This window comes from Uloborus diversus, chromosome 6, assembly GCF_026930045.1.
Source record: "Uloborus diversus isolate 005 chromosome 6, Udiv.v.3.1, whole genome shotgun sequence".
NCBI lineage: Eukaryota > Metazoa > Arthropoda > Arachnida > Araneae > Uloboridae > Uloborus > Uloborus diversus.
In genome coordinates, this window is record NC_072736.1 from 156,903,405 (window position 1) to 156,975,493 (window position 72,089).

Here is a 72,089-nt window from a genome sequence, read left to right on the forward strand (position 1 = left end):
GAAGATGGAAACATCCTGCCAGCTAGGTCGCCGACTGTCACTTTCCATGAACTCCAAAATTGGTTTTATGTCGCGGTCTTCAAGTTGATCTTTTCGAACTTGGTCGTCACTCCATGGATCAGGTTCTGATGATATTGGAGTCACTGTCACCTGATAGGCGGTAGGGCTAGTCGTTCCATACTGTTTCTCGATTCGGGAACAATAGTGGCAGTTCTCAGGACAGGGTCTTCTTGATAAAGCGTCAGCATTACCGTGAGATAACCCTTTTCGATGCTTGATCTCCATGTCATATTCCTGGAGCCGCTGTATCCATCTGGCTATCTGGCCTTCCGGATTTTTGAAGTTCAAAAGCCAAGTTAATGAGGCATGATCTGTCCGAAGCAGAAATTTTCGGCCGTAGAGGTAATGATGGAAGTGTTCTACAGCTTTCACTATGGCCAGTAACTCCTTTCTGGTGACGCAGTAATTTCGCTCCGACTTTGATAAGCATTTGCTCCAGTAAGCGATGACATGTTCATTTCCGTCAATTTCTTGGGATAAAACAGCTCCGATGCCCTCGTTGCTCGCATCAGTGTCCAGGATGAAGGATTTTTCAGGCTGAGGATAGGCGAGGATAGGCGTTGATGTTAAAGCCTCCTTCAGTCGTAGAAATGCATCTTCGCATTCTTTGGACCATTCAAACTTGTGCTTGCTCTCCGTCAGCTTATGCAAAGGTCGTGCAATGTTGGAAAAACCCTTCACAAACTTCCTGTAGTACGTGCAGAGCCCCAGGAAACTTCGCAACTGATGGATGTTTTCGGGACGACTCCAACTCCTGACCGCAGATACCTTCTCTGGATCGGTTTGTACACCCTCAGAAGAGATGATGTGACCAAGGTAGTTCACTTCCCGGCGGAACAAATTACATTTGGACGGGCTTAACTTCAGATTGGCTTCCTTAAGCTTTTGCAGCACCTTCCTAAGATTTGCCAGATGTTCTTCGAAGCTGCGTCCCACGATGATGATATCGTCTAAGTAGACCAGACAGGATTCGTAAGAGAGTCCTTTTAACACTGTCTCCATAAGACGCTCGAACGTAGCTGGTGCATTGCAGAGGCCGAAGGGCATCACGTTAAACTGCCATAAGCCTTGTCCAGTTGTAAACGCTGTCTTCTCTCGATCCTCAGGGTGTATCTCAACCTGCCAGTAGCCGCTCTTCAAGTCCAGGGTCGAAAACCACTTGTGTCCGGACAGAGTGTCCAAGGTGTCGTCTATCCGTGGAAGAGGGTAACTGTCTTTCTTGGTGATTTCATTCAGCCGCCGGTAATCGACACAAAATCTGGTGGAGCCATCTTTCTTTCGGACCAAGACGATGGGAGAAGCCCAAGGACTGGATGACGGTTCGATGACATCATTCTCCTTCATCTCTTTCAGGAGGGTCTCAACTTCTTCCTTCTTGGCGAATGGTAGTCGTCTTGGATGCTGCTTAATAGGGAGGTGTTCTCCAGTGTAGATCCTATGCTGCGTTAAATTCGTCCTGCCCACATCCTCCGATGTAGATGAAAACAGATGCTTGAAGTCCTCCACCAATTGTTCCGCAGCAGTTCTTTGATCTTTCGATAATGGCGCACTCCCAAGTAACTTCGATGTCAAGGACTCAGAAGACACAGTCTCGGGGGAATTGATTCTTCTAATGATGCAGTTTACTGGAGTACAAGTTGCTAACACTTCACCTTTCCGAATATTCCTTGGCCTTTCACTCACGTTGGCGACTCTCACAGGAATTACATCCTTAGAAAGGTCCACAAGCGTAGATGCTACCAGCACTCCTTTTAGACTATTGCTTAAGTTGGGGGATTCAATGAGTCCAAATCGAAAACTATTGCTTTCTTCAATGGAGCCGGGTATTAATGATTCTGACCTTGAGGGAATTGACAAATCTGTTTGGGCAATTATTTGATGAGCGGATTTTACATCACTTTCTGCGGGAAAGACCGCTATGTCTTTTTTTTTTTGACTTATCTCGGGCATGTTTAGCAATGCTAAACAACCCCCATGAATCCAAATATCTGCAAAAAATTCAAGAACAGCAATGGGTCACTAAGGACCTCGTCCTTCGTAAAACCCAAACAAGATAGAATGTGCTCAGGTGAAACCTCTCCAGCAGAGCACCAGTGACACTCCGGAAAAGTCTTGATATTCCCAGAGAATCTAAGAGCTTTTGTGTGGCCACTCAGGAATCTCGAATATGTTGTCTGGAGGAGTCTACCCTTGAGTCTAAAGGACTCACCAGGACATTTTGCAAAATACCAGGCGTGTCTGGGAGGTGTTTTAAATTGGCGATTGAGCTCCATTTTTGAAATTGTGGAGATCTCACCGAAAGTAAGATCTCCACAAGGGCTCACACCCTCCGCAGCAGCAGATCTAGCCAAAAAGTCAGCCCTTTCATTACCCTCAACTCCAACGTGGGAAGGGATCCATTGAAAGTGAATTGTATGTCCTGATGAAAGAGTATGTAGTAGACTCAGAATGTCCAGGCTGGTCTTGTCGCCCACATTACTCCAATTAGCGAGGTGCTGAATTGAGGCACGACTGTCAGTCAGAATCCAGATTTCCTGGAAACACTCCTCCCGCTGAACAGCACACTGCAGACCCTTCCTGATAGCAATCAGTTCTGATCTAAATACTGAACAGAAATTCGGGTTTCTGATTTTAAATTCCAAGGCCCCAAAGGGAGTAGGAATGAATACTCCACTGCCCGAAACGCCATCTTCTCCCCTGCTTCCATCTGTATAGATTTTCAAGGAGAAAAGTGGTATATTATGTATAGTTTCCAGGGCCATTTGTTTAACTAGGTCCGGTGGATCTGAACTCTTGATCACACTAGTCAGGAGCTCGTCATGGAAATAAATTCCCTCAAGCTCCAAACCAGCTCCTGCGTAACCCAGGAAATGTGTTTCCACATCGGAGGGAGGTAAGTTCAATGACCTTGCATAGGAGAAGGGGCTATGTTTCTTCAAACGAGTATTATCATTCCATGCAAGAAGGTAGGCTGAAGTCCGGTGTTGTTCTCTATAACTATATAATTTGCTAAAATACCTTGTAAGGCCACACTGTCTTCTTATTGCAAGGGCAGGCAAGTTGCTCTCAAAGAGCACTATATCATTTCGACTACTATGTCTAAGTCCGGCAATAATTCTAGCTGCGCTAAGCTGTACTCTTTCAAGTTTATTGAGATTGGTCTCTGAAGCACAGGAGTAAACTGGGAAGCCGAACTCCAGTACTGGTCTAATGATAGAAATATAGGTAGTACGGAGGGTACTGGCCTCCGCACCCCAGTTTCGTCCAGAAATAAATTTGAGAATATTGAGCCTCTTCCTTGCCTTAATTGCTTGGCCTTCAATATGTTTATTACTTGTAATCTCTTGATCTAATGTGTATCCAAGATACTTAGCATTTTTAACGTAACTCAACTGGGTTCCGTTTATGGAAATCTTAGGTTGGTACCCATATAGATGTCTATTAGTAGTGAAAAAAGTTGTCAAAGATTTTGTAGCATTAAAGATTAATTTGTGCCTTTCAGCAAAGGCATGGGCTTTTTCCATGGCACGGTTGAGTCTGAGCTCACTCTCTCCGACATCCGAGCCGGAGCTCCAGACAATGATATCATCAGCAAAAATTCCGATTTCACAGTAATTAGCTAATTCTTTTTCAATGCCAGTAATGTACAGAGAAAACAGGACGGGACTCAACACTGATCCCTGAGGTACACCCTGCCCGAGGCCCAAAGGTTCGGACAGGTGATTGTTGTATTTAACTCTAATGGATCTGTTCCAGAGGAAATCAGAGATCCAGGGAAGGGCTTTTCCTCTTATATTAAAAAGATTGTGGAGTTTGGTGATCAAGAGCTGGCGCCAAACCCTGTCAAATGCACTAGACATATCCAACAGTGCGGCAACAGTGTGGTTAGTTGGTTTCTTGTTCTGCGCGTCCCGTATTCTCTGGGTGACATACAAAATCTGATCTATTACTCCATGGCCTTTTCTGTACCCATACTGCTCACTCGGAATCAGGTTATTGTTGTATAAGTGAATGTTTAGTCTGGCAAGAATGAGCCTCTCCATAAGCTTACAGACAAAGGAAGTTAGCGCGATAGGTCTGTAGCTCCCAGAGATACCAGTGTCTTTTCCTGGTTTTAGAATGGGGATAACAATAGCTCTCTTCCATTCTCGTGGAAGACGACCAATTTTCCATGAAAAATTAAAGATATCTAGGAGTTTCTGCATGCCATGAGGTCCCAGATTGCCGATCATGAATCCATGAATGCCATCAGGGCCTGGAGATTTACGGAGATCCATTGCCCCCAGAGCTAAATTAAGTTCTTTCAAGGAAAACTCGTTGATAAAAATAGGGTCACCAGTGCTAGAGGTCCGACAATTATGGATCATTCTTTTTGAACTGGCCTTGATACCAATATCATTTTGGTTAAACTCCAAATTGCCCACTCTTTTATAGAACTCTCCCAAAATGTTAGCAGCAGTTTTATCATCAGGAGCAGCCTTGCCCTCTGAAGTCAGCACAGTGTTGCACGGCATATTTTGTGGCTGATTATAGCTGAGTGATTGAGCAAGTTTCCAAAGTTTTGTGTTTGGGGTTTTGGCATCAATGCCACTGCACATGTTAGTCCAAGCTTCCCTCTTGAGTTTAATATATAGCTGCTTAATGCTAGCATTGAGCCTACTGAGCTCAATCTTTACCTCCATTTCCCCTGTCAGGGTGAGTTTCTTATGTAAAGCATTCCTCTTAAGAATAAGTGTTCTTAGCTCAGGATCCTTATGTTGGAAGTAGGATTTTAGATGTTTAAAGTTGCCCCTAGGGATGGATTGCTTTGAAGCATGAAAAATGACATGCTTAAAATTGTGCCACTCCTGTTCCAGATTGTCCATGGTGGTTCTTCTATTGAAGGAAACTTCTGAGATCTGCTGAAAGCAATCCCAATTTGCCCTTTTAAAATTCCAAAATTTCTTATGAGTAGTCACTGTCTTTCTATTATTATGTACTTTAATTAGAATAGGAAGGTGATCACTGCCAATGCTTTCAAGTATGTCCCAATCACAATGTGGATGGAGTTCGGGACTAACTAGTGAAATGTCCAAGGCCTCGGTCGTGCCGTAGCTGAAGGATGTATGAGTTGGCGACCCAGAGTTCAGAAAAATAAGTGCTCCATTATCTATACCGCTATGTCTTCTCTCGTCGAGTGCAGCTCGTTAGTCTTGAAGTCGAGGTTGAAGTCATACTTCTTTAAAAAGTCCAATCCGAGAATGAAGGGGTCAGTGATAGCAGCTACGAATGCCGTATGATGGTAAGTGGCATTTCCAAACACAATTTCTAAGTTTACTTTACCTTCAATCTCGATCTTGTCACCTGTCACAGTTTGGAGGGTAACACAGGGCGGCGTCCATAGAATGTTGAGTCCAAATTGACGAGCCACATCTGTTCTAATAATTGTAACATTGGCTCCAGTGTCAATAATCAGTTCGCAGGGAAACCCGTTCACGTATGCGTAAACAAACAGTCCATTACTGCCGCCACTCGTCGATGAAATCTGGAAAACTTTAAGATGGGGCTCATTCCAATTTGGCGACCTCCACCCCGCGAGATTGCCATGGCTTAGTTTTCCTGGACCTGGGAGGGAGAGGTGCTCTTCCCTCTGGTTTCTTGGCGAGCTTCACAGTTTCTTCGTAAGTGACCCTCGCCGCCACATTTCCAGCACTTAAGTGATTGTCCATTTTGGTACTTGGGAGCCGAAGTCCTTTTGAGGATTCCTGCAATTTCTTTTATTTGCTTTTCCAGTTCAGCAAAGCGTGACGAAACCGGATCAGACTCATCAGTTTTCACGCCGCGGACTGAATGGCGATCTTTGCGGGTTGCTTGCTGGGCGGCCTCCAACTTCATCGCAAACACAACAGCAGAACTCAGGTCTTTGACATCCGCCATCCGTAGAGCTTTCTGGATTTCCGGATCTCGAACCCCGTCGATGTAGTAGTTGAGTGCCAGGTTGTCTCGAACATCCGCGGGACAGTCGCAAAAAGCAAGATGAGACAGTCTCTCGACGTCCGCCGCAAGCTCTTGCAGGGTTTCCCCGGTTTTCTGGAAACGGGACTTCAACTGGAGTCGGCTGAAATCTTTCTGGCACTTCTCACCGAAGCGAAGCTCCAACGCAGATGTGAGGGCGGCGAAATCCAGGCGCTGGCCGTCCGGAAGGGTCTGGAGAATGTCCGCTGCGTCACCTCTCAGGGATGCTGCAAGATGGCAGGCCTTGGTAGCAGAGTCCCATCCGTTCGCTTCCGCTACTATCATGAACTGAGTTTTGTAAACCTGCCACGAAGTTTTCCCATCAACTGTGGCAAGTTTAATGGACGGTCGAGCAACCGATGTGGGAGCGCTAAACTGTACAGAGCTGCTTTCCGCGGTCGCCAATCTCCTTTCCAGGTCTTTAAAGATGTCTTCTTTAAGTTGATGAAATTTTCTATCTTCTTCTTCCAGTTTATTTTCTACAGCATTGCATCGGCCTTCAACAAAACTTAATTTTTCTTCAAATTTCTCTTCGATTTTATTTTCCACTGCGATGAATCGGCCTTCAACTGCCTCAAACTTTCCTTCAATAGCATCAACTCGATGCTCTATCTCATTAAATTTATTTTCCATCACAGTCTTTACCGAAGTAAGATCGTTTTTAATTTCCTCTTGGTTAGAAACTAGGTCATTTTTCAGCACCGTTAAATCACTTTTCAATTGGTTTTGATTAGCCGCCATATCATTTTTTACAGAGGTGATTGCGTCAAGAAGTTGTTTTAATTGTTCATCCATTGCGAGAGTAATCACCATAAAAACAAAGTCCAAATTTAAAAAGTCTTTATGAAAAAATGTCCAAAGTCACACTTACTGCAAGAAAGTCCTGAAGTAGCCCCAAGTTGGGCGCCAAATTGTAACGGATTCGGTGCGACTTCCACTTTCTTGAAATGAAGACACAGTTCTTGATAAAAACACAGGAAATTTATTTACACTATGTACAGGAAAGATCTTCAACAACTGCTAAATTATTCATCAGCAATTAAGAAATTATCACACAACACCGTAGACTCAACGTTTACACACGTATTTACTTCCAAATACGAAAACAACACAGCGAAATGTCTCGCTATAAACAGAGCAAAAATCTTCACAGTTCGAAATATCAATCGAAACTAAACTGTTTATCCATCGCTAACGGCTTATATAGAAACCGAAAAGAAATTTCTCAAATATTCCACACGCTTCTGTAAAGTAGTAGACCGTTATCAAATAAAAAGGAAATAGGGGTCGTATACTTTAGCCATATGAAAAAAGGGGTTGTATATTCATTACGGGAAACTATTTACAGGTTACGTTCCTACAATAATTACTATTTACAGAATTTGTAACAATATTTAAAATACAAATAGGCGTAATAGTACCTAAATAAATGTTACACCGAATATTAAATGGTCTCAGTTAATATTTCAAATGTTAATTACAAGAACTTTATCATTTGAAATAATACAAAAAATAATTTTCGACTTACAACAAAATATTGCAATATGAGTATCATTTTTTGAAAATTGCTTGTGTTATCATATTATATAATTTTCAGAATTAATTTTTTCTTGACTGAAATAGCCTACATATGTTACTACGCGGTTAAAATATTGCTAGTTAGGTGGCGCTAAAAGCAGAGAAAATATTTCACATTTTCACTTTGCCCCATATTCCCCTACCGTGTTATATACGAGGAACACCTGCATACCTGCAAGAGCTATTAGAAATTAAAAGATATCAGAAAATTCTCGCCATTCTTCTAATCAGTGACACAGACACAGAAGCTTGACTTAGGCTTATCAGTCTCACCCGAACAGCAGTTTATTTTAGTGAATAATTTTTGGGCGCTCCTATTGGCCGATATATTTTAGTATTAGTATAGTAGCCCGATATATGCTACATTTAATAAAGATACTAAATAGGAACCCAAATCCAGGCTTAACTCAAACTTTAAAATTTTTCGCTTAAGGGGTCTAAGGACCTTTAACCTCCAAAATTTTCGATTTTTTGAAAAAAATATATGTTATGCATAGTTTAATGCGGAACAATTTGATATCTCATTTATTACCATACGCAAAAAACTTTTCAAGTTATCGTAAAAATGCGTAAACTTTCCCCATAGAGATTTATATTAAAAGCAGCTGTTTAAGCTTCTTTTTCTAAGGTGCCGGCTTCTTCGGTTTTGCGCGCATGAGATATATATATTTCACAAAGTTTCTTATATATTTCCATAAAACTTTTAATGTATGTTTATCTGGTTTATATTTATGACATGAACCTAATTTTATTTATTTTTTTAAAATAATTTATTTATTTATTTTTTTGAAATTTTATAAGTTAATATCGAAAATTTCCTAAATTTTGGGCAAAAATATTTTTTTTTAAATATTAACTTTCATTTTTAGCTGAAATTTAGGTTCAGGTCATAGATATAAACCAGATAAACATACATTAAAAGTTTTACGGAAATATATAAGAAACTTTTTGAGATATCATGCGCGCAAAACGAGAAAACCGAAGAAACCGGCACCTGAGAAAAAGAGGCTTAAACAGCTGCTGTTAACATAAATCTCTATGGGGGAAAGTTTACGCATTTTTACGATAACTTGAAAAGTTTTTGGCGTATGGTAATAAATAAGGTATCAAATTGTTAAGAATTAAACTATGCATAACATACATTTTTTCCAGAAAATCGAAAATTTTGAAGGTTAAAGGTCCTTACACCTCTTAACACTAGTCACTCTAGAATCTCTATATGAAGTCACTCTACCGTACATACATATGTCTCTAGACCATCTCCGAGAGAAGAGAATCAGGGATCAAGCCAGGTATCAAGAAATTCAGAACTTTCCGAGGAACCTGTTTAGCGTGGTCTCATTAGGCTGTAATTAAAGGAGATATTAAATTAAAAATGCGTAATTAGCATTCTTTCGCAGATTTGGTAGAGAGAACATACTCCCTCAAATTTGAAGCCAATCAAAAGAACGGACCCCCCCCCCCTCCCCTCCCCCTTCTCTGCGTAAGATTTCTTCGAAGTTTCTATAAGTTAATCAAAACTAGCTATAATATCTTCAAACACCGAATCAGAGACTCTGTCGCTAATACAAATTCTAATTTTCCAGCTCATAATCAACCATTTCTCTTTCATAGACGATTGATTAATACTAAAAGTATACTCATTGATCTAAATTTTTAAGTGCAACTATTCTGCCCTTGTACTAGCAAAAAAAACTTTCAATAAATGTTTACTTCGAGATAATTTTAGAGGGTTGTATTTCTATTTTACTGTGAGGGTAATGTTTCCCCCCCCCCCGGCGATTTAGTCTTCAAGAGAGAACAGATGCACCATATCGATTAATTCCTATTTGCTATTATATTGGGGGAGGGATGCATTATATTTAAGACTCTTACCTACGTGTATTCTGAAAATCCGCAGACCAAACAAAATATTACTTTTCGCTTAGTAATTGTTGGTGTATTTATTCTCTGAAACGTTATATAGCAGCAAAGAAAATTGCTTTCATTTGATTTGATTATAACGCTACTAATAAATTTCATTCAATTACGCTCATTCTGCTAGTTAATGTATTGATCGTGCAGGAAATATTAATTTAGAATGAAATTGCCCACTTGAAAACGTTCAGTACCAAAATATTTTTAATAACTAGGTTTATTTTGAAAAATAAAAAGACAGAGCCTATTTGTTAAGAGAGGAATTCTTTACGAGTTTTGGAAGAGGTTTGTACCTGTATTAAGTAGTTGCGAATTGAGTGCCATTTTGCTGAAAGTGAGGACAGAAAGATAAAATTTGCGCAAAATGGCTATCTCCACAAGCGATGGTAATGAGTAAATACAGTAAAACATCAATTATCCGGCTCTCGTAGATCCGGGCCTCTCGATAATCCGAATAAAATATGTAGCCTTTAAAAAATTTATGTTTCCATAGATAACTTTTAAGAAAGCAGTAAGAACGTAAATATTAGTGGCTAAAAATTTGCTGTTTATTTTGATCTATTAATGATAAGACATCCCATTACACGAAGCAACTTAGTTGAATCAAGTTTCGAACCATAGGCGCCCATATGGGGGGAGGGGAGTGGGGGCTCAAGCCCCCTCCTCCCACGCAAATTAGAACTTCCTTACTTTTAGTACTTTTTCTAAAAAAAAATTTAAAAAATTAAAAACATTTCTTCTCCAGTCATTAATAAATAAATCATTTTATTAAAAATTGTCAAAAAAAAAAAACTAATATACTGAAATTGGTTTCTATGGGGAGAATATTCTGCTAAACCGTGGGGAAAATATCCGAGCCCCCCCCCCCCCCACTTAAAATTTTGCATATGAGACCCCATGTTTGAACGGTTAGTTATTAAGAAGTGTAAAGAGGTAGAAAAATGAAGGACTCACCCGTTGAGGAGGAACAAAAGGTGGAGAGAATGAAGCCTTCAATTCTTGAAGCAAAAATCCCAAGTCATGTGATACATTTGAAAGTAAATTACTGGAAGAAATGAAGTTTCTTCCACTCGTTTCACTTAAAACGTGTCTCCTATTCGTCGAAATTGAACCACGTGACTAAAGATCTTTGCCTCAGCATTTCTTAAGAGATTGATAATACTTGCTCCTTCCAGATACTAATTTCTGCTCTAAGGAATCACCTGGTATCCTTCACATGAGTCAACTCACCCGACACTTCAGGCACATGTACCACTACCATTCCCATCCCGATGAGTTGAGTTAACTGAAAGGACGTTGTCAAGCTTTCGCTCTACTCACCAGGAAACTAGTTGAGTGAGCTCGGTTCAGTTTGAATAGCGTTGTGGAGAGGCTGCTTGAATAGAGAAGTTTCCGATTTTTCAATTTTATTTTTATATGATAGAGTAACATGTATGAACATCATAGGTGAAAAAAATTTTGCGATACGACAAGTAGTTTTTTTTAAATTAATTATTAAAGTTCAAGCTCTTGTGACCTCAAATGGCATAGGAAGTGACGTCATGCGCTCTTCCGATACGTGAGAAGCCGGAAGACGTGCTTCGAAGTTGGCTTTGAAGACGAAACGTAAAAGGCTTATCTCCTCGCATTTAACTCCTCGCGTTTCTGGAACATTAAACCTCTCATCCTCTCGGAAATATTCGAATATCATCATTGATGTTACCTGAGGAAGATTATTTAGATTGTGCTTTAACGAATCCAGCCTCCATAGTGTGTTCAAAAGGATTATTGAATTTCTAAAAAATAAAAATATCAGCGCGCTCAAAATGTCCCTAGCGAAAACAAGGGATCTTCGGCGGAAGGCTGCCCATTAGTGCCCTGTGTCGTAAGCTCGTGGCGTTTCAGAAGAGCGCACTTTTGCGCGTGGATTTTTAAAAATTCATTAAAAATCAATCACGGTGTTTTAAAATTCGGCGATGCTGAATTTTTTAGTTTTGAGGGTCAATTAACAATATCCAATAGTCAAAATATGAACATTTAATAGGTTGCAACTTCCTTATAAATTCGACTTTTAGCCAGTCAGCAAATGATGTCCCGCATTCAGGGGAAGGGGGCAAAGGGAAGGAGGGGGTGGTTAACAAGAAGTGTGACATTACGCATTTATTTCTACATATTATAAAATGAAGTCTCCAAAAAGCGTCTGTTTGTTTGAACGCGCAAAACTCGAGAACTACCTAGGCGATTTCGCTGAAATTTTCACAGCATCTTTCTTTTAGCACCAGAAAGGTTTGCAGACCAGTTCGAAAAAAAAATCGACTCGTTGTTCTTTTTTTAATTCCAATTTAGGCCCAGTTTTCGCATATATTCCCGAATATAAGGGTGAAAAATTACTTGCACATATTAATGTTACAAATCGTTGGAACGGACAGAATTTTTCGCGTTCTACGCAATTTGTTTGAATGCTCTAACTTAATTACGGCGGAGTTATTTGCGTTTTTAGCTCGAATTTTTTTAGACTTAGCTGAAACTTAGGTACTACTTTCTTCATTAAATAAATCAATAAAAAGTGAAGGAATTCTCCCACAGTTTTCTTTGTGACACCGTTGGAAAAAGCGACATTTTTTACTCCAGATCTATCTTGACCTATGGTCAAACTACTAAGTTTCTATCTCGAAAGGAAAAAAAGTTACAAGCCTTTTTAAATCAAGTTCAAAAAATCTCATGTCCATTCAAATTGTTAACCATTTTCTTTCGTATTTGAATTCCTTAAACTTATTTTATTTTGTGTTTCCATGGTTACGCTTTTTAAATCCATCTTGATTTAATTTCTTAAAAGTATTTTAATGTCTGTCGTCATTGTTTGGGAGGGAAATTTTGCATGATGTTTTTATTACTTTCCTCTATATCTAATATATAGAAGAAAGTATTGGATTCGTGCAAATTTTCGAATTTTGACAGATTCGAACGTTTTGAGGTGTGCTGAGTCCATTTCGACTATTTTTGGAAAATGTCTGTGTGTGTGTGTGTGTGTGTGTGTGTGTGTATGTGTATGTGTGTGTGTCACGTCTGTGTGTGACCAGTTTTTTGTGGCCGCTCTACAGCAAAATCTACCGCATAAAATTGAACGAAATTTGGTACACATATGTGCCCCTATGTGCACTTGTGCCCATTGGTTTTTGGCGCGAATTCCTCCAAGGGGGGTGGAGCAATGGGACGTTTTTTGAGTTACGCGTGCTTGCTATTCCTCATTAAGTAACTGGCGGAATCGAACAAAATTTGGTCCACATGTTTCCCCTAACAAGAGCAGGTGCTGATTCAATTTTGGTGTCAATAGCTAAAACGGGGGTTGAGTTATAGAACGTTTTTTGTCGTCAATTGTGACTGCTGTATCTCAAGAAATAACGAACGGAATCAAACAAAAATTATTTGACAAGTAGCCCTTAGTGGGTATAAGAGCTGATTTTATTTTGGTGTCAACAGCTAAAAAGGGGGTAGCGCAATCGCCCGTTCTTTTTTTCCATTGTGAGTGCCCTATCTCAAGAAGTAATGCTACGTTCTGGCTGAAATTTGGAATATATGTGAATCCATACGTAAACAGGCTTTGGTTCAATTTTGACTCCAATCGCTCCAAGAGGTGTTGATTTTTTTTTTTTTTTTTTTTTGCGAATAAAAATAGCTTTATTAATGCAACAATAAGAAAGATAAATCGTAATAGATTGTCATCTGCGTATTTCTCGTGATTTTAATTGTATGGAAATGCCACGGAAATATAAGTTCGTTGCTTGAGGCACCTGGGGCCCTGCCCCTTATCCTCTGGTGTGGTATGTTGATAGTTCCCCGGTTGGGGCCATGGCTTTATTTTGGCGCAGAAGATGGTTGCGTGGATGTACGAGAGATGTGGCTTCCTCTAACGGGAGTACCATAATGGTTAGCCGAAGGCTCTTCAAAGTAAATTTCAACTAAAGTTCTTCTTTATTTAAATAAGTTTAAGTATTATTTTTTTTCGCTTCCTACATATATTTTTTAAATTTTATACTTTTTTTTTCCCCGTGGGGGATTTCTAGGCTATTTGAATGAATAAAAATAAAATAAAATTAAGACAATGATAAAATGTTGATAAGAAATTTAAAAAGAAAATAGTGAAATGAAAATAGATAGGAGCATGCTCCCAGCCAGAGTGTAGCACAATAACTAGAGTCGAAACGAGGTATGAACCCGATAAGGGATTCACTCACCCCGTTTCGAAATTGAAACTAAGCTAGCAGAGCGCGAGGCCTGCGAGAATTTGCCGGATCCAATGGATCGTAATTTGGAAGGTTGTTAAGTAGTGGATTGCCAACACGGGGGATGTTGTAGTGAAATCTCTTGGCGGAGCTTTTTGCAAAAGTTGTGGAGCGTCGGGATGCCAACTTCTTCCACCAGCTTGTCCGTACGGACGTACCAGGGAGGGTCGCACGCCGCTCGAACCATCACTCTCTGCAAGTTCTCAACTCTGTTAAAGTTAGAGATTGCAGAAGTCGACCATATGGGCGCTCCATAGGTAATAATGGGTCTTAGGCAGGACTTATAAATGAACAGTTTATTATCCGTTGATAAAACGCTTTTTTTGTGCAGGAGACAATTTAGTGGTTTTTTGGAAGTGAGGTACTTCTTGCGTACCTCTTCAATGTGAGGTCGCCAGGTTAAATTACGGTCGAACGTTATGCCTAAATATTTCGCCCGCTGAGACCAATCAATCGGGTCGGTATAAAGATGCAGTTTAATAGGAGGGAGCTCAGTTGTCCTTGTAAAAAAGCAGGTAGCTAAACTTTTGTTGGCATTAACTTTGATTTTCCAAGTCCTTAGCCAGATATCTAGATGTGTTAAGTGGTTTTGAATTGCTGAAAAGGCTTGATAAAGTCCCTGAGCGGAGGCTAGTATGCAGGTGTCATCTGCATAAATGGCAAGATGCGTGTTGTCCATGTGTGGGATATCGTTTGAGAAAATTGAGTAAAGAGTTGGGCCTAAGAGGCTGCCTTGGGGGGAGGCACCCCGGCCCGTATGTGTCTAGGTGTTGAGAGAGTTTCTCTCACTCGAACGATAAAGTGCCTATTCATAAGATAGGAGCTGATAATGTTTATGAGTGCATGAGGTAACCCAAGGCGTATAAGTTTGTAAATTAGCGCATCAATCCAAACCCTATCGAATGCCTTCGCTATGTCAAGGAAAAGCCCGATGGTTTTCTGATGATTTTTTTCAGCCTCTCTGATTAGTTCTGTGACTCTAAGTAGTTGATGGTTTGTAGAGTACTTCATGTGGAAGCCGAATTGTTCAGCTTGTATGATGTTGTGATCCGCAAGAAAGTCAAGAAGTTTATAGAGAATGCAGAATTCAGTAATTTTGGAGAGAGCAGAGAGCAAGCTGATTGGTCGGTATTCCGACGGCTCCGCTGTTGCTCTTTCCTTTTTTGGAATAGTGATTATTATAGCAGTTTTCCACTCCTGCGGAAAGTGACCCAACTCGAGTATTTTGTTGATGAGTTGGGTAATATAGAAAATAGTACGAATTGGCAGGTTTTTAATTAGAGAGTTGGTGATTCTATCAAGGCCTGGACTTTTCTTTTTCTTACACTTTTTGACATCGCTTAGAACATCTGAGGGCTGAATCTGAAGGGTGTTGCTAGCGTGTGGAGTTGTGAAGTAATTGTGTAGTGTGATGTTAACAAGTGATTCAGTTTCGTCATGTCTGGTGTTGTTAGGTGTGAACTGCTGTTCGAAATGATCGGCAAAAAGTTCTGCCTTTTCAATATCAGTCACAGCAGTTACAGTTTGGCCTCCTGGAAGGGTTTTGCCTTTAATGGGCGGAATGTGTCTATACGTCCCCCGATGCCGCTTGACGGCTTTCCAAATGTATGGAAATGATCGGAAATATTGTCTCAATGATTTAAAATTTTTAACTGTTGCCATCTTATGTTTGTTAATAAATAAAATATTTGTAATTATTTCAAGCAAGGCTTTTAAAATAACTTTCAATTTTCGCTCTTTGCTTTGCTTTTGCAATAATTCAGACATTGGGATGGTCATCAAGTTTTTGCATGTGTAATTTTGTTTTTGTTAGGAATATTGCTTCCTCGTCAAGCATGGGGAGGGATCAGAAAAAGGAAAAATATAGAAGAAAGTTTCGTAATGGCCACAACATACTAGTTTATTTAAACTTGATTGTTGAATGTACGTCACTTGACACAATTTTTATTTTAAAGGTAGATCGGGCAAAGCCGGGTAACGCAGCTAGTTTTTTATAAGAATAGGTAAATAAAAAATATCGTGACAAGTGACTTAGGGGAAGACGGTAAGGTGAAGTGTGACACTTTGTGACAAAGGTGAGAGAGGGGGACAGGGGCACAAATGTTGATAAAGGTGTGACATCATTTATGGTCAGCCCCTTTGTCCAGTGATATGGGACATGATATCATTTTTTTTTTAATGTCCCCCTAACTAGTCAAAAGTTTTCTTCATTTCATATAAGACATGTTGCTTTTATAATTCTCAGTCGCAGATGTTTGTTTCTGAGTATTTATGTCATCATTTTCTGTTTTCATTTTGAAGTCACAATCATTGTTATTGAACCTCAACTCTGTTCACAATGGAGGAGGTTTCATTAATGGATTCGAATTTCTATGTGAAGTATTTATTATTTTCTTAATAATCTCTGACAAGACCAATGTTTTGCTAATTTCATACCAGCTGTTTTTTTTTATTATTATTATTATTGTTATTATTATTTTTATTTTAACCCAAATCTCTCTCCTGCAGCTGCCTGTTACCATTTTCAGTTTTGTTTTGAATTCAAACTCGTCACCTGCCGTTGATTTTTTTTTTTTTTTTTTTTTAAACTTCTGTTATTTATGATTGCTTAGGGGTTACAAATTACCATATTAAGTAGGTATGTTTGTTGAATGCATTCTGAATAAATAAAAGGAAAAATAAAGTTTTAAACAATGAAAGCTATATCTTTATGTTTAATAATTTTTCAGCTCACTATTTTTAGTGATTCTCGACCGCTGATTCGACAGATCACTAACAATCCGCAAAAAACTTAGGTCGATTCTCAGATTTTTACCTGAGTCCCCACATTTTTAAAAAAAATTATTATTAATTAAAAATAATAATTGCTTCTGCCAGAAATGTTTTACGTTAATGGCCATTATTTTAGTATCTATAATTCATTGTTTTGTCTTTGAAGACATGCATCGTGCTCACATTTAGCTTTTTTATTTTCTAAACTAGACAATATTTTTTCACATTACTTTGTGAATTGTTTTTCAAAGGCTTTTTTAAACTCATAGGTAGTTGAGAAAAAAATCATTGTTTTTCCTTTACATTTACAGGGGTGCCCACCTGGGAGGGGGTCATGGCGCAGACTGCATCGTTGAAATTTTTAGGGGGGTGTTTTGAGGTGTATTTTTGTCATTTTGGGGGGCTCTTGCTTTTGGAGGGCTTTGCAATATTTAGGGGAGGTGCGCCCTTAGTCTAAGAGGGGTGGGCACCCTTGACTTTTATATAACGTTGTAAACAGTGGCGGATACAAGGGGAGGGTCAGGGGAGTCATACCCCCCCCCCACCTAAACCGTCGATAACAGTACTTGTCCATATTGTGTTCAAACACTTCATGCATAAAATGTAAACGATTACAGCGTCTTTTCAATAGATTAATCATTTTGGAAAGTAAATATTTGATCTACTACGTTTTTTTTTTTTTTTTTTTTTTTTTTTTTTTTTGAGCAATCACGATTGCTTATTGTTCTTATTTGACCGTCCTTGGCGTTCCGGTTCCTTTTTCAGCTTGGACCAGGGGCGTCTGCAGCACCACCGCCTACCGTCCTCTGCAGGCGGCGTGGCTGCTCCGGTCCTGAGCTATCCGCTTCTCCTGGTCGGAGGCGTCCATGTCCTACACACACGCACGCTCACACACACATACACACACACGACTTCACACACATACACTCACACATGCCTACGTGCATGCACACAGGTCTACGCACACACACAAGCCTACACACTTACACACACAACTATGCACACGTAACCGCCCAGGAGGAGAGGCAGGCTTGGGGGGACAGGAGCCGTTTCTAGAAACAATAACTCCAATGAGTAGGGTCCTGTCGCAGTTCGTGATTGCGAAAAACATAATTTGAATGCAAAATTTCCGAATTCGAATTAATTATCTTTCTTTTTTCGTTTTTTTGCTTATGAAATTAATTATCAACGTTTATCCCCAATCAGGTGCCTTATTCCTGGCCGATTTGGTGATCTTTTTTTTTGACCCCCAAGCAGTCGCAGAAATTTTTTCAACCCTAAATCGTAATCTCGTTCATGGGCATAGGCGGATTTAGGCCGAAATATTTGGGGGTGCAACAATAACAGGGATCTGAGGAGGGGGGGGGGTATTTCCGGAATAACAAGGTAGTGGCGAAATCAGAAAATAATTTTAGGGCGGGACACACTTTTAAGTCTAAAAAACGCGATGTAAACCTTATTTAGTAAGATTAGGGGATGGGCAATTCTTAACATTTCAAACTGCAGAAAAAGTCTTAAACGATAAGTCTTAAACGAATACTGCTTCTAAGTCGATATTAGAAGCAATGGGTGAATCTAGCTACTGGTTTGGAATGGGATTCACGCCTCAGAAAAAATTTGAAATAGTAGTTTTGAAAACGCAGTTTTACAGTTCTTGGTGATATTTTAGAGGCAAGAAAGGTACGTGTGGCTCCAAGGCTATTTTTAGAAATTTTAGTCTTACAAATGTGATTACAGTCCATATTTACAGTTTGGGTTATGAATGAGACTCATAGACTGCCTTCAATCGATTTTTTGAAAAGCAGATAGAAATACGTAACCCCCCCCTTCCCTCATGCTTCCTCTTTAACTTTTCATAATTGAAGTTCCAAAAATTCTACGGAGGACAATTTTTGATGCTGGTGAACACAAATGATGAACACCGGACGGGGTGTTCTGGAGCTCTCCCCTGGAAAATTTTCGAAATTGAAGTCCTAAAAATGAAGTTCTTCTGCAATAATCCATGGTATTAAAAAAAAAAAAGGATTCTCCCACTTAAATATTTCGAAATAGTAGTTTTCAAAACCAAAATATTAACACTCTTTGATGATGATAGAGAAAGGGGGGGTCAGAGGCCCTTGTTCGAATATTTTCCAAAATTAAAGTCTTAAACACATGAGTGTAAGACCATATTTGGTAATGTTAGGGACACTGCAGTTTTTCAAAACTGAAGCTCCAAAAACGGAATTTTAAACGATTTTCGATGTATTTAGGTGATTAGATCTTCCTTGGAAATTTTGCCAAAGTGAAGCCCAAGAAACGAAATTTGAGGTACTCTGTAATAACTTTAACTGGAGAAAGGGCTTTGGAGAAGAAACATTTTGAGGACTAATAGAAAAAATGAAAACGAAATAGAAAAAAAAAGGGGGGGGGAGGGGGAGATATGAAAGAAAGAGGATTGTGCGAGAAGGCACACAATTCGCCGTCAATAATCTGAAACTGTTGAAAAATTTATATGTCAACATTTCTCTTTGAAAGAGAAATTAAGATTTTTTCCCAACATTCTTTTTTTTTTTCGTAAAATAACTGCTTTTTCCCAAAATGAGATCTTTTCTTCTCTTCAATAATAAAGAATATTTTTTAAAAAACATCTACTCAGCATTTTGTGGGGAGGGTCACCAGTCTTGTGCCCCTTCCCCCCTGGATGCACAACAGCAGCAAAATGTCCGGAAGTCCTCCTTCAAAAATTTTAACACAGCATTGAACAATTAATTGTTTGAGAAGTTTCTTTATTTGCATGAAATTATTTATTAGGTTTTTTTTTTTTTCAAATGAATAAAATTACTTTAATTCTTAATATGAGTACAGTTATGTTTTTCTTGCACTAGCGACGTGTGGTGATACACTGGATTCAAGTAAATTTACTAATATAGCAGCTATGAATTTTTTTCCCCCAACTGCGTTTCTGAGTGAAATATACTAAACCAATTTTTTTTCAAAACCCAACCAAAAATTTTGGGGGTGCGGCGCACCCCCTGGCACCCCCGTAAATCCGCCTATGTTCATGGGGGGGGGGCATTCTTCAGCACGATCCCCCCCCCCCACCACCACCATAAAATGCGTCTCCGTATCCGCCCCTGGTTGAAAATGAATGATATGAAAACTGTACTGATATTTCTTTGAGAAGAAAAGTTGATGAAACTAGTTGCCTCGTGTAAACACAACGAAAAACGCCAGTCAACAAGTTGACTGTCGACTTCTACGAAAAGTTGATTCAACTAACCGCCTCGAGTGTAGGAGCAGGCCTCAAGTGTTTGCTTGATCAAACTTCAATCGAACGCCACACTTGTTCAAGAAGACATTGGACCAATGGGATCGTTTCCAAAATTTTAAAAGTATTTTTTTCTGAAAGAGCATGCTTAAAAACATAGGATCTCACCATTTTTTAAATAATTTATTCAAATTTAATATTTTTAAAAAATTACTTAAATCGGTGTGCTTTCATTGTTTACACTTCTGTCGTGTGACATCACAAATGATGAAATGCCATTCAATGTTGCCATTCACAGAACAAAATATTTAATTCGCATCTTTACTCACGTGTATTTGCAACGATATGGTTGATAGCAAGCGTAGAGCGCAATTTTAATTCGCTGCTTGATTATCATAACGTGGAAACGTAGTAGAAAGATGCGCCAAGTTGCATCATTTGTGACGTCATCAAGACCATGCCTTGTTTGAAAAATCGGACATTTTAAAAAATTAATTAAAAAAAAACTGTTGGGAAAATGAAAGTATTTTCTGAGTCCATGTAATTTTTTTTTGCTCATTCTATCCATTTTAATGACTAAAAGTAATACTTTTGACTGAAGGAAACCACCCCATTCTTTGTTAAGAAATAACATTAAAAATTATTTCTATATTTTTAAAAATGTTTTTCATACAAATCTATGTAATTTTGCTACAAAATAATGTTTTCTATCTTAAAAAATGGTAAGTCTGCTTATTTAAGGCGTCTAAGGACCTTTAGCTTTCAACATTTCTACTTTCTGGAAAAAAATAAATGTTATGCATAATTTAATTCTGAACAATTTGATACCTTATTTATTACCATAAGCAAAACACTTTTCAAGTTATCGTACCAATGCGTAACCTTTCCCCATAGAGATTTATGTTAACAGCAGCTGTTTAAGCTTCTTTTTCTCAGGTGCCGGTTTCGCCGGTTTCTCGTTTTGACTGCGTGATGTTTCAAAAAGTTTCTTATATATTTCCGTAAAACGTTTAATGCATGTTTGTCTGGTTACCAAAATTTATTTACTTATTAAAAATTATTTATTTATTTTTTTGAAATTTATAAGCTCTTATAAAAATTTTCCAAAATTTTGGGGAGAAATATATACATATTTTTTTTAATATTAACTTTCATTTTTAGTTAAAATTCAGGTTCAGATCATAAAAACCAGACAAACATGCATGAAAAGTTTTACGGAAATATATAACAAACTTTCTGAAATATCACGCACGCAAAACAAGAAACCGGCACCTGAGAAAAAGAAGCTTAAACAGCTGCTGCTGTTAACAATCTCTATGTGTAAATTTACGCATTTTTACCATAACTTGAAAAGTTTTTGACGTATAGTAATAAATAAGGTATCGAATTGTTCAAAATTAAATCATGCATAACATATATTTTCCAGAGAGTCAAAAATTTTTAAGAATAAAGGTCCTTAGACCACTTAAGGATTTGTTTCGCTTATAGCTCATATTACCCTGATTTCCAGATTATCTTTGGTTCCAGTGAATCCGGATAAGCGAGGTACATAAAAAAGTTTAAGTTCATACGAATATTTCGAAGAAACAAGCGATTCGGGAAAATATGTAGGAAAGAAGATACTAAAAATCAATCGGACTAAAAAAGATATGTGGATTTGATTTATTGATATTCCATGCACTGGTAATAAAATATTCAAAAGAACTTCGGAAATTAGTCATCGATCCAAAGAAAGATTAGAAATAGATGGCCATATTTACATAAAACTAATCGCAAACTTTTAACGACATACTAGTCAAAAGCTAAGTCACATTTTGGCAGTGAGCTAAGAAAACACGCAGGTAACATCGCAACTATTTTCAAAATGTTTAGGGGTCGTCTACAAATGATGTCAACGCTTGGGGGAACGCGATGGGGAAAAGGGGTTTTGTGAAATTGGGAAATTTTGTGATAAGTTGGAAGGGGGGGGGGGGGTTACAAGAAGAGTGACATCACACATCACACTTTTTGGGGAAAAGAAAAAGATTTAAAAACGGTAAATCCATATAATTTTCTTGCTTAGTTTTTAATTTCTTCTTTTTTTAAAGAACAAAAATGCTACTTTCTTCTGATCCTTTTCTTTGTTCATTGGCTTACGAAAAGCATCAATTCAGATTAAGGTTCAAATAAAGTCTTCAGTTTAAATTTAAAATGCTTAAACTCAACCTGTTTATATGTATTTTGTGTCTGTAAAGAGAAGGTTTAGAGCAAAATATGTCTAATTCTATTTTAAATTCCAAAATACAGTAAATCCTCATTAATCTGAACCCTATAAAACCGGACTTCGGTTAATCTGGACAACTATTTAGATGGACGTACTGTATAAATAAAATGCAAGTTACTACAATAATGTAGGCCTTTTTTTTTTTTTTGAATGTTCAAGACATATTTTTTTGGTTTGATCTTATGCAGTTTTATATTTTATTCTCTTCAATTCAGTAGCGTAACTATGGGGTCTAGCGCCCCTAGCGAACGAAAGAAATTGCCCCCCCCCCCCAGGGTCACCCACATGGGAAGTCACCGAAGGTTATTGTGACTTCCAAAAAATTGATTTTTTTTTGGAACATTTTGATTAATTGATTCGACAAATAGGAGGCAGCAATGTAATTTTTGAGCAATCACGATTGCTTATTGTTCTCATTTGACCGTTTTTGAGGTCCGTGCCTTTTTCAGCTTGGACCAGAAGCCTCTGCAGCACCACCGTCCACCGCCCTCTGTAGGCGGCGCGGCTGCTCCGGTCCTGAGCTATCCGCTTCTCCTGGTCGGAGGCGTCCATGTCCTACACAAACGCACGCTCACACACTCACACGCATACACACACACGACTTCCCACACATACACTCACACACGCCTACGTGCATACACACAGGTCTACGCACACACACAAGCCTACACACTTACACACACAACTATGCAACGTAACCGCCCGAGTGGCAGGCTTGGGGGGGGGACAGGAGCCGTTTCTAGAAACAATAACTCCAATGAGTAGGGTCCTGTCTCAGTTCGTGATTGCGAAGAACATAATTTGAATTCAAAATTTCAGAATTCAAATTAATTAATTTTCTTTTTTTTTCTTATTTTCTTTTTCAGAATTGTTTTCAATGATGTCTAATGCTCCTTCTCAGTAGATCTTATGCATGTGTATATATATCTATATATCCCCTCTAACTCTTTTTCTTGCGAGTTTTTTTTTTTTTTTTTAATTTTTTAAAAGCATTTTTCAATTTCAAAAAAAAAAATTCTTAACAATTTTTTTAAATCAGTCGAAATGCCGCCCCCCCCCCTGGCTGCTACGACCCTGGCGAGAGCCACTCCTGCCAACCCCTACTGCTTGAATTACCTAATTTTTTCTGTGTACAGTAATTTGTCTATGTTACCTTGGCTCAATTTATAGGTAATTTTGTTTGATCCATACTTTCATTAATTGGGACTACCTGGATCTCCTATTATTCCTTATTAATGAGGTATTACTGTACTACTGTTTTCCGTTGCTCTTAATTTTCAAAAAGCGATGTTTATCATAACTTGAAGGCTAATCAGAATACTGACGAAATACAGCACAGCGGCGACCCTAGAAATGGAAAAATTCTGTTTTCATTACTTCCTTTCGTGATATTTCTGTTGTTGTAAGGAAAAAATACGTTTTGAAGCATTACGGAAATATTCTGTTAAAATCAGTCAGAAAACTAACTGAACTTTCAGGTTTTTTTAACAGTGTTGTTAAAAGATGATGCATTCATTCACTTCAGTGAAAGTTGGAGAAAACCAAATCCTGCATTCGCCACTAGTAGGATGCATGTTTTGAAAGTACCCCCAGCAATATATGTTTAATATTATCGAGATATCTTTTTACTTTCTGCAATTGTTGTAGAAATAAAAGAAAAACCATTAAGCTCTTAAATAAAACACCTCAAGCATCTGAGATTGTTAAATATGCGCAATGTCTGTGCCGAAGCAGAAACACACACATATATATGTAGGGGTCGCGGGATGTCTAGTTGTTGCAAGCCTTTGCTTTATTTTCCCTTCCTTTAAGAGTTTGTAAGTTTTTGTTTGGCAACAGTAGATATATTTTGCTAGAACAGATAAGTTTCGATTTGAAATGTTTTAAGCAGTGCTTTGAGAAATGTTATAAGAAATATTAAGAAATAAAAGTATATGAATGGACAAAGTGGTGTACACTTAATGTCGTATCTAACATGTGGTGACCCGGAGTAGTGATTTTAAAGGAAGATCAGTATTTTTTTTAAGGAATATCTGATTAAAAAACTTAAGTTTTTGTTTTGCAATGGAAAATCTTGTCAAGAAGCGATCTCCGTTACGAACATCTTTTACTAAGACATATAAGAATTTAATGGCCTTGTTTGAGGATGAAAATATTGCAATAAGTGATCTTAAGATTAAGTTAGCTACTTTAGAACGCATTAATGCTGGTTTAATGACTCTTGACAACGAAATTTTAGAACTTACGTTAAATGCAGATGATGACGGTAAAAGATATACTGTCGAATTTGAAGCTATAGAAGAATATAAAATCAAGTTTGATGAAGCTTTAGTTTACGTAAATTCTTTTTTAGAAAGTAAATCCCAGATAAGCGCTAGTATTAAGAATGAGAAATCTCAACTAAAACTTCCCAAACTAGAATTAATGAAATTCGGTGGTGAAGTTAAAAATTGGCTGTGCTTTTGGAGTCAGTTTAAAATAATTCATGAACATAAACAAATGGAAGAGGAAGATAAATTCCAATATTTAATACAGTGCATGTCTCCTGGTACAAGAGCGAAGGAGATCATTGATAGTTATCCACCAACAGCAGAAAATTATGAAAAATCAATTGAAAGCCTCAAAGCAAGGTTTGGCCGTGAGGAACTGTTAGTGGAGTATTATGTTCACGAACTCTTGACTTTAGTTGTTAAAAATGCTACCAAATCGAAACTAAACATTACTCAATTGTAAGATAAGCTTGAATCCCACCTAAGATCATTAGAGTCTATTGGGATGACATCCGATAAATATGCTGCTATGCTATTCCCACTTGTGGAATCGTGTGTTCCAGAAGACATTTTAAGAGTTTGGCTAAGAAATTCTGCAAGTGAAGAAAAATCATACAGTGCAAGGCTGAACCAGCTTCTAAACTTTTTAAGGACTGAAGTAGAGGGGGAAGAACGGATCACCCTTGCAAAGTCGGGAATGAAGCAAAGTGATTCCTACAGGAAATTTCCGAAAGATAAGGAAGATATTATTATACCTACTGCGAGCAACTTGTTTTCAGGAGTAAAAGAAATTAATAGCAATAAGGTAATGCATTGCATATTCTGTGAAAATCTCATCAAAGTAAAGATTGCTACAAAGCCCAAAATTTAAGTTATGATGAAAAATTGAAAATCATGAAAGAGAAAAATTGTTGCTTTGCGTGTTTGAAAACAAGTCATCGAGCAAAACAATGTGAGAACAAAGTTCAATGTGTGTTTTGTGGAAGGAAGCATTACCTTGTTAGTTGTCCAGAATTTAAGCAGAAATCAAAAGTAACGGTAGAGTGCAAACAAGAAAATTCCGAAAGCAGCACTCTTTCATCAACATGTACTTCAGGAAGAGTTTTGATTCAAACATTAGTTGTTGGCATTCAACATGAAAGGGAAAAAATTCATCTACGAGCTTTAAGTGATACTAGTCTGAGTGATGGAATGAGTCAACATCCTATAAAAGATAAAATAAGTGAACCAGACTTCAATGATGTGGAAATCAGAACTGTTCCAGTTGATACAATAAATGAACCTGGTTCAACGGATGAGCTGAGTAAGCCTGCACCAGACGATGGTAGATGTGTAAATTTTCAAGCTGACCAAAGAAGTGAAGCTTCTCAAGAAGACGAACAAAGGAAAATTTCTCAAGATAAGCAGAAAAGTCATAATTCCCTAGATCACGAAGAAAGTGCAATTGCTTTAGATGAGAGAAAAAATAAACTAATTCAACGTGATGAAAAGGGTAAACCTGCTCTAAGTCATGAGAGTAGCGAAACTGCTATAAGAAATAAGAGAAGTAAATCTATTCAAATTGAGGAAACAAGTGACTGTGTTTTAAGTGATGATACAGATGAACCTACTCGAACAGATGAAAAAAGTGAACCTCTTTTGAGTCATGGAAGAGGAGAACCTGCTTTAAGTGATAAGAAAAGTGAACAAGCTTTAAGTGATGAAGTAAGTAAGCTTGCTCAAATTGATGAAAAAAGTAGCTATGATTTTTATGATGAGCCTACTGATTTTAAGAAAAACGATGAAACTTTTCAAAGTCACACAAAAATTGAAACTGCTTGCGAAAAAAATAAATTTGCTCCAAAGAAGATAGAAAGTGATGTGACTGCATCTGATAAGAAAATTGAACCTGTTCTAAGTGAAAAAAGAAATGAATCTGCTGTGAATGATAAAAAGGGCAGATTTGAATTAAGTGATGTGTCAGAAAAATTAATAGTAAAGTTCATACACCTTGACTCCTTTACATCTGAGGATCTTGAAAAGTTAAACACCATCAATGTGTTTAAAGATGAAGGAATTTTGCGAGTCAAGCCAAAAGTGAGGTATAATACCTATGGTATAACTTTAAGATTAAACTACTTAGAGACATTAATTTTATTATTAAAGTTCAATTTGGTAATATGAAAGTTTTTAATATTTTAATGAGTTTTGATTTTATTTGTCAGATATGTAAAAAAAAAAAAAAATCAAAAGGTGGGAGAATGTTGCAAGCCTTTGCTTTATTTTCCCTTCTTTTAAGAGTTTGTAAGTTTTTGCTTGGCAACAGTAGATATATTTTGCTAGAACAGATAAGTTTCGATTTGAAATGTTTTAAGCAGTGCTTTGAGAAATGTTATAAGAAATATTAAGAAATAAAAGTATATGAATGGACAAAGTGGTGTACACTTAATGTCGTATCTAACACTAGTTATTGAAAAGGGGGCCGCCAAGTGAAAAAGGTTGGGAACCACTAGAGTAAAATATTCTTTTTCTTTTTTTCTGACGATGTTTTTCGAATGTCCCACGAGATTTCCTTCTTTTTTCTTTCTCTCAAACGATAGCTTTTCGCATATATTTCTATATTTTTTTAAAAACATTTTAGAGAAAGTTGTCATTAATGTTTATGGATGTTTTACTAATATTATTTTAGATTAAATTAATTGTGCGTTCTTCAAGCGATTTTCTTTTTCGTTTTGCTGTATTTGCAATGCGGATATTTTAATGTTTTGGCTAATCGTTTAAAATTACAAAGAAATTTTTATGTTTTTTTTTTTTGAAAAGGTGTGCATCATTTTATATCAGGAGAGGGGGGGGGGGTAGATTTTTATTTATTCAAGGTACTTCCTTTACATTCTTAGCACAGGCATCGCAGTGCGCTTACTGCTAGTAGGATATAAAAACAGAACCCGACTTTCGAGGAACTGGCCACGAACTTCATTTTGTGCCACCACAGCGTTTTTAATTTTGCAAACGACTAAAAGGTTTTTGGTTGAAAAACAAATATATTAGCTGATTTTGCATTGCTGCTGTTACTTTTTTGGATATTTATTACTTTTTTACATATTCAGATTCAAAATTATTATTTTGAGAGAAATATTGTTTTGTAAATCTGTTCTTTGATTTGCATCTCGTAAAATAATGCGCTTAAATGCTAGACAATATAGTAGCTTTATTTAAAGTGTTTCCAGTGGAAAATTTATTAACGGTTGAAATTTACTGAAAAATAAACCATAATAGTTGGAGAAACTGAATTTGATATTACATACACATTTTTTTTTTTTTTTTGTTTGAATCAGTTTTAAATGTTAAAAAGCTTTGCAACCTATTTGAAAAAAATACTGATCTTAGACTTGAAAATCGATGTTGGGGTTCGGGAAAACAGGCTTATTCAGTTCCAGACGGAACTTCTTGTTGATTATTATTATTACATTTTCCCCGTGTAACTGTATGTATGTTAAAATGTTGAGTATTCAAAATATTTCAGTAAGTTATAACAAGCTTTTTCTTAGCCTAAGCATATTTCTGTCTTTAATATTACATTATACAGTTCTGCTAGGATTAAAACACAGCGATGTGAAAGATTTCGAACCAGTTGAGTTAAATATACAAATTAGGCCTTCCACTTTGTTAACAAATAAGATAAAAGTACAAATAAAAAACTAAAACTTATAAGTTCTCGCAAATTCAACCTAGATTTTAAGACCTCCAACACACGAGGCGGTTAGTTGAATCAACTTCATCAAAAAAGTTACCTGTGAACTAGTTAAGTGAAAACAGTTGTCAACAATTAGTAACCTGTCAACTAGTTGTTAAGTAAAACAGGGATGCATATGGAGAGGGGGGGGGGGGGATTGTGGCGCAAGTTGCGCCATCAAGATTTTTGGGAGGGATTTTTTATTTTTTTTAAATTTATGTATTTAAATTTGTTTATTTTTAATTTGAACTATTTGTTTCGTTTTATTTATTTAATTATTTTGTGTGTTGTGTGTGTATACTTTTGGTGTAGCGTGGAACCTTTTCCAACAAAATAATAATAATAATAATTGAATATAAATAAATACTGTCGAATCTCAATAACTCGAAGCTTATAACTTGAATATTTCTTTATCTTGAAGTTTTCATCGGGTCCCAAACTCTTGAGACTGTTGTGGAAACTTCCCATAACTCGAACTACCAATAACTCGAACTTTTTAGCCCGGTCCCTTGGACTTCCAGTTATCGAAAGTTGAGTATAGTAACAATATATTTTTTAAAAAATGAATAAAATAAAAAAGAGAGCTAAAAATTAAAAAATAAAATAGGGAAAGTGTTGAGAAGAGCTTGGCGGGGGGGGGGGTGAATTTGCGCCATCGAACTTGAAAGGGGGGTGGGCACCACTAAAGTAAAAGTGGAGCGCCGCTCCACTTTTTTACCAGGTTACACTTAATGATAACGGCCCGTTCGACAGTTGATTCAACTACGTAAGTTGTCTCGTGTGTAGGAGGTCTAAATGTTAAAATTTAAATAAAATGTATGAATTTTTAATGTCTAATTTTAAAACTACATTAGCGTGATTTGATACTAAACAAGGCTAATATTCATAAAATACAAGAGCTATCCCACAAAAATTGTTATGTCTCATTTTTATTATCTCATTACTTATGCTTCACTTTAATGCGTTCATGTTTAAGTTAAATTTTTTAAGTATGATAAACATACTTGTAAGCTTAATATGTTTTTATTGTTTTATATATTTCAGTATTTTTAATCTCTTCAATGTTATAATAAAAAGTTCGCATCACACATTTTCGCTACATCTCCTAAATAAAGATTACATCATATCTGATAATGTAACTGAGACATACTACACGAAAATAAAACTTTTTGCCGTATCGATAACTTATTACGAAGTTTCAAACGCATAATTGAGAAGTTGGAAAATTTGTAATTCATTAAGTGACAAACAATTTTCTTCGAAAACAGAGCTTGAACCTGAAATACTTCAAACCATTTTATCAAATTTAGAGAGGGGGGGGGGGGGGCATGACAGAGGTTGCTCAATTGAAATTTTTAGGGGATTTTTGGGGGGGGGGGGAGGGGGGACTCCGTAAAAAAATGGGAATGTTCCATTGCTCTTGTGGGAAGAGCAACCCTGTTTTTTTTTTTTTTTTTTTTTTTTTTTTTTTTTTGCATTATTTTACACAATTGACAAAAAAAGAATGGGCATACACAGAAAATAAAAAGAGTTCTTTATGTGTGTACGTTGTCGTACTTGGAATTGGATACATTCGGCAGCCAGCTGGTTCTTCTTTTCATATTATGGGCTTTTTACTGCCAATCACCTTTTCATCCAAAGAATCCGCCTTCGGCGACTGCTTCAATAAAATGTATCAATGCTATAAAATTGTTTTAAACCACCTCCTAGAAGTGTGCACGTTGTACATCTGTCTACTTACACCTGAAGGGTCTAATGGGAAAAACGGAAAAAGTCCACTTTTCGATGAAATCTTTGTTGTACACATTAGGGCTGGGCGATATACCGATGTATCGTCATATATCGATATATAACTATTACCACGGTAACGATATTTAGATTTCTATCCGTCCGATATATCGGTTGAAACAGAAATACGGGACATAATTACGGAGAAATTGAAATACTGACTCAAAAATACATAACTTTTTATAGTTCTGTATGATAGATGAGGGCTTGAAATTTCAAGAAATTAACTGCCTTCTTCAATCAGTTATTTTATTTTAATTATAATACAAGTGAAAATTAACTACAGGGCTGCCGAAGGTCAAGGTGGATCCATTGTCAGATTGGTCTCCGGATCCCATCCTCCTAAAAAGTTATCAAGAGCGGGGCCCTTCCCCCCTAGTTTCCGACAAGGCTGATATGGCCTCTCGTGGGGCCTGAAAAGTGAATGCGTGTTGGTTAAAAAAGCATCTTAATGCAACAATTAAAAATTTACCAATGGAGGTATCAACACGGTTCATAATTCTAATTAAACGTAAACCATTGATATTACACTGAATAAAAGGTTTGCTAAATATACTGAACAGAAATGTTTGTATTAAAAAAGAACTGAAAAACGAAAAAAACCTAATGAGATTAAATAATATATGCCGCCAGCTCAATCATTTCCATCCGAGCTGTCGTATCAAAAAGAGCGCAACTCATTACTGAATGAAAATATAGTAGCTTTATCTTTGATATTATCATAAGAGGGAAATTTTTTTATTCCGATCATAACACGGTAATCCAATTTTAAAGCGTTATCGCCGGCAACCCTGATTTGAACTTCTCGCCAGACATTACTGTTAATGCGCGGACATAGTGTTTTTTGTGAAAGTTGTACGCATTAGCATTAATGCGCGGACATAGTGTTTTTTGTGAAAGTTGTACGCATTAACGTTAATGCGGTGACATAGTGTTGTTTATGAAAGTTGTACGCATTAACGAAGATGGAATTGAGTTTTACCATTCACGGGCATAAGTTCTTTGTGAAAGTTCTGCGCATTTTCGGAAGAGTAACAAGTACCATGATTGAAAAAGCTGAGCTTGTCGATTGGTGACATTTATTGGATGGTTTACCAAGATTCTCTAAGGACCGTCAGATGAAGATAAAAAGTAAATGCAATTTTTAAGCTTTTTTTTTATTTACTAATGTAACATAAATGAATAATATACATAATTCGTGGATTTTAAAAACTACGAAAATTTCATTGAAATAAAAAAAGTTTTAAAGTTTATTTAAAAACGCCAAAAATAGAAGTTTACTGCATTAATTTTAATAATATTCAAATTTTTTCAAAAAATAAATAAATAAATAATTTTTTAAATTTTAATTTTCCCCCCCGAAAATATTTAAGTTACATATCAAATTGCAGTGCATTTATAGCTGCATTTTTTAAAGATTTATTATGAATATTTTACTTAATCTTACTCAACTAAAAAGTAAAAAGTCTTAAAGCAAAAGCTATTAAATGACTAAAAACAAACTATTCAAGACATCAATACGAAATATAGCTCAACGTACATTCAAATTATTGAGACTGCTCAAATTGAAAGATTTAAACAAAATATTGAATTGTATATTTATAACTTTTTCGTTGCGAAGCATTTTTGTCATGCATTGAGCTATACCATTGAGCACGCCTTCCTCCCCTCCCCCATCCAGGAAAGTTTTGAATTAGAGAAATAATATTATATTTGAAAATGTTTTTTGTTGTTTTTCGATCCTTTGCACCACTCCTCCCCCCCCCAAGAATATATCGATATATAGAAAATATCGATATTTGGCGAGCGATATATCGCGGTATTAAAATTCGATATCGCCCAGTCCTAATACACAGCATGTATGTTTTATTCATCCATTCAATCACAAAAGAAAAAAAAAATTTAAACTAATCTAATACTTGCAATTAAACACTATTTTATGTTTAAAAAAAAATCCCTTGAAACTGTCATTTTATTCTTACAAATTCCTTTTATCTACTTAATTCTATGCATCAATGTTGTGTGTATCGATGTCAATATTAGTTTCAAGAACACATTTTGTAAAATATAAATCCTCCCTCTATTGTGTTTATCAATTACTAAGAAATTTCGATCCCGACATAATCATCAAGCTAAAGAATAATTAACAAATTTCCCTATTTTTTCCCCTTAGTAAAAAAAAAAAATCAGAATATTTTTGCTTCCTGTTTAAGAAAAAAAAAGAAAAAAAAAACATTGTTTCAACGTTATGGTACTAACACTGAACGATTCCGCTTGTTTAATAGTAATACCTAAACTCAGTTTTTTTTGCAAAGGAGGAAAAATTCATGTTTTTATTTATTTATTTATTTTTTTATAGTTATTTAAAACGAGAGTAGGAACCCTCCCACCTCAAAACCAAACATGGTTTGAAGAAAGATCTATATAAAAAATTAATTTAAAGAATGAACATAAATATATATTTTAAAGTAATGAGGAAAGAAAGATAGTTGTGATTAATGACTGTTCATCCATTATTGAACCGAGATCGTCTGACGTCACTGCGTGACGTTATGAAAGCAAGAAAGCACGGTTCGTCCAGAAAATGCTGAAATTTAAATATAGTGGAACGATAAAAAATCCGAACGCACTCCCATTAAATTTTGATAAATTATTTTTGTTAAGGGTTAATTTGTTAAGAGCGTTAATATTGTAGCGTTATGCACTGTATTTTATGTTATGTACATACATATTGTAAAACCACTTTCTTTACCAGCTTTCTAAACAGTATTTTCTTGGTTACTTTCAAAAATTCGAAAAATTTGAAAACCCGAACTACCTAAGGTCCAAATTAGCTCTGATTTCTGACATTCTAGATTCTAGACTGTGTTGTTCCATATTTTAAATATTGTAACCAAACCAAGGTGTGACATGTATTTTTTAGGCTACACTGTTGATAATCTTTTGTTTGAGGGAATTTGGGGACATCCCCCCCTCTCATACAGAAATTTTCCGTTTTTGACCATAGAAAGCGACTATAACTAACCATTAACCTAATCCCTTCGAAATTTAACCATCCCCCCAGCGTATTATTTTCTAGCTACACCACTGCACTGTTTATAGGAAATCTCTTCCTCAAGGATAATCTTTACAAAATATGGCTAATAAGGATATCCTTGGTTTTTTTTCCTTGAATATTGACTAAATCTTCTTCCATTTTTTTTTACCACTAAAAAATAACATTTCCACGTGTAGTGAAATCTTTTCCATGATAAAAAATTTGAGATTGGGCTATCCATAAATGATGTCGCGCATTTTTTCAACATTTCTGCCCCCTCCCCCTAGCCACAAAGTGTCACGTCACGCATCATCTTCTTACCCCCTCCATTCCCTTGTAACATGTCAGGGGATGCCCCCCCCCCCAAGTTCTATGGTGCAAATTCCCCCTCCCCCCATTTTTTTCTTAACCGTCTTTCCCTTTTTAATTTGTTACTTTTTAGCTTTCTTTTTTTATTTTATTTATTTTTTAAAATATGTTTTATTTTTTCATTTATTTATTTTTAATTATTATTTTTATTTTATTAGAAAAGTTCTGTGCTACGCCAATGACATACACAGAGAAACTAAATAAATGAACGACATAAAATATAAAGAGACAAAATAAAATAAATAATTTAAACTAAAAATAAATCAATAAATAAATTTTAAAAATCCCATCCCCCCATTTTGATGGCGGAACTTGCGCCATAACCCCCCCTGTCACATTTCACGCTATTTTTCATTAAAGTATTCTTGTAAAAGAAAATGTTTGATGTCACACTTTTTATCACCCCTTTTCACAAACTGTCACAAGTTCACGAACGCCCCTCCCCTTGCAAAGTGTAACATCATTTGTGCCACTCAGTATACTTTTACTGCTTTAGGGACATTTATACGTAAAATCTTAAATAACTATTCTAAAAAGTGGGATTATAGTTTTGCAACTCAAAAATCTAGGTTGCGCAAGGTGGGGCAAACCTAACTTGCCAGCGTCGTATTTCTGTAAATTAGGATCTGCATAACCTTCACAACGCTGCTATTTTAGCTTTGCCCCAAATACAGTATGTTTTCCCGGAGAGAGTAACTTTTTTACTGACTTCAATTTATAAAAAGTAAAATGAACCTAAAAGCAAGTGTAAAACGTAGTAATATGCATTTATTTTTTTAAACAGTCAGTCGTATGCATGGGCGCCCATATGCAAAATTTAAGGGGGGGGGGGGGGGCTCAGAAATTTTCCTTATGGTTTAGCCGAATATTTTCCCCATAGAAATCGATTTCAGTATACAGATTAAAGATATTAAAATTTGACATTTTCAACAACTTATTCATTAATGGCTGGAAAAGATTTATTTTTACATTTTTGCAAAGAAAAAAAGCACTAAAAGCAAGAAAGTTCTCATTTCTACGGGGGGGGGGGGGTAGAGCCCCCTTTGCCCCCTATATGGGCGCCCTTGGTCGTATGCATTTATATGGACAAACGTCAAGAGAAGCAAAAATATGCAATGAACATATGAGGCAGTGAGAAGCAAAGGGATGTGGGTCAAAATTAAAAATTTGGAGATATGTAATCAGTGAAAATGGTAGGAGTGAACCTCTGTTCTGTTTTAGGGCAAGCGATGGCACTAGCAGTTGCTCTGGTCGGTCCTGCTATTCAGCATGATTTAGAAAAATATTTCAATGAAAACCTACCTAGAATCTGAACTTTAAGAGTCTTTTTTTTTAAAGCTGGACAAAGTGAATGGGGGCCTGATAGTTGACACCTTCAATTTTCCTGAAACTTTCAGGATATTTTACTAGTATTGTGATAAGAAAAAGTGAAGCTTCTTTCCTCTCTAATTTGACTTCTTGGCCCTCGAGTGGAGGTCAAAGTTTAGGATCGTGAGAAAAAAAGAGCTAAATATATGATTGCTTTGCTTCAAAAGCAATGAGTGAACCGAACCAATTCTTTTAAGTAAGGATACTACTTGATACTAGGTACATTCTAGTACAAATATTTTGGTGACTCACTCATGGCTTTGAGGGCAAAGGTCAATTCAAAATGCAATTTTTTAAACTTTTTTTGCCTTGTTTGGGCCCGGATATCCACTAAAGCCGTGAGTAACCATGGGAAATAAGTATATGATTAACTACTCACAACAGTATAGTACTAAGAAAAATATAAAATAACTTTCGTTTCTCTTTACTTTAGTAGTTAAACGGTCTCAAAGTCGATGATTTTTTTTTTAAATGACCAAGTTTAGAGGTCAATAACTTTGATCGCGAAGGGTCAACAACTTTGGGATACAGCTGTAGTTATAGTCCGAGTAGTGTAGTTTAGGGTCCAGGTTAGAAACCCATGGCAACTAATCAACTTTTTAATTACTCGGTCTCAAGGTTGCTAATTTGAAATAACAAGAATCAAAGTTTTATGTCAATTACTCTATAACGTCTGAGTCAATAACTTTTAGCAAGAACTGTAATTATGCTCTACGTGGTGTAGTTTTAGACTCATGTCAGAAAATCATGAGATCTAATCATCTTACTTAATTAAATGGTCTCAAAAATGATGATTTCAGTATAAAAGAGCGTTTTTTCACGAGTTTATATGCGTGCTACTCAAAATCTTATGAGCTCAAACTCACATAAATAAGAGAACGAATCAACAAACAAATGTACTTTAAGCTCCCAAAATTCCATGCTTCCAGTGTAATAAAATTTTCTGTAACCTTGACCACAACATAGCAGTTCTTTTCACAAAACCGATCCGCCATTTTGGAGCACTATATTTTGGAGATCCTAGATCCTCAAGATTCGAATCTCGGAACCTGAAAATCAGCATTAGGTTACTTTCAAAGACATCTCTAAGCCTCTATAAAATATTCGGGGATGATCGAGCGGGGACAGTTTGAAAAATCAGGTCAGTTGACGTGGATTCACTCTGATATAAACATTATGCACATTTCATCCGCATCTTTTGTTATTGTCTTACAAACCTGTGTTTTTTTTTTAAACTTTGTAATTATATTTTTACTTTTGAGCCAAATTTAGTAAATTTGTTTATTTTTAAAAGTTTATTACTAAGTAGTGTATATGCAAATTCTGCTGTTAATTATGAACTCAATCTCTTACCCAATTGTAATCCTCTTCCTAAAATATAGCATTGGTCATTATTAAGTCAAATTATTAAGTCATTGGATCATTATTAAGTCAAAAATACCAAAGATGCATGGTATATTCAGTGAATTGTCACAATATTGTGATTAGATCTCAAGTTTTCTGACATGAGTTTAGAACTACACCACGTAGAGCATAATTACAGCTCTTGCTCAAAGTTATTGACTCAGGCGTTATTGAGTAAATGACTGAAAACTTTGATTCTTGTTGTTTCAAATTAGCTCTTTGAGACCGCGTAATTAAAAAAGTTGATTAGTTGCCATAGGTTTCTAACATGGACCTTACACTACACTACTCGGACTATAACTACAGCTATGTCCAAAAGTTGTTGACCCGTCGCGATCAAAGTTATTGACCTCTAAAGTTGGCAATTTTTAAAAAAGTCATCGACTTTGAGACTGTTTAACTACTAAAGTAAAAAGAAACTACTCACCACAGTTTAGTACTAAGCAAAATATAATATAGCTTTTGAAGCAAAGCAATCATATATTTAGCTCTTTTTTCTCAGGATCCTAAACTTTGACCCCTACTCAAGGACAAACAAATCAGTTTTTTAAAAAAAGAAAATTCACTTTTCTTATCATAGTACCACTAACACAGCCTGAAATTTTTACGAAAATTGAAAACAAAAGTGTTCAAGCTTTTAAAAAAAAGTGTCTCTTAAACGCGTTTTACTCGAAGCTGTTAAAAATCCATTTACATCCCTTTGCTTTGCACTTGCAAATAATCCGGAGTCAATGCATCAGCTTTATTGAAACTACTCTTATGTTGAGTAGTCAGCAAGACGTCTACACTAAAACGCAAAAATAATTAAAATACCATTAAAATACTGTTAAGTAATTAATTGATAATTAGGAGTTCTAAAAGTTTTTTTTTTTTTTAATCCGATGTACAGTAGAACTATTTTTCTGCAAGAATTTGTACAATACCTCAAAGAATAAAAGGCGCGGACGCTTTTCTGGATTAATTATGCAGTTTCAATATACGGTACCACCTCGTTTATCCGGACTCCTAATCCGGACTAACTCGGTTCAAAGACAATCCAGATAAACGAAAAAAATAAATTCGAGTAATATGGACAACAAGCAAAATACATTCGTAAATAAGATCCATTTTAATAAAACAAAAAACTATGTTTTGTAACAAAATTAAAAAAGGATTGTTAGACGCAGACACTTTATCATCTACAGTTCAGCTGCAGTGGTGTCGAACTGACAGGAGTTTCACATTTAATTAAAATAAAGAGCGAATATTTGGCGCATTTATAGTTTCGTTCTCGAAGGGGCTGTGCACAAATGGGGTCGTTTCCAAAATTGTAAAAGTATTTTTTTTTTTTTTTCTGAAAGAGTATGCTTAAAAACATAGGATCTGACCATTTTTTAAATAATTTGACTAAGTTCAATGTTTTTTAAAAATTACTTTAATCGGTGCGCTTTCATTGTTTATGCTTCTGCCGATGACATCACAAATGATGAAATGCCATTAAATTGTAATTTTCACAGAACAAAATATTTAATTCGCATCTTGACTCACGTGTATTGGCAACGATAGGGTTGATAGCAAGCGTAGAGCGCAATTTTAATTCGCTTCTTGATTATCATAACGTGGAAACGCAATTGAAAGATGCGCCAAAGTGCATCATTTTAAACGTCATAAAGACCACGCCTTATTTGAAAAATCGGACATTTAAAAAAATTAATTAAAAAATAACTGTTGGGAAAACAAAAGCATTTTCTGGGTCCATGTTATTATTTTTTTTTTTGCTCATTCTATCAATTTCAGTGACTAAAAGTAGTACTTTTGATTGAAGGAAACAACCCCATTATGTAACGCTGTGAGGGAATAAGAAAAGGGGAGGGGAGGTGCGTGAGTTGGCAGTTTGTGACAAGGGGGAGGGAGTTAACCCGTTTACAACACGTATTTTTTTAAAAATATGTTTCTGAAAAATAGCGTTACATGTGACAAAGGGGGTGGACGTGGTGAAGTGTGACAAAGGGGGAGGGGAGAGGGGTCAAAAAGTTGAAAAAAAAAAGTGACACTTATGGACAGCCCCTAAGTGAACATATTTTTTTTTTTATACTTTACAAATTTAAACCGGATAAACGAGATAGTACTGTAATTAAGTTTTTATTTTCAGAAGGGACGAATGCATTAAATCCTCCGAGGGAGAAAAGCGCTTCTCATTACATAGATTTTCTTTGCATGCATTTCATTTTTTGCACTCTCAATTACCTACGAATTACTGCATAGTTGGTTTTCACTGAAAATATTTTTCATTTTTAGTAATTTTTTTATAACCTACTCATTATAAACGTGGAATAAAATAGTTTGTTCATCCCCAGTTTCGCCGACATTTCAAATTTCCTCCCCCTCCCCCTATCAATAGGTATGATTGAAACTGAAAATCAGGGGGGTAACAATTTAATGTCGGCAAAACTGGGGAGACACCAAATAGTTTATGCAAACTTACAAAAACATATGATTATTATTGCCGTATTAACCCGCATTATCCGGCATGCCGCAAAAATCAGGGGTCACCAGATTTTCAATAACACTTGCCTGGTCCTTTTCGGCATGGCGGAAAAATTGAGGGTAGGAAAAAAAAATACTATAAAAAATATATGTTCAGCATTAAAAATAATATAAGTTCTATACACATCTTATTAATATTAATGAACAGTTTAATTTTGTAACATATTAACTAACAATGTCATTTGTTATTTTAACAAGAAAATATTATTAAATAACGAATAATTTTATAAAAACTGAATTAAAACCTAGTATGTTGTGGCCATCACGAAACTTTCTTCTATATTTTTCCTTTTTCTGATCCCTCCCCATGCTTGACGAGGAAGCAATATTCCTAACAAAAACAAAATTACATATGCAAAAACTTGACGACCATCCCAATGTCTGAATTATTGTAAAAACAAAACAAAGAGCGAAAATTGAAAGTTACTTTAAAAGCCTTACTTGAATTAATTACAAATATTTTATTTATTAACAAACATAAGATGGCAATAGTTAAAAATTTTAAATCATTGAGATAATATTTCCGATCATTTCCATTCAATTAAAATCACGAGAAATACGCAGACGACAATCTATTACGATTTATCTTTCTTATTGTTGCATTAATAAAACTATTTTTATTCGCAAAAAAAAAAAAAAAAATCAACACCTCTTGGAGCGGTTGGAGTCAAAATTGAACCAAAGCCTGTTTACGTATGGATTCACATATATTCCAAATTTCAACCAGAACGTAGCATTACTTCTTGAGATAGGGCACTCACAATGGAAAAAAAGAACGGGCGATTGCGCTACCCCCTTTTTAGCTGTTGACACCAAAATAAAATCAGCTCTTATACCCACTAAGGGCTACTTGTCAAAAAAATTTTGTTTGATTCCGTTCGTTATTTCTTGAGATACAGCAGTCACAATTGACGACAAAAAACGTTCTATAACTCAACCCCCGTTTGAGCTATTGACACCAAAATTGAATAAGCACCTGCTCCTGTTAGGGGCGACATATGGACCGAATTTTGTTTGATTCCGCCAGTTACTTCCTGAGGAATAGCAAGCACGCGTAACTCAAAAAACGTCCCATTGCTCCACCCCCCTTGGAGGAATTTGCGCCAAAAACCAATGGGCACAAGTTCACATAGGGGCACATATGTGTACCAAATTTCGTTCAATTTCATGCGGTAGTTTTTGCTGTAGAGCGGCCACAAAAAACTGGTCACACACAGACGTGACACACACACACACACACACACACACACACACACACACACAGACAGACAGACATTTTCCAAAAATAGTCGAAATGGACTCAGCACACCTCAAAACGTTCGAATCCGTCAAAAATTAGAAATTCGAAAATTTGCACGAATCCAATACTTTCTTCTATATATTAGATATAGAAGAAAGTAATAAGCAAACATTTAAGCAGTAAGTTACCGCCCCTAAGCCAGTGTTAAAAGAATTTATTATAGCTATTCAATAAATAACTAGTATGTTGTGGCCATCACGAAACTTTCTTCTATATTTTTCTTTTTTTTCTTTTTTTTTTTTTCTGATCCCTCCCCATGCTTGACGAGGAAGCAATATTCCCAACAAAAACAAAATGACACATGCAAAAACTTGACGACTATCCCAATGTCTGAATTATTGCAAAAGCAAAGCAAAGAGCGAAAATTGAAAGTTATTTTAAAAGCCTTGCTTGAATGAATTACAAATATTTTATTTGTTAACAAACATAAGATGGCAACAGTTCAAAATTTTAAATCATTGAGATAATATTTCCTATCATTTCCATACAATTAAAATCACGAGAAATACGCAGACGACAATCTATTACGATTTATCTTTCTTATTGTTGCATTAATAAAAATATTTTTTATTCGCAAAAAAAAAAAAAAAAAAAAAAAAAAAAATCAACACCTCTTGGAGCGATCGGCGTCAAAATAGAACCAAAGCCTGTTTACATATGGATTCACATATATTCCAAATTTCAACCAGAACGTAGCATTACTTCTTGAGATAGGGCACTCAAAATGGAAAAAAAGAACGGGTGATTGCGCTACCCCCCTTTTAGCTGTTGACACAAAAATAAAATCAGTTCTTATACCCACTAAGGGCTACTTGTCGATAAATTTTTCTTTCATTCCGTTCATTATTTCTTGAGATACAGCAGTCACAATTGACGACAAAAAACGTTCTACAGCTCAACCCCCGTTTGAGTTATTGACACCAAAATTGAATCAGCACCTGTTCCTGATAATACCAACATATGGACCAAATTTTGTTTGATTCCGCCAGTAACTTCCTGAGGAATAGCAAGCACGCGTAACTCGAAAAACGTCCCATTGCTCCACCCCCCTTGGAGGAATTCGCGCCAAAAACTAATGGGCACAAGTTCACATAGGGGCACATATGTGTACTAAATTTCGTTCGATTTCATGCGGTAGTTTTTGTTGCAGAGCGGCCACAAAAAACTGGTCACACACAGACGTGACACACATACATACACACACACACACACATACATACATACACACACACAGACAGACAGACATTTTCCAAAAATGGTCGAAATGGACTCAGCACACCTCAAAACGTTCGAATCCGTCAAAATTCGAAATTCGAAAATTTGCACGAATCCAATACTTTCTTCTATATATTAGATATAGAAGAAAGTAAAAACTATACTCACCTATGTAAAAGGAACCTAAAATAATTTATTCAAAAAAATTAAGAACCTTCTGAATTGATTTCTTTATTGGCATATAATTAAATCCGTTATTAATGACCTACCATAAATAAAAATATCATTTGCAATACACAATGGGGTTGTTTCCTTCAATCAAAAGTAGTACTTTTAGTCACTGAAATTGATAGAATAAGCAAAAAAAAAATAACATGGACCCAGAAAATTCTTTCATTTTCCCAACAGTTATTTTTTAATTAATTTTTTTAAAAGTCCGATTTTGCAAACAAGGCGTGGTCTTGATGACGTCACAAATGATGCTCTTTGGCGCATCTTTGTACCGCGTTTCCACCTTATAATAAACAAGAAGCGAATTAAAATTGCGCTCTACGCTTGCTATCAACCCTATCGTTGCCAATAAACGTGAGTAAAGATGCGAATTAAATATTTTGCTCTGTGAATGGCAACACATAATGTCATTTCATCATTTGTGATGTCATTGGCAAGAAATGTAAACAATGAAAGCGCACCGATTTAAGTAATTTTTTAAAAATATTAAACTTAAATTATTTAAAAAATGGTTAGATCCTATGTTTTTAAGCATGTTCTTTCAGAAAAAAAAAAAAAAACTTTTAAAATTTTGGGAACGACCCCATTGGAACTGAATGGGAAAATTTACTTTTGTTTTGTTGCAAAATAAACCTCGAATTATCCGGCGTGCCAGAAAATTCGAATTTCCTGGCATGCTGGTCAACCTCGTTTTCTTCCGGCATGCCGGATAAAGCGGGGTAAAACGGTATTATTATTTTAAATATTCTATGGTTTAATCAAATTTATTTTTGAGGTAATCGACCTACAAATCAAAATATATCCCCCCCCTACACGCAACTAAGTTCATATAAAAATGAAGGAAAGGGCGGCAGGGATCATATTTCACTGGCTATAGGAACACGTCTTTATGAGGATAAACTTCCGTGTTAATAGAAACCGAAATTGACCAACTTCCGAATAAAACTCGTTTGAAGCATCTAGCAGCAAAGCAATGTGAGTGACATCAACGAAACGAACCAGAAATACTGAATTCAGGGTTCAAGAATAAAATATTCATGAAGTTAAAAAATTATACTACTCCGTTACTCCGGAAAAAAAAAAACGAGCTGATGTGCCTCACATGACTTTTTTTTACTTCAATTTAATGTCATTTTCCCATTATTGGTAATTTTAATGTGATTTAATAGTTTACTCTCTAAATATCAACAACAATGACCAAATTGAAACCAGATTTTAAAAAATTCGCTAATTTTGTCGCCAAGTTGGCGTCAAAACTTGGCGACCAAAAGACTGGCGATATATCGCCAAGTGTCCGCCAAATTGTAACACCACTTGAGTTTACATCGAAATTAACAATGATTTCCCCCCCCCCCCAAAAAGGGGCAAAAGACCCTCTTAGAAACACCCGAATGCAACCAAAAGCGGAGGTGCACAACTAGACCCCACTGGGAGTCTACGTACCAAATTTCAACTTTCTAGGACATATCGTTCTTGGGTTGTGCGACATACAGCACATACATACATACAGACGTCACGAGAAAACTCCTTGTAACTAACTCGGGAGTCGTCAAAATGGATATTTCGCGTGTCTATACGTTTTTAGGCACTTATCCACGTGTGGTTGAGTCGAAAAAAAAAAAAAAAAAAACTCAACATTCATTCGGGGGTGAGTAAAATGGAAATTAAGGTCGATTTGTTAGTGAAAATTTTTTTGCGAATACAATACTCGCGAAAATCAATACACAAGTTAATAAATATGCTTATAAAATATTATATTTACATTGGAATTCCTTTACATTTCGTCCGCCTGTACAAGTTGAGTAAAAAGGATTTTCATTTAGTAGCGCAAAAGACAAAAAGCTTAACAAATCAAATAATTAGAAAAGTAAACCATAACTTTTTTTGAATCGTTATTTATCTTTATCTTTATACTAATAATAAAGCTGAAAGTCTCTCTGTCTGGATCTCTCTCTCTCTCTGTAAGGATCTCTGCGACGCGCATAGCGCCTAGACCGATTTTCATGAAACTTGGCACAAAGTTAGTTTGTAGCATGGGGGTGTGCACCTCGAAGCGATTTTTCGAAAATTCGATTTTGTTCTTTTTCTATTCCAATTTTAAGAACATTTTCCCGAACAAAATTATCATAAGATGAACGAGTAACTTACCAAGTTATCATAACGTGGAACCGTAACATGGACAAGCCAATTGGTGAGAAATTCATCATACAATATTTATAAATGTACAGGCGAACCAAAAGACCTTTTAATTTTCTACTACGGGCAAAGCCGTGCGGGTGCCACTAGTGTATAATAAAAGAGCAAAAACCACCAAAAAGTGTTAATGGTTGCAAAAAAAAAAAAAAAAAAATAACTTGGGGAGGAAAAAAAGTATTGGATTGACAGGGGTGCGCACATTCTAAATGTCGCGAAGAGCCCCCCCCCCCCTCCCAAAAGAGAAAAATACCCTTCAAAACAGCCTCCCAAAAATTTCAATGGTGCAGGCCGCTCCATGATCTCCTCCCCCCCTCCAAGTGGGCACCCCTGGGATTGATGGTTACATAAAATTAAAAGAGAAAAATTTGACTCGAGAACCCGAAACAAATAAACGAAAAATTATTCATGAAAGAAATCATACTTACTTTAATGTTTCAACATTGCCGCTAAGAAAAAAAAATGATCCAGAACAGCGTATTACTCATTTTCGATCGCATATAGAATAACAAGGAAATAAAACTCGAATTTCGAGATATGTAAAGTCGTTGATAAAAATAAGAATAGTACAATGTAACATGAAAAATAAGTAGCATAAAATAGTGAGCAGCGGCGACAAAAAATTACATGGAAGAAAAACAAGGAGAAAAGAGTTGAGGTGGTTAGAGAAAAGAAAAAGCAAAAAAGTAGCAATGGAAATTACTTACACCCTTATTACGTTCGGGTTATTCACCTGTTTCTCTATTATATGCTTTTGCTGCCAATTTTATTTTTTAACTGAACGTAAACACATGGTGCAGGGGGGACGAAAATTTTGTTAAAAATTGTTTCCAAAATATTTCATTTTTTTTTTACATTGAAAAAAGAATAACGAAGCATAATACAGTCGGACCTCCATATATCGAAGTAGCAAATTGCCGGAAAAAAATTCGATATATAGAAATTTCGATATATAGAAACGATTTTATTTTATCTTAAAATATCCTAAAACATTAAAATAAAAGCTAATTTTCGTGCATGAAACCCAATTTATAATTTATACGAGTATGGAATTAAATGAAAGTTGATGATTAAAAAATTAACAGAAATTACATTTTTACGTCAACCATACATCTTCATATTCTTCGGCAATTCAACTTGATCGCAACATTAGGGGATTTTCGTTTTAACAATGTGATCGAGAGAAAATTAAAAAATCAATCTACTTATCTTGAATGATTTTTACTGAAGCTAAGAAAACTAGAAATGATAATCAACAAACAAAAAGGGTAATTTGAAAATGATTTTAGTGTTACTGGTTACAGCTAAGATTTGAAATAAACTTGAGGGAATTTAAGAACTTCATAACGGAACAACGACTTAACTACACACCCTTCAAACCCAGATTTCTTATGAGTTCCGTAGCAACCTTTAGTGAACATAATTTTTTCCCGTAACCTTCAGTTTTCATGAGACAAACAGTCTAAAATGGAAAACAAAATCTACGAATGTCTCGAAAAAAATTTCGATATATAGAGATTTTTTTGATATATAGAAACAGTTTTTCTATGTAATGAACATAGAAATTTGCTGGGATTTCGATATATAGAAAATTTCGATATGTGGAAGTTCGATATATGGAGGTTCGACTGTACTTTTATGTGACCTCAAAGCAACTTTAATTGTTACAACTGTATTAATCAAATTAATGAATGAAAAATAACCGATTACGCTTGTAGATAAACGTACATACACAGCGCCCGTAGCCAGAAAAAAAAAAAAAAAAAATCAAAAATCAGAAAGGGATATATGGTTAGTTCTAGCTTTTTTCTATAGTCAAAATGGAAAAAAATTTCGAGTTCCAGGTGAGTGCATCTCTGTATATACAGGGGGGGGGGGGGAATCAAAATTAGCTTTCAACAAATAGAAGATAAGCTTTGGGAAGAAAAGATAATTATCTTCAAATTAAGAAAATCAAATTATTAAGTTTTCATGCCGAACGCCTGAATCGATTGTAAGAACTCTTAAACCTTTTACTATAATGCTTAAGAGCTTGAGCGAATTTCAACATAGGGAAAATCAGCCGCTTGGAAAACTAAACGCGTCAACATCCAATTCTTTATGTTAAACTTCAAAACTGCGGCTGAATAAGTTTTTGCCACAACGTAAAATTTCAGCCTTTTATGCTGAGACCAATAAAATGCAAATTAAAAAGTAAAAGTTTTAAAAAATAATTATTTTATCGCTGCAAAACTGATTAATCTCCAGCAAAAAAATTCGCGTGCTTCCGTCGGCGAAACGAAATTGAACTAACTGAACACTCCAGTCGACTAGCGCCACTTGGCGACCTCATCACAGCACAGACTTAAGAGGATCCAGACGGGACACTGTAGCATAATCCTATGCTATTTTTCTCGGAGAAGACTGGTTACGAACATTATGACAAAAAAGCCAACATTTAGGAGAAGATTGGCGTGAAAATTTTGGCGAAAGTCGCGTTTAGGTGTCGTAGAGGCAATACGTCGCCAATACGGAAGCGCTGCTCTTTTCGTTACGCTGTGTCGTCCGCGTCTTTGGAGGTGGTGAAAGTAATTAAGCCTCAAGCCGTTTTTCGGAGGGAGGGTCGCCAGCGGGGTGTCGTCAAGCACAAGAGAGTAGCTGTTTGTAAAATAAGATTCCGAAAATATCTACTGTCTCATCTGTTCGCGAATGTGAAAAAGCTATAAACTAAAAGTCTTAGATGCTTAAGAATATTAATTATTGAAATAAAACAGCGAATTCGGTTGCTATAATTTGCTATTAGTGCGTTATTTTTATTACAATATGCTGCTTAAAGTTGGAAAAGCTGCAACTAATTTAACGCATTTCAAGTTTGACTTACAATGAGATTTTATCACAGATTGACATTATCATAAACTTATTACTTTTTTTATTCTGAACAACAGGGGTGCCCACCGGGGGTCTGGGGGGGGGGGAATTATGGCGCGAATTCCGCCATGAAAAAAAATTTTCGGGGGGGGGGGGGGAGATTCCTAAATTCATTTCTTCAAATAGATAAATTTAAAAAATTCCTGATTTTTTTTAATTTGAAATATTTACTTTTATTTTATTCTGTTTACATTTTATTTCATTTATTTAATCAGTTTGTGTGTGTATGTGGTCTGTCATTGGAACAGAACTTTTCTAGTAAAATAATAATAATAATAACTATTAAAAATAAATAAATAAATAAAAAACATTAATAAATAAATAAACTAAAAGGAAAACGCTTAAAAATAAAAAAAAAACGGAAAGAGGGTTGGGAAATTTTGATAAATTTCGGAAATTTAGAGGTGTTTTGCTGTCAAAAAGTTTTTTTTTTTTTTTTTTGGAAAAATGGAAAATTTGAATATTTACAAATTAAAATGCAGTTAGCTCGTTTTCTTAGAAAACATCAAAAATATATGTGCCATTCATATTATTCTTTCTTTTTAACAGAAACATATGCCAAATGTTTCTGTTTAAAATATTATCACGTACCTTTCTTTGTTCAAAGCTTCAAAAATTACCCATTTTATTCTAATCATAATTCATCCGTTAGTTTTGAATGAAACGTGAAATTATAAAAGCTAAGTTCTCCATTCTACAGTACTAAGCATCGAGTCTGCTGCTGATTCATTTTAAGCGCAATTTATGAAGAGTTAATTGAAAGTGCCCATATAAAACAAGAAATCAATGAAACGGAATCTAAGGACTAAAATGTTCAGCGGCTATTTGCTGTTCGGAAGGAATTGTGACTTTATTAATTTCGTATTTTTCCCCCATTCTTCACTGTTTTTCTACTGCATGTACGAAACCTACAAATCAGCTTATCACAAACATTAAATTAAAAATTATATATTACCATAAAATCTGATTTCAAAGAATCAAAATAGAAAGATCTTGAGATAAAACCGTTCATTTCATATACTTATGCATTCGATATCGTGTTTGTACACTAATATCATTGTCTTGTTAAATTATTTTTTTATTTCATTCATTTATTTATTTATTTTTTTTTTTTTCAAATTAATTTTTTAGGTCGAGAAGTAGCGGATAAAAAAGAAAAAGACAGTTTGAGAGAGATAAAATTGAATATTATAAGCAAAAGAGTTTAAAATTTCAAATACTCAAGACTCTTTTAAACCTATTGCTGATTGAATGCTAATCACAACCAACTGAAAGCACTATATCATAACTTACTCATTTTTAATCATTATTGAGCAGAAAAGAATCTGTTCGATAAATAAAAAATTTTTTAATGCACACTTTTTCCTTCACGCAGTAATTCTAACCTTAACAGATAGAAGAGCAGAATAAAGAACATAAGAGAAGCAGAAGAAAATCATCTTGCGTGCCCCTGCACGTTGCTTTCTCTGCCACAAACGGGTAACTCAAGTTGTAACTAAACAGAGAGGTTCCAAAGCTCTTTCTGTTGACCGCTATCCGATGTTTTCCGTTTTTCTCGGACACCCTACCTAGTTTGTAATAAGTAAAGAGTAAAATAAATCGGATAATTTAATACTTTCATTTGAATGTTCCAAAACAGAGTGAATCAAATGGTTAAATTTTACTGAAAGCGTTCTAAGATTTAAGGAAAATGTCACGGGAATGAAGATTTTAGCGGTCTTAAAATATTGATTTTAAAACATTAAATAACGACAAAGAAAATCCTTATTATTGGCTAATTTTTAGCCTACTTTCCCAGTAAAAGTCAGAAAAAGAAGAAAAAAGCATGAAAGAAGGCTTAATGCATCTTAAAAATATCGTGAAAAAACAAAAAAAAGTCAAAAATAAATAAAATAATTAAATAAATATTGAAAAATTAAAAATTGGAAAGTAGGGTATTGAGATGGGGAAAAATGTCTGTCGGTCTGTCTGTCTGTCTGTCGGTCTGTCTGTCTGTCGGTCTGTCTGTCTGTCGGTCTGTCTGTCGGTCTGTCTGTCTGTCCCCCCCTAATAACTTTTGAATGAATAGTCCGATTCGAACAAACTTTTTTTTGTTCGAAAGATCTCGGCGAGGACACCTCATTCCCATATTTCACTTTTTGATTTGAACTATTTTTTGTTCAATTTTGAACAGTTCAAAAAAACTTAACATTAGCGCCTACGGGGAAATTCAAAGCAATTCCGAACTGTGAGGCGAATTTGCTTCAAACAAACTTTGTAGGAAAAAGCTTTTGATAAAAAACTTGTATATAAGATATCTTTTTGATTTGAACAATTTTCCGTTCAATTTTGAACAGTTCAAATCCCTTAACATTAGCGCCTACGGGGAAACTGAAAGTCAATGTAGATTCCGTACTTGAAGGCGGATTTACTTCAAACAAACTTTGTTGGAAATAGCTCTTGACGACCTACTCCCGACTCCGACTCCGAGAATTTAGGGGGACCTGACACCGACTCTGACTCCTGTTCCCGACAATTAATCGGACTCCGACTCCCCGACTTCGACTCTGACTTCGTAGCTTTGGCAAACATTTATACACGGAGGACAAATGACTGACTCCGATTCTTGGATATTCGACTCCGACTCTTTTATCCCAAAATGAGATTGACTCCGACTCCGACTCCGCTGCTGTGGTTTTAACTGTGAAATAATTATTGTTGATATGATTTGTTTTTATTTTCACGCTAAAGTTTTAATTTAGGTATTTGGTTTTCGGTGAATAAACTCGAAAAATATGCGCAGACGATTTTTTTTTTTTTTTTTTTTTTTGACAATGAAAATTATTTCTTTAAGTTGACATTTTATTGTTTTTTTTTATTTTGGTAAGTGCATTAATTCGTTTAAAAAATTATTTTCGGCAACAGGGGAAAAAGAAACGATTTTTTTTTATATGATGTATTTATTTTAATGAACTTATAATTATTTTTTCGTTTTAAAAGCTGTTAAAAAATTTTTTAATGGAAAGAAGTGTATTAGCTGCTTTGTTTAAAAGGTGCTGCTATTTTATTTGTTCGTTTTTTTGAAGAAAAGTAAGGAATATTTTATTCCTAGAAATCAGCTTAAAATATTAAAAAAAATATGTTTGAAAAAATTTGCGATTTTAGCTATTTTTGAGAATATTAATCAGGTACTAGAAAGTAGTATGGGTATACGGGAAAGTAGGCTCGTCTAGTTCTAGACGGAACTTCTTGTTATGATTGACTCAGTTCGATAGGCTTAACTCCATTAGAAAAAATTTAAAGTGGTGGGATACTTTATTCATGCTCTAATTAATTTAAACGTTACGAAATGCAAATCTGTTAAATTCACAGCCTTTAATAATGCAAATAAATGTAATGTTTTAATTGGAAGGCCGAATTTGTTGTTTTGACAATATTTTTGTGTTCGGTTTCGAATTTTTCATTATTAAGTAGTTGCATTAGCATTACCCCCAAAACTATTTAAAAACTTAAATGATGTTTTGTAATCTTTGTGTTCATTTTATACACATTTATTTAGCGATCAATAATTTAAATACTAATAACAGTATTAAGCAGAAGTACTGCATTAATAACAATGTCCACTTTTATTACAAAATTCAAAATGGTGGTGGGGTAAGGAGGGAGTCTTAACACTCTTTTATTTTGTACATTACTTCAAAATGTTTCTCGCTAAATGACCACAGTAATCGCCTCTGGAAATTTCAGTAGTCATCAACTTGAGTCAAGCAAATGTTTCATGTATGAACATGCTCTAAAAATTTTAGTACTTAATAAAATTTCTAATTCATACCTTATAACATTTACTATAATTAGAAAAATTAACTTCTTACAAATCAAATGCGGTTTATTTTTCTTACAAAACATCAAAAATATTAAACATTCAAAAATGTAATGCAATCCATATTATTTTCTCTGTTTAACAAAAACACATGCGAAATGTTTCTATCTGTTTAAAAAATTAGCACGTAGCTTTCTTTGTTCAAGGTTTCAAAAATTACTCAAATTATTCTACTCATCATTCATCCGTTAATTTTGAATGAAATGTGATTTCTGAAAAAGTTCAATGCATTTTTATTATTATTATGATTTCTTATATTTGGAAATTTTTAGACTTTCAACCCAACTACCTAAGAAATTGAAACGAAAAATTGAAAAAAAAAAAAAAAAAAGAGAAGAGAAACCTCTGGGAAAGGGCCCTACAGACTTTGTTGTAGGGGGACCCAAAACTTATATATCCGGACCTGGTTTCTTTTATGAAGTTTCTCTCAACGTAACTATAGGGCTACAAGCAAATAATGGTGGAATAATTTCTCTTCAACTACATATTGAGCTAATAATCAAAATATTTGAGGAGAATCTCCTAAGATTGCTGTTCTAAATTTAGATTATTTTTTCATTACGTATTTCTTACTTACAACATAAATGATTCCTTAGGCATTCCTTAGACAAAGATTCCTTAGGTGAGAGAGATTCGTTATGTCATTTTAATTGAAGTAACTATTGGGCTACAAGAAAATAATGGTTAAAGAATTTTTCTGGAACTACATATTGAGCCAATAATCAAAATTAATCTTATTTCAGTTCGTATTCATATGAATGTACTTTAAATAAAGTTTTAACATAAATCACTTTTGTGAGAATCACAAGATTTTTTTCAAAAGCATACGAGTAAAATCCTTTTGTTATAGAGAATTATATACCAGGAATTTTTATGGTATACATTTGGATATGGCGTTAAGGAATACTACCGCTCAATTTATATAAAAGCAAAGTTCTTCATTCTACAATATTGGGCATAGGATCTGCTGCTAGATTCATTTCAATTGCAATTTAATTAAAAGTGCCAATATACAACAAGAAATTAATGAAACGGACTCCAATGACTAAAATGTTCAGCGGCTATTTGCTGTTCGGAAGGAATTGTGACTTTAAATATATACTCGTATATATATATATATATATATATATATATATATATATATATATATATATATATATATATATATATATATATATATATATATATATATATATATATATATATATATATATATATATATATATATGTATATATATATATATATATATATATTCATTCTTCACGTGTTCTTCACGTGTTTTTGTGTGTCATGTACACAAAAATTCGAAAATTGAATTAAAAATTATAATTTACCATAAAAAATTAAAAAATTCATTTAAAAAATTTCAACACACACACACAAGACAAAGCTGAATAAAAGTCAACTTTTGCTGTTCACCAGTAGTTGCATAATTTTTACTGACTGTTTGCAGCTTCTTTTACTTTTGAAAACCATTTTGTAATTGAAATTACTTTTCAATTATGTTTATTGATTGAAAGATTATTATGTATCACGTCAGATTTTTTGAGAAAAAACTTTTTTTTTCATGTAAATGTTTACCTATTTATAAATTTTGTATGATTTGTTGGAATTCAAAATCTATTTTTTTTTTAAATTAGATTTTTAAATGTATGTCCCAGGCAACAAATTATCAAAGTTAAAACTCTGCAATTATTTCCTGTGTATCACTAGTCATTGTTGTATTAATCTTTTTCTTTAATTTATAGTAATTTCTCAGCTCGTTATGTTTCGCTTTAGTTTGAATTTTCACAAACACTAATGCAAAAAGTTAATCAGATGGTTGCAATTTAATTTCCCTAATTCAGATATTCTTGTGACATTTGCATTCCGTGAGTCGTTTTTTTTTTTTTTTTTTTTTTTTTTTTTTTTGTTATTATATTATTTCTTTCAATTCATCTCATCAGAAACAAGCACTCGCTTTGTCATGACTATAAATAATAAAATACTGGAAAAAGTCATAGTTTCCGCGTCAGCTCTATGTTTTAGTTTCGGGAACGCTTCTTTTACAGGCATTAAAGTGAGCAGATGGGAGTCAAATTCATCAACTAAAAAGTTACAGCATGCATTGCACAACGGTTAAGTAAGGGCTAAGGGGGGAGGTGAATGTGCTTTCACAACCATCCGATAAAAATGTTGAAAAATTAAATATGTTTATTTTTTGGACTATTTATGTATAATATTAGAAGAAAAGATAGAAGTGAAATATGCTTGTGAGTAAAAAGTCCATCAATTCCGCAAGTGTACTTTTCTTCCAAACGCAATTTAACTGCACAGTTGGATTTCAACAAAGCAAATGCCCGCTGCACACATCTGGCATCCATTCTTCAGAAAAAAAGCCAGGAATAGAGAACGATCACAAACTATCTTGCTATCAATGATCGGACATCGGGGTGGTAATTAGTATCCCGTCGTGTCTGTGGTCATGTGTTCCCCTCAACAAACCTTGCGCCCCTCTTTTTTCTTGGAATTCCGAGTCAAAAGCTATAGCAACCCAAGCAACTTCTGAGCCAATTCCGAGAAACTCCAATTCAACATTGGCGCCAAACGCGTGCTCACTTTCCCTGTATGTTAGCTTTTGTGTCATACCATCATTATTAGAAGTCGTTGTTTTCTCGGCAATACACTCACGCAGTGTCCAATCTTCTACTTTTACTATCTTTGCCCCCATCCCAAATGAAACAAAACCCCTTTCAAATTGCCCCCACCCTCCTTCTAAAATTTCCATTGGCGTAACCTGAACCATGGATCACATTCCCTCAAATTTTCGTAAAAAGTCACATTTCTTTAGGCAGACAGGTTGATCACGTTGGAAAAAGCACGCGCACACACACATATGCATGTTTTGAGATGAAATAGTGCTCTGAAAAACGTTAAGCACATTAGAGACGAGTATTCTTTGGAAAAGGAACGAAAAACTCAAAATAGCAGTAGCACAGTAAACGAACCTGGTCAATCCTTTGAATTATGACGCGCTGAGAAGAAATAAGTTGCTTTGCAGAACCAAGTTTTAAAAAAAATGGTTAACATTGATTCCATGTACTATTTTTTCTATTTCAAAAAATTGAATTTTAAAAATTATCCAATAAAATTCTTGTTACAGGGGGGTCAGAAGACCCTTTGACCCTCTCCTAAATCCGGCCCTAGTATATAAATGATGTACAAAATGCATTATCAAAGGTTTGCATCCAAAATTGTATTAGGGAAAGTATTCACTCAACGCTCTTTCAGAAAAAAAGAAAATATTTGCTTTATAAATTTAACGAGAGATATTTTTTAGAGCATGATAAAAAAATTATGACTCTACCGTTTATTAATAATAATTGCTACAAAAACTAACATTAATTAAAATTTTAGATTAATGATTCATTGCTTATAAAATGAATGGAATTAACGAAAATATTAAAAGATACTTGATTAGTCTGGAAAATCACAGTTCATGTTAAGTGTAAAGAAATAACAAAAGTAAGCATGATTAATTCGAATTATTTTCTCTTTTCAGAGTTCAAATTTTTAGAGGCATCTTTTTTTTCTTTTTTTTTTTTTGTATTTTAATAAGGAAAATTCTAATTACAATCTTGGAACTTAAAAAACAAATAACAACAGCAACATTAATAATAATAAACATAAGTCTTTGTTTTTAATCTTTCCTGATAAATATAAGAGGAACTAATGAATCACACTATTTTTTATGCCAATATCAGCTTTTTCCACCTGTTCTTTCGGCTTTCGTTCTCTCTGCTGAGTTTACTTTTTATTAAAACTTTTATTAGGCTTGTTCTGGTCTGTTTGTTTGGGAAAAGCAATTAATCTTAATTAACATGAACAATTGCAATCATAAAGTATAGTTCCTTAAATAAAAGGAAATTTATCTAACGGGTAAAATCATCAAATATGGGGTACCTTTTGTTTTTGTAACCTACAACTGCCATGCCTGACGTTGATATATATGTATATATATATATATATATATATATATATATATATATATATGTTATCTCAGGACATTGATTTTTATATATTAAGATTTAACCAAATGACGATTTTATGCAAATTCGCAATTTGCGTCAGATTTTTGCCAAATATGGCAGAGAGGTCCTTTGATGCTCAAGATTTCACATAGGGTAGTTTTCGTTCGAATCGGAACCATCCCACGCCCCTCCCTTTTTCTTTTACGAATCCACAGTTTTCGACGGATCTTTGCCGAATTTGGCACTGCGATTCTTTGATGGTCAGGAATTGTCATAGGGTTTTCGCCTACCTAAGAGGGAAGAGGGGAAGGTGCGAATAAACCACAAGGGGGTTTTCCTTATGCAAATCCAGTTTATGTCGATTTTTTTCCAAACATGGCACAGAGATCCTTTGATGCTCAGGAATTCACATCGGGTAGTTTTCGTTCGCAATCAGGTCAGGAATTATCACAGGGTTTTTCGCCTACCTATGAGGGAAGGAAGGGGAGAGTGCGAATACACCCCACTGGGGGTTTTCTTATGCAAATCCAGTTTATGTCGGATTTTTTCCAAACTGGCACAGCGGTCTTTTGATGCTCAAGAATTCACATTGGGTACTTTTCGTTCGCAATTGGGACCCCATACCCCCCCCCCGAATCGGGGGTTTCCTTTTACGAAGCCACAGTTTTTCGACGGATTCTTGCCAAGCGCTGAGTTACTTTGATGGTCAAGAATTGTCATAGAGCTTTTCGCCTACCTGTGAGGGAAGGGGGAGGGTGCGAAAAAACCACAAGGGGGGTTTTCCTTATGTAAATCCAGTTTATGTTGGAATGATTACGAAAAATCCAATTGAATTTCAAGTCATGAAATTGCTCCTTCTACACATTGACGGGAAATGTATATGCTTTCTTTCTTTTTTTTTTCTTTTTTGAAAAACCTGATTGTAAAACATGCTTCACTAGACGAAACTTGTACTTTCGATGTAGACTCTGCAACGCTGGATAATGCAGCTAGTGACATATACATTAGTAAAGGTATATTTCATAGATCTGTGTACTTAATGGGTGTATGGTGTGATTGTTTCCAAAATTTATAACTGCATTCTTTAAAGATTTATTACTAGTATTTTACTTTAATGTTACTCAACTAAGAAGTAAAAAGTTTTAATGCAAAGGCTATTAAATGATTAAAAATCAACTGACATCAATACGAAATATAGTTCTAAGTATATTCAAATTATTGAAACTCCTCAAATTAAAAGATTTAAACAAAATAATGCCCTTAAACTTTTTCGTTGCGAAGCACTTTTGTCATGCATTGAGATACATATATTATTCGTACGCCGCCCCCCCTTTCCAGGAAAGTTTTGAATTAGAGAATCAATTTCATTTATTATATCTGGTAGTATTTTTTGTTGTTTTTTACTATAATGTGCACTGAACTATAAATTTTGCCTCCCCCCCGGAAAACTTTGAATTCTTCCGTGAATATATCGATACATCGAAAATATCGATATTCGGAGAGCGATATATCGCGAAATTAAAATTCTGATATCGCCCAGTCCTAGTGCCCAGTCCTTAACACATTTATAGCACACTTAATTTAACACATTTTGCTTTTTAACAAAATAAATTTGATGCTTTGGAATAAAAACTTTACATTTATCGGTTGTACATATAAAACTATATTTCATTTAAATTGGTCCTTTAGAAAGCACACAGCTCGTGCACCGTTTTAAAATACTTACCATTCTCCCAAGTGATTTAGAAATAAAGACAGAGAAGCCACTAAATGAATCGAATTTCCCTCTGAGTTTGTTGCCAAGCGAAAGAGAAATTTATTTAATTGCACGTGAATTCGAAACTGAAGCAAATTAAATGAAGAAAAGCGTATTTTCACCGCAAGCACTTTTTATTAGAGTTGTGAATTTGCGTTTCAATTACAAATGGTCGGAGGATAATTGGTCCAGGCAAAAGAACGGAAATAAAGAAATATGGGTGTAAATGTCTTTGAAATCAAACAAGCTTAAAACTTTTCTCTTAATGTTTTTTAACGGTATGTTAAGTGAATGTTCTAGTAATGGCCACTTTAAGGTATTGAGTCTGCTACTAAAGTTTTGAAGAATTTTGAAGAAAGCAAGAGAAAATTTAGGTATATTAGTTGTTTTCTTCATTTTCTGCCGCTCATGAGCTACTTGAGAGAAGCTAGTAGGAAAACATTTACTCTAGTCAGAGCTTAATTTCTATCAAAAGAAGTGCAGGGGCCCTATAGTCAACACAACATATTTTTGTGCCTAAACAGCCTGAATTTCCCCTACAACATTAAACATTTGTATAAAATTGAAAAGAATCGATGCGGCTCAGCTTCCGTAAGCTACTATTCAAATTTCGCCCTGTATGTAAAGATAATAATAGGGCATATTTTCTTTCAGAGTTATAAGGTAACGAATTCGACTGTTTTTCGCCCATTTCTGCAAGTCGTATGTCCCCTTAATAGTCAAGTCAATAAGTGCTCAAAACAGGGGCGTAGCGTGCATGAAATATGCGATTATTTTTGACTTCAGAATATTGTTAGGGGTAGTTAGTAAGTAAACATACTAAAAGTCCCCGCTGCTAAAGGTGGGAGGGAGGGGGGAAGCAAATTTTGGATTTTTCGAGAAAATGTTAGAAACGGTGGAAAAAATGCGTTTAAAAAAATTCAAGCTAAATAAACTTCCTACGAAACTGTTTCTACACATAACTCAGTAGCATTTAGATTGAATTTGTTGCGCTTTTCATCTCGGCTATGTACCTGTGTCTTACTTGAGCAATTTCATTTTCACTTAACTAATTCAGTTTTACTAATTTATTTTTAAATTTGAGAGCTTGCAAATATGCTTCAAACTTGGGACACTTCTAAGTTAGAGTACTAAAGCATGTATAATTGTGTTAAGAAAAAAGTATAAACACATTTTTTTTTATTTTTATGATGACTATTCTGATGACAATAAATGTGTCATACCATAACACTGGAGAGAAAAGTTGTCATTGTTTAAAAAAATGGAACCAATTGATGAGCAAAAGACGTTTTGCAAAATATTACAACTGTTATTTTTAATGAAAATGAGTCTCAAAGTATAAATAAGACTAATTTATTTGTTGTGAATTTTACGTATTATGGAGGAATGAAAATGAATGTGAAATGAGGAACATGGAGAGTTGAAAATCGGATGCACTGAGAAATATTTGAGTTCACCAATTACTTTTATGCTTTCAAATATAGAGGGGAACGCGGAAATATTGTATTCAAAAAAAATAAGCAGGATAGAGAGACATTCAATATTTTCAGGGGCAAGTATACATTCTGAAATCTATAAACGTTTACAAGATTATGTTATTTTTATCAAATGATATTTTTTTCTTCAATGAGTTGTAAAATAAACATCTTTAAAATCATAGTTGGTGTCCCAAACTATTATCTATTGCTGCATAAATAAAAGAAAGATAAAAATGTTAAGTGTCTCAAGTTAGGGTGGGGGTTCCAGAACTTGGAACAATAAACATTTTTTGTTTTATTTTTAAAGGTACACATCGCACATCTACACCTTTTCCTTAGGGGAAGTACTAAGGCACATCCCTAAAATAGAACACTTCGTTCAAATGGAAAACATTTGATTAATATGCTACTGAAGGTAGAAGTTCAAAACTGTCCCAAGTATGGGCACTTGACTGTAACATAAAAGACTATACAATATTTTAGGGTGCAATTCTTTTTTCTTCATATTCATAAGGAACAGTAGTTTGAGGAAGTTTTGAGGACATGCAAACTAGAAATTCTAAACTGTAGAGGACTGCTATGCAATTTAACAGAATATCAAGCGTTTGTGTCATGCACAGAAATGATCCATGATAAATTAGGAGAAAGAACACTATGCATATAATAAATTCTAAGTAAACGAATGGCTTTGTTGCATTCATATCGTTGTCTTTGTGAGCAAATAGCAATTACTCTAACACATTCAAGGAACTTTGAAAGCATGTTTATGATTAAAGCTTTATAAATCATGCTTTCCTAGCCATGAGTTTTATTAACACGACTTTTTTTTTTAATTTTATTTTCTACTGAGGAACATGCACAGAATTTTATTTTCGAATTGTGGTCCTAGACTTGTTTGCAAACTTTTACAGATGTTGCAAATTTAAGAAAATGTATAATTTAGGTAGCACAGCAAAATAACGTAATTAAGTCATAAATATAATGTTAATGCAAAAATTTTGTGCAACAAACACGCATATTAATTTTTCTTATCTCTTAAATGAAACATTTAAAAAAGATGAGGGGGGGGGGTAATGGGCTTCATTCAAGAGAACGAACAAACTTAAAATGCAGCACTAACAGGGGTGCTGCTTTTTTTATATGCACATAAAACGCAAAGAACCGTTGCACACCATTTCCAGAACTGCGGGTCAAAACCCACTGACGGCCCAACACCCGTTTCTTGTATACCACGATGCGCGAGTCATCTTGGTAGTCTCACCGTTAAAAGATGCTTTGAAACTTAATCTCAGCAATTATTTTTGAATGCTAACATACCTTGAAACGAAACTGAAATTACAAGTAATTTCAGATTGAACAACGCATGAGACTTATTTTTTGATCATTAAACAGTTATTGCATTATCATCACAATCACAGCAGGGCTAAATTAAATGAATACGAGCGGGCGGTGTTCTTACGCCTTGAACTTGAGAACCCCCCGCAGAAAAAAGTCACAGGGTGTCAAATACTGCAAGAGCACTTATTTTCGCGAAAATGAAGTTATCAGTGAGTTCAAGAATTTTATCTGAACAGAACCATAATCTGATAAAAACATGAAGGTGAAGGTCGAATGGTTTAAATTTTCGCAACTGCGACCGACTCGCGAAAATTAAAGCCTTGCGGAATTAAATGCTTTTATAGTAAAAAAGAAGAGAACTTAAACACTTCGGAGAACGGCTCAACCAATGCATCTACACTGTAACAAATTTCGGAAACGTTTCTAGATATATCGGAAACGTTTCCGAAATAGTAGGAATCCTTCATCCAATAGGGAACTCCTCAATATACAGAAAGCTTTTTGTTATTTCAAGATATCTAGAAGCGGAAGTGATGACGCAACGCTTCGAAACCTATTTCATCCTTCCAACACAGGCGCCAATGAGTCGGAAATAACGAGAACTTCTTTTTTTCTTATCTATGGTTGCTGCAGTCAGCAACTGTTTAGCATTGGATTGCTTGTTATTTCATGTCTAGAGAGTAGTAAAATGTGTCGAAACTAATTATACGCCTTTGCATTTTGGACTGCCCTTGATTTTTTAGACGATGTACGCAGCTATTAAGTTAGTTAATAACCATTTGCTTCTTTACAATTTCCAATGCGACCATAATTAGATATATATTGTGTGTTCAAGCGTGAACAGTTTTAACACCCGTGTTTATACTTAATGAAACGAAACCCTTTGGATTACTTATTCAGTTGTAATGGAGGTACTTAGATTTTCTTCCGCTCATGTTCACTTGTAAGTATTAATGAATATTTTAAAACATGTTGTTATATACATTTATGTTTTTGTTAATTTGCATTTGATGAGGCTCCAATTGTAACTGTTTTTGGGTTTATCGAATTAATTTAAAGTTATCCTACATACCTATGTGCGCGGTGTACTATTTGTTGTAACCAACTGAAACTGATTAATTACGCAAAAGAAGTAAGATTTATATTTGAGAAGCAATCACATGAAAGTTATTTCGAAATACTTGGATGTACATACATTTTTTTGTTCAAAAAGAGAAAAAAAAATCAATTGTTTAATTCATTAGAAATATGGTAATGCAAATATTTTCTAGTATTGTAATATGCTTCACAAAAAATGTGCCAGTATAATTTATCTTTTTTTATTATAATTTATTCATTCATTTAAAAATATTTATACCATTAGAAAATGACCATGTTATCTATTAGTAAGAACATAGTTATGAAATTAATTCATCTGCTTATTCATTTTGTTAAATGTGGTTAACAATTAAAAAATTCCTTGACATTAGTTCCGAAAATAACATTTCCTTCGTGGATATACTAGTTTAATGTAGGACAGTCAGGAGGAATGAGTCAGTGGCAAAAATGGAACAGCTGCATTTACATGCTGAAATAAAAAGTAATATTATTTCATGTCATCGTTTTAAAAGTGATCAGTTTTTAAATACTATGTTATTAATATGCAATGCACATATGGTGAGAAGACGAGGGGCGTTCACCACGCAGACTGTGCCATTGACATTTTCAAGAGGTTGCTTTTTTTAAGGTGGGGGGCGCTTTATATCATTTTATGGGTGCACCATCACTCTTATGGTGTGGGGGGGGGGGAACTTTCGTATATATGAAATGGAATAATCATGCAATAGAGTTCAATGTTTTAATAAATAAAATATATAATGCATTTTGCGCACACTCTAAACCAGTAACCTATTTTGATTAAGTATCTATATTTGTGATAAACTGGAAAAGGGCAAGAACAGAGGAATAAACCCGAATGGTTCCAGCAGGGGGACTTTGGTGTCATATTTAAATTCATCAATTTCTCTGTTGGTACTTTTCGGTACACTTTGTTCGTCAAAGAAATTGACTTGACGTGAACGAATTTCGGAACGCAAAAGTGTAGGTAAGTTCTGTCAAATTTTATCCGAAAATAAAAGCTATCAAGTTTGATACAAGATATGTTTTTAAGTTCTGCATTAAAAATACAATATGTTGATAATTTTGTCTTGAAAATATTGAGAGAAAAACTGAAGTTTAATATTGTTTAACAAACAATCCCACTTCTGAGAAAGTACTCCCCTTCCCTCCCCCGACGATTTTGTGATTATGAATGAAACTACTATATTATTTCATAAATTTTCAAAAATTTATAACTGTGCATATGTTATGCTGTTAACCATGCTATTTGTCATTAGAAATTCAGAAAAAAAAAATCCACGAATGATTCTAAAATTGCTTGTATTATTGCTCTTAGATATGAAAGAATTGAAACTGATATGGTATTCAATACTATAATAAAGAATTATATTTTAGAAAAAATCACGGAAAAAGGATTCCGAAATTCTCAGAAACGTTTTCGAAAATTGTTTGGAGAATTCTGAAATACTCGGAAACGTTTTCGAAACTTTCATGAACCACAGCTGCACAGAATACTCAGAAACATTTCTGGAAATTACGGAAAGAGGATTCCGAAATACTCAGAAACGTTTCTAAAAATTACAGAAAGAGGATTCCGAAATACTCAGACACGTTTCTGGACATTACAGAAAGAGGATTCCGAAATACTCAGACACGTTTCCGGACATTACAGAAAGAGAATTCCGAAATACTCAGAAACGTTTTTGAAAATTTCATGAACCGCAGCTGCACGATATACTCAGAAACGTTTCCGAATTTTTTTTACAGTGTACAATAAAGTCAGCCATTTGAGTGACGTATTGTTTAAAATAAAGTATTACTGCGTGTCCTAAAACGGAATAAGTGATGAAAATGAAACTGTCGCATATTACAGTAGAACCTCCATTAAGGGACACCTCTATTTAAGGGACATTTTTTCTGGTCCCAGTCCCTTTGAATAGGGACTTCCATGTATCTACCTCTAATTAAGGGACACCCTGTTTATGGGACAGTCACAAAGCCAAAAAAATAATGTATAAGAGCATAAGAAATAGTTAATTTACTGGAATTCAAGTTTCACTTTTCTTCCAAAAATGTAATTTGAGTTAAGTTCGACTTAAACATAGGTATGTGAAGGAAATAAGTAATGTATTGTAAAATAAAAAAACTTGCTGAAATTAACATGCATGTTTTGCCCGCTCAACAACTTATTTAAGTTGGTTCAGGGGCAACGTAGAGTGCACAGCAACTAATTAACTTTGGATATAAAACTTAAAATTTGAACATTAGTTTTAATTCCCATAGTATTACATTGTAATTTACATAACATAAAGCAAATATATGTAATGGATTAGTTCAAAATTATTTCTGTATGCTACAAAACTTTGCCATTACAAAATTTTTGATTAAATTTTAATTAATAAAATAATATAAACTTAGAAACTTGAATAATTATGAATTTTTTTTAGTATATAACAAACACTTTCAGTATTTAATCAGAAGGATTAATTGTCTTAGTGTTAATGTTAATTGTGATATTATACTACTAAGTACACGGCATGCATCAATTCATCCACCTCCAAATAAGGGGCACCTCTACTTAAGGGACAAAATATCTGGTCCCCTTAGTGTCCCTTATTGAGAGGTTCTACTGTACTTTATTTCGTTATTTTAGCTTCCTTAACAGGCGAGTTCCTTCTGCCGCATCCTGTACATATACATGATAAACTCATAACCTCCTTCTATATGCATTGAGGATTTAAAATAAGCTAATTTTAAGTAAAATTTACTAAACATTAGCCGCTTAAAATGCTTTTAGTTCCGAAAATTAAAGTTAATTATCTATAATAGAAAAGGAAGGGGAAATCATACAACTTATTATTCTTGAGAATATCAGCCACGTACAGGCATTTTACTCGTAATGTAGCATCCATTTAACAGCTAAAACATTTTTTTTATATAAGAATACAGAAAAGCATTCGATGCGTCAAATTATCTCCATTTACGCTTCTCGGAAAAGTCTGGGACGTGCCCAAAATGCTATCGCATAGAAACAAGGAATTTGATTGGTTTCCTCGGGAGGGCTTAGGGAAAATCTTTTCCGTAATCCCTTTCCTAGATAGATTTCCAGCAAAACGATTTTTAGGATGCAAGGTGCTGAAACTGCAGTTTTGTCCCCACCTTCTGTTGCTATGAGACAATCGTCTTCCGCCAGATTTATTCTCTGACGTCATCTTGAGCTTCTGTAAGAAGGTCAAGAGATAATAGAGTCCATAAACGAAAGTAGATCAGACGATAATGATATTTTTATGATTTTATTCCATGAAATGTTTTACTAAATCAATATCATGCATATATAAGCTACAAATGGATATTCCTTATAGATTCCAAACTCATTTTTTTCATTACTGTAGGGTTGGACACTTCGATAATGTTAATGGATAAAAATATCAGATAAAAGATTTTCGACTGTTAACTTGCTTTTTACTTCTTTCTGCGAAGTACATGAAGTATCATATTCAAAAAAAAAAAAAAAAAAAAAACAAATCACTCAAATTTCTAACTAAAAGTCTTTTTTGCTCATCCCCAGAAAAATATTGAGTCGTTTTTTCGGCCTATTTGCATGTGCATATGTACCTATGTACATCTGAACCTCCTACTTTAAATAATACTTTAATAACCTTCAAGTTAAATCTCACGAGTTTTCATGTGACGTCTGTACGTAAGACATAGTCACCGTATTTTGTCTCAGAGTCAAATTTCTTCCCCCAAAGTTTCTCTGGTCTTATACTAGGTGTTGCCACAGGTGATATTTTTTGTTATATATTCGATCAAGAACACTATTTATCTCTGGAAGTTTCAAGAGTCTAGTCCGCTGCGATGCCATTTGGGAGCACTCATTCTGATTTTTAAAAACGTGAGTATTCGTAATACTATTTGTAAATGCTATTTTTGGGTTATCAGAATGTGTTTATTTAGTTGTATTTGATATATTTGTTTGGGATAAGCTATAAACTGAATGATTTCAGCGTTTTGCCACGTTAAATTCTGTTTACCAGAAAGTCGTCATATTGGCAAATAAGAGTCTCCTACTTTCGTCCCATACGAAGGTCCGAGTAAAACACAATGATGTATTGTCACAATGTTACTCCAGGTTCCCCCGTACTGACCACTTAATGGTTCACCAGTTTAATGCGGCCCTGAGAACAGTTCCGCCATCAAACTCCCCATATACAACACATGAACAATATACATATAGAAAAAGAATATACAAATACAGCTGAACTATGTAGAACACCAACATCATAAGAATTATACTGTTTGAAATTCCTGAAACTTTTATGGTAAATATTACTGTAAAATGGAGTTTATTACAGTACAGAAAAAAAATTACTCTAAATTGTACTGAAAATAATAAACGATCATTCTTTCGGGGGTGAGCAAAATGGAAGTTAAGGCCGATTTTTGAGTGAAAATGTTTTCGCGAATACAATACTTTTTTTTTGTAAAAGGAAGTGAAAATGAATGAAGCGTTTTTTTTTCGTCAAAATAACCAAACTGTGAATTGTCATTGAGAAGGAATACTAATGGAGGGAGCCATAGCAAATGTCTCAGTGAAATAAGCTTGGGACCCAATGTTTCCCAGGTCAGGTGACTTGTTTGGCTCGGAAGTTGTCGCGTTTTGGCACGCAATTGCTTTTTTGGCATTAAATATATTTTACACGACGCGACGATGCTTATTATGAAGTCAGGACTACAAATCAGAGCGACTCTGGCTCCAACTCCTTTACCGCATAATAATAAATAAATAAATAAATAACGGATACAAATACAGGCCTATCATTCAAACTCTCTCCCCACTTCTTTCCGGATTTTAAAATATAATGTAATTGCATTTTTCATGTATTTTGATGTTTCTTCCCTGAAATGACGGGAATGTACAAATAGTTTAAAGTGTTCTGTTATTGACTGAAAATTTATAGATTCGGAATTACTTTGGTATACCCCCCCCCCCCCCAAATAGGACATTTGGCGACTTTTTTTTCTCACTCAAGGTACAAAATACAAGAAAATACTAAATTTGGCAACAGCAAAAACCTAAAAGCTGAAAAAACCTAAATTGGCAACACAAAAATAAGAAACAGTAACCCTAAAAAGTCCGTAAGGAGTGCCAGATTTGGCGCGTAATTTTTGAAGGGGTATATCAAAGTTATACCATAGATTCATATGTATTGTAATCAATGTTTTGAAATGATTTCATACGCAGGCATACTAGTATTTAAATTGAAGCATAAAAATAGCAAATCTTTATTCTTGCGCATCTGCTGTTCACAGGAGCTTGGCGAGAAAATACTCGCCAGCAAAGCAAATGTACACAAAATGCTTAAGAGCCGTTAAAATAATTACTAGTTAAGTAAAAAGTGTTTTTATGGAACTAAAATTTTATTTGCACTCAAGATAAACAACGTTTTATAACTTTTATAGGTAAAATAAGTACAAAAATTTAAAAATTATAGGCAACTGTGGAATATGTACTCGTTGAATGCATATAAATGTTATTTTTTTCTTTATTTAGAAGTAAAAAACATTCGTACATGCTAGGGAAAAGTTACTGGACCTCCTGGTGTGGCTTTTTCCTCACAGTTTACTATGGTAGAATACTGCACTATTACTATAAATCTAATTTTTCCCTTCTACAGTTAAAGGTTGTTATCATGCATGGCTTCCGCTAATGAAAACTTCTTCAACGGTTACGGTCAACTTGAAATTGCTCCCCTGGTCACATGGTACTGTTGCCGTATCGGGATAGTAGGGTTGCACTCTCTCCATCTATTCCTTCTCAATGGTGAATTGTGTCTTTCTATTTCGCCCAAAACGGGGAAGAAAATCTTCAAAATAAATCTTACCTATGAAGATTGATAAATTATTCAGGAAGTTATGGCATTTTCACAGAAAGGAAAAAAAAAAGTAGTATGTTGTGGCCATCACGAAACTTTCTTCTACATCTTTCTTATAATTCTGATCCCTCCCCATGCTTGACGAGGAAGCAATATTCCCAACAAAAATAAAATTACACACGCCAAAACTTGACGACCATCCCAATTCTCGATTTATCTCAAAAGCAAAGCAAAGAATGAAAATTGAAAATTATTTTAAAAGCCTTGCTTAAAATAATTACAAAAATTTATTTGTTAACAAAAAGAAGATGGCAACAGTTCAAAAGTTTAAATCATCGTAATTTTTCTGGTCATTTTCCAACAATTAAAATCACGCGAAATATACAAACAACAATCTGTTACGATTTATCTTTCTTTTTGTTGCAATTACAAAACTATTTTTATTCACAAAAAAAAAAAAAAAACTAGTATGTTGTGGCCATTACGAAACTTTCTTCTATATTTTTCCTTTTTCTGATCCCTCCCCATGCTTGACGAGGAAGCAATATTCCTAACAAAAACAAAATTACACATGCAAAAACTTGACGACCATCCCAATGTTTTGAATTATTGTAAAAACAAAACAAAGAGCGAAAAATTGAAAGTTATTTTAAAAGCCTTACTTGAATTAATTACAAATATTTTATTTATTAACAAACATAAGATGGCAACAGTTAAAAATTTTAAATCATTGAGATAATATTTCTGATCATTTCCATACAATTAAAATCACGAGAAATACGCAGACGACAATCTATTATGATTTATCTTTCTTATTCGGAACTCCAGCGCTCGAATACGCTACCTTGCGGTGATTTAAAAAACTGCAAATGAAACTTAAATATTGCCACGTTGCGTTCCACGTTTGTCAGTTGACGTAAACACAAGCAGTTTGTTCTGAGTATTTATTAACGCAATCGATGTGTCTTAGTTTGCTTTCAGCTGCAGAAATTAATTCGTCCCTTAGTAGTGTTCTTGAGCTGCTCAAAATAATGTTAGTTTTCATTATTTCCTTAATAATTGGTGAAAGCGAAAATTCTGGATTAACAAACTTGGATAACGTTATACAAGGTAAAAAAATTTATTGTTTTGTATGAATTTGTAAGAATATGGGGTTTTTTTTAATCTGAAATTAATTAAACTTACCATATTTTACAGCAGCATTTAGTTGGAATGGACAGTATGCAAAATATTTTCTTGAATATATTATCGTAGAACAAAATGAATAACCGAGAAAGAATTTACTTTATTCCTTTTATTCTCAGCTGAAAGGTTTCGCCAAATTTGTTTAGGGTTATAGTATTAGTATAGTGCGAGCAAAGTAGCCTTGGCGAGATTTCGCGTTTTTAGTTAAACCATTTTTAATTTTTATCATGAGTGGAATAAAATGGTAGTAAGATTACAGAATTCGATAAGTGAAAGGAAATAATGGTCAATCATCTGAAAAGAAAACTACCACCATATATCCGTGAGAATTTTGTTGATGATTTGCATAACATGACACAATTAAATCGTAACTCAGAAATTAGAAAAATCGAAACAGAAATTTTTTAAACGAACCGATTCGGGAATTCGAGAGAAATAACTCAGCTACAAATGGAAAACAATAATCGCTAGCCAAGCAAGGCAAAAAAGGATCTTCTTTCGATAACAATTTGTAATGTCATATTGAATTTTCTAGCATTAATTGTTATTCTTGTCAGGCCACAATTATTATTTAGTTTTATCAAGAATTGATAAATATCGAATTCAACATCGTGCAAATAGCTGCTTAGAACTACGAACTACGTAGTTTGCATTAATCTTTGACGTTTAGTAATGCTTCTTGAATTCTCATTTCTTTCTACGTGGGCCAGAATATCCACAAGACTTTGAAAATTAATTTAAAAAGAATAAAATCATACGTACGAACAAAAATCACAACACTTTTAGCATTTTCTTCGTTACCATGTGCGTTTGTTTTAGTTTTCAATTCCGCCATTAGACAGTGACTTCAGTGCCCCCTATAGTTCGTTGGAGTTGCGAATTGTTGCATTAATAAAACTATTTTTATTCGCAAAAAAAAAAAAAAAAATAAATAAATAAATAAAAAATAAACACCTCTTGGAGCGATTGGAGTCAAAATTGAACCAAAGCCTGTTTACGTATGGATTCACATATATTCCAATTTTCAACCAGAACGTAGCACATATGTGTACCGAATTTCGTTCGATTTCATAAGGTAGGTTTTGCTGTAGAGCGGCCACAAAAAAAAAAAAAACTGGTCACACGCATACGTGACACGCACCCACACGCACATAGTCATTTTCCAAAAATGGTCGACTCAGCACACCTCAAAACGTTCGAATCTGTCAAAATTCGAAATTCGAAAACTTTCATGAATCCAATACTTTCCTCTATATATTAGATTTTGATGAAAGTAAAAAACACCGTTCAGAAAATATATAGGTACATATATATATATATATATATATATATATATATATATATATATATATATATATATATATATATATATATATATATATATATATACAGGGTGTTCCGTTTTAACCTGCAAGACCTTTATTTTCGCAACCGTTAGTCTTAGATGCATACTTCCGATTGCAAAAATGTTCAAAATCAGACGCAGAGTTAAGATATTCAAAGTTTGAAGCAAAAATAACAAAAAAGAGTCAAAAAATACAAAATGTAACTTTTTATACGGGCCCTAGGTCCCCTAACTTATATTTAGGGAAATAATATCCATTGAAAGATATTACTAACACAAAAAAATTGACATTTCTGCGACCAAAACTCAAGGAGATATTCGAGTTCAAAGTTTCAAGGGACTGTATAGAAGATGAGATTGGAACTTATCACCCTTTCAGAAGAATGACAGGTGTTCGAAGTAAAAAAACGAAGTATTTATGTTTTTCATTGGCATTCAAAAACTAGTTATGTTGTGGCCATCACGAAACTTTCTTCTATATTTTTCTTTTTTTTTCTGATCCCTCCCCATGCTTGACGAGGAAGCAATATTCCCAACAAAAACAAAATTACACATGAAAAAACTTGACGACCATCCCAATGTCTGCATTATTGCAAAAGCAAAGCAAAGAGCGAAAATTGAAAGTTATTTTAAAAGCCTTGCTTGAATTAATTACAAATATTTTATTTGTTAACAAACATAAGATGGCAACGGTTAAAAATTTTAAATCATTGAAATCATAGACTAATAATAAGAGTAGACCGAGCTATGGCAACCCTTTTGCTGCTCATAAACCAAACCATGTGACTGGTGGATATCCTAGCAACAGCGGGCGTTAATCGTAGCAGACGATCAACGCCAACGCGAAATAAAATAAATAGAATTGATGGAACACGGAAGAATGATCTTTTATGGAGTCCGATTTGTAAATTTGTTTATTCTAAGTTGTAAATATTTTGTTAATATAGTGAGTTTTTCGTTTAGATAGCATTGTGCATTTTCTTTAGTCAATTTCAATAACTCTCTAAGCAATAAAAGATGCAAGCGACCAAGAAGAATCAGCAAACGGTAAGATTTTTACCTACAGTTTCAATTTAAGATACCGATTAGTACATTTTTGCGTTAACGCAAAACGTTTACGCCATTTCGTTCACGCCAACGCTGACAGCTCCAAATGAAATAAAAGTTACCGAAAACTGATCAAAAACTATTACTAATGTCAAAATAATGCATAACTAAAAGAAAAACAGTTCAATCTCTGCACCTGGAAGTTTTTTTTAATGAAAACACATTGTCTTCAAATACATGTCGAGTGCCAAACTATAGATAATGCTGCCATCTAGCAACCATGCTGCCAAAGTCTTCGCCAAGCCCTTCCACTCGTCACATGATACATCTATGAACCAATTTTCTTTATCAGCAGGAATGAGAAAGCTCGGTCTACTCTTATTACTAGTCTATGATTGAAATAATATTTCCGATCATTTCCATACAATTAAAATCACGAGAAATAAGCAGACGATAATCTATTACGATTTATCTTTCTTATTGTTGCACTAATAAAGCTATTTTTATTCGCTAAAAAATAATGATAATAAAAATAAATCAGCACCTCTTGGCGCGATTGGCGCCAAAATTGAACCAAAGCCTGTTTACATATGGATTCACATATATTCCAAATTTCAACCAGAACGTAGCATTACTTTTTGAGATAGGGCACTCACAATGGAAAAAAAGAACGGGCGATTGCGCTACCCCCCTTTTTAGCTGTTGACACCAAAACAAAATCAGCTTTTATACCCACTATGGGCTACTTGCCGATAAATTTTTCGTTCATTCCGTTCATTATTTCTTGAGATACAGCAGTCACAATTGACGACAAAAAACGTTCTATAGCTCAACCCCCGTTTGAGTTATTGACACCATAATTGAATCAGCACCTGTTCCTGTTACTGGCAGCATATGGACCAAATTTTGTTTGATTCCGCCAGTTACTTCCTGAGGAGTAGCAATCATGCGTAACTCAAAAAACGTCCCATTGCTCCACCCCCCTTGGAGGAATTCGCGCCAAAAACCAATGGGCACAAGTTCACATAAGGGCACATATGTGTACCAAGTTTCGTTCGATTTCATGCGGTAGTTTTTGCTGTAGAGCAGCCACAAAAAACTGGTCACACACAGACGTGACACACATACACACACACATACACACACACACACACATGCACACAGACAGACAGACATTTTCCAAAAATAGTCGAAATGGACTCAGCACACCTCAAAACGTTCGAATCCGTCAAAATTCGAAATTCGAAAATTTGCACGAATCCAATACTTTCTTCTATATATTAGATAAAGAAGAAAGTAATAAATTCAAATGCTATGCCATGATACAAAAAAAAAAAAAAAAAAAAAAAAAAAAAAAAAAAAAACTAGTATGTTGTGGCCATTACGAAACTTTCTTCTATATTTTTCTTTTTTTTTTTCTGATCCCTCCCCATGCTTGACGAGGAAGCAATATTCCCAACAAAAACGAAATTACACATGCAAAAACTTGACCACCATCCCAATGTCTGAATTATTGCAAAAGCAAACCAAAGAGCGAAAATTGAAAGTTATTTTAAAAGCCTTGCTTGAATTAATTACAAATATTTTATTTGTTAACAAACATAAGATGGCAACAGTTAAAAATTTTAAATCATTGAGATAATATCATAGACTAATAATAAGAGTAGACCGAGCTATGGCAACCCTTTTGCTGCTCATAAACCAAACCATGTGACTGGTGGATATCCTAGCAACAGCGGGCGTTAATCGTAGCAGACGATCAACGCCAGCGGGAAATAAAATAAATAGAATTGATGGAACACGGAAGAATGATCTTTTATGGAGTCCGATTTGTAAATTTGTTATTCTAAGTTGTAAATATTTTGTTAATATAGTGAGTTTTTCGTTTAGATAGTATTGTGCATTTTCTTTAGTCAATTTCAATAACTCTCTAAGCAATAAAAGATGCAAGCGACCAAGAAGAATCAGCAAACAGTAAGATTTTTACCTACAGTTTCAATTTAAGATACCGATTAGTACATTTTTGCGTTAACGCAAAACGTTTACGCCATTTCGTTCACGCCAACGCTGACAGCTCCAAATGAAATAAAAGTTACCGAAAACTGATCAAAAACTATTACTAATGTCAAAATAATGCATAACTAAAAGAAAAACAGTTCAATCTCTGCACCTGGAAGTTTTTTTTAATGAAAACACATTGTCTTAAAATACATGTCGAGTGCCAAACTATAGATAATGCTGCCATCTAGCAACCATGCTGCCAAAGTCTTCGCCAAGCCCTTCCACTAGTCACATGATACATCTATGAACCAATTTTCTTCATCAGCAAGAATGAGAAAGCTCGGTCTACTCTTATTATTAGTCTATGGATAATATCATAGACTAACTAGTATGTTGTGGCCATCACGAAACTTTCTTCTATATTTTCCTTTTTTTTTTTTTTCTGATCCCTCCCCATGCTTGACGAGGAAGCAATATTCCCAACAAAAACAAAATGACACATGCAAAAACTTGACGACTATCCCAATGTCTGAATTATTGCAAAAGCAAAGCAAAGAGCGAAAATTGAAATTTATTTTAAAAGCCTTGCTTGAATGAATTACAAATATTTTATTTGTTAACAAACATAAGATGGCAACAGTTAAAAATTTTAAATCATTGGGATAGTATTTCCAATCAT